Raw genomic sequence first — 72,089 nt, forward strand, 5'->3', positions numbered from 1 at the left:
GCATGGATATTAATTTGAATGAAAGAATGGTACAACATCAATTTTTAGTCCAGGTAAATATCCAACTACCAAAACAATCCCCTGATTTGATTTATCATATGCATCAGCTCATGAGGATGAAAGCCATAGTCAATATTCTCCCATTGCACCTGTGTTACCCATTGATGAAAACCAATATTTATTATCATATCTACTAAAAAATGTAATTCAAATTGAATGAAAGATTAAAAAAAAATGCTTCTCTTAATTATCATATCTACTAAAAAAATACTTCTTTTAACTTGAGGTGATAAAGGTTTCTTTCCCTTGTCGATAATGGCATCTCACTACTAGAAAAAATCTCTATAGCGACGGAATTGCTATGAAAATTCTGTCGCTAATTTCATCCTCTATACTACTTTCCGTCGCAAATTTCCTCGCAAAATCATTTGCGAGGGAATTTGTGACGGAAAATAGTAGCGAGGATGAAATTAGCGACAGAATTTTCATAGCAATTCCGTCGCTATACAAGTTTTTTCTAGTAGTGTCTTGTGGTGGGACTTGACGCACTTCAATGCTTGCATTTCCATCAGATAACGCTGCTGTGCTTCGAGACTCCAGACTGAAACTACATCCAGGTACTATGTCATCTAAATTATAAGAGGAAGAGGAAAATTTTATGGTTCTCAATTATTTCAATGCTTTCCCCAATCTGTAAGCAATAAGAAAAAGACAAACCACATGGTCCATTTCAATTAGTCCAAGTTGCCAAATTACAAGACAAATATTGAAGAATTACAGTGAAAAAAGTGTATTACCTGATGTAATGTTGAGGTATCAGTATCTGTTCCACCTAAAAATCTACAGTTGCCGCCCAACATGTTATTGTTGGAATTTATATATATATATATATATATAAATTGTATAGACAATCTATTGGTTATGAATAAGAAGTTTGGTAGTGAAAAGGTGTGCCTTTTCGTCGACAAACAGATGTATCTTTTCATCCTAAAGGATGTGTTGTTTCATCCTAACGGACATGTTGTTTCATCCTTGAATTAGTGTCTTTTCGTGTTGAACGAATGTGTCTTTTCATGTCGAACGAATGTGTCTTTTCGTGTCCAACGGATGTGTTGTTTCGTCGTCGAATAGGTGCCTTTTGGAACGTGACTTTACGTTGTCTATAAATAGACACTGACACCTTCAGAAAATGGATCCAATTTTTCTGCACTGAAACTCTGCCGGAATTTTTCTCCTTCCGGTTTTGCATGTTCCTTTTCATACTCCGGTGTAGTTTCCTCTGGCATTTTGTTGTGTTCGTTTGGGCTGTTGATTGGTAGTGCCACCATTCTTCAGACGAAATCCGTTCTATCCTGGGAGACAAGTGTCCATCAACCTTTGGCATCAGTGAGGGGGCAAATTGTCTTAAGGAGACACGTTCTGTGGGCTCGGATTTAATTCCTCTACTGCATACATTAATCTGTTCTGATTCTTTATACTGACTACAAGTAAGTCTGTTTTTAATATTTTTATAATTGCACAGTGATAATTCTGATCATCTACCTCCTCTGCCTTATACATGGGTTCAAATCTCTTAGTGATATAATATCACCCACTGTCTTCAATAACAATCTTAAGACAATTTGGTGTTTTGAACCTGTGATCAGTATATTCTATTTTTTACTTTAATATACTGTTTATACTATTTACTGTGTGATTAAAAGATTAATTTGTGTGATTAATCGAAATTTCTGTTTGAGTAACAGAAATGTAATTTATAATCTGTGTTGAGTGTTTGATTTGTGAACATTCAAATGATGGAATAATTATTTTGATATTTTACAAATATTAATACGTATTTTTAGTTTTTATCAGTATCGATTTTTCTTTGAATATTCATCTGTGTTTGAATATTGGAAGTGATGCGTTTAATTTGCATCTAATTATGAAAGTTGTCGTGGCTTTTGATTTTGATATTTTGATTGTTTCCATTTTTTTTATCTGTGTTTGTTATCCCTGTGATCGGTATCAATTTTCTATTGACTTGTCTGTGTCTGGGTTTCAAAACTGTCACAGAAAACAAATCTGCACTGTTACAATATTGCATTCAGATTTGATTTTTTCATATAATATCGTTTCTCGATTTTGTGCATCCATATTGATCTTAAATACATACCAAAATTGGCATCTTGATTTGTGTGATCTAGATCGGTATCTTGATTTGTGTTGAACTGATTTACACATTGTTTTTCTTTTCACAATGTCTTCTCGATTGTCGTGAATTTGCTTTCTCAAAAAGTCATGCACTGTTGTAACCATTGCATGAAAAAAAAAACCCGAAAAGAACTTGTTTTCAATTGGTGATCAATATTAGCTTTCATGATCGCTGACTTCTATACATAAATATTTGTACTCTATTACACAATATATGAACACTTCGGTAATTGTGCATAGGGATATTGATCTTCAAAGTTTTTCAGTTGCTGTGTTTGGTAACAGTGTAATAGATTTTGTTGTGCAATTGAAATTGCATCTCGGTTTGCATGTTTGAAATATATTTGGGCTGCACTATATATTTGCTTATATGTTGATAAGCATTCATTGGTTGTTATATATGCAAGAATCGAATAATTCAAATGTATTGAAAATCATTTTTTCAATTGTTTTGGATTTTGGTTAAATGAATTCTTCATGTTGTCATTAAATGCACTGAATGCATTACTATTGAATTTGAAAAAAAAAACGTAAAAAGTTGCATCATTTCAATTTTGGAACTCTGGTCGTCCATTGAAAAAGTTTGTGACTATTCCCATAGGACGTATCTTTTAAATTTTAAAACAGTTTTGTGAAGAAAAAAAAAGGTGCTGTGGGACTTAATTTTTAATCAGTATATAAACGGTAAAACTGTAGTTCCTTTGTGCACATGTATGATGTATTACATGTTACTTTTTTGTTCAATTATATGGAATCACAGTGTGTGGAAAATGTGAAGTACTTATTGGTGCATTGAAAGACTTTGTTTTTAGAATTAATACTAGTTTATTTCCACGGCTTTCCATTTGAAATGGAATTAATGGTTGGCTTGTTTCGATTGTCGTGCTATATTGCATTTGCAATTTGCGTACAGTGTTACATTTTTTTCATTTTGACAATCAACGCATGAAATGGAATTAATGGTTCTTAATGACCATTTATTATTTATAAATATAAAATTGGTGTGAATTAAATGTAAATATTAATTGTGTGTTGCATTGAATTAAATGCAATGTGCGGTAATAATGGATACGAGGCTCTTATATCTAGTGAAATATTTGATACTATGTGAACTCAAAAGAGCTATCTTAGTGATGGCATGATCAAGGTCAATGGATAACTTTGAATATTGTAAATGACATGATAATTGTATATTATCTTATGGTTAAATTGGATTTATTATTTGATATATGTTAATGTTCAGTAAGAAAGTTAAAGGCATTAAGGAGCGATCGAGGGGAAGATTATAATGACCCTTTGAGGAGTTCAGTTTGGAGTGTGATATCATATAACAAATGATTACTCCTTATGCTTCACAATCCAATGGGATTGCTGAGAAAAAGACCCAGACATTAAATGATATGATCTTGTTGATGTCTGGTTTGTGGGGAAAAGTCATTTAATGACAAATTATATAATCAGTAAAGTATCCCACAAGAAAATTAAGAACACCCCCTATGAAATATGGAAAGGTAAGGAGCCTACCTTGAATTATCTTGAAGTGTGGGGGTGTTTGACAAAGAGCATACCATACGACATATGGAAAGGAAAGAAGCCATCCCTGAAATACTTTATAGTGTGAGGGTGTTTGGCTAAGGTTGCGGTTCCTAAACCTAAAAGGTTGAAAATCGGACCTAAAATCGTGGATTGTGTATTCATCGGTTATGCACTTAATAGTAGTGCTTATCGGTTTCTAGTGTATAAATCTGATGTCTCAGATATACATGCTAATACGGTTATTGAGTCAAAGGAAGTTACTTTCTTTGAAGACGTATTTCCGTATAAGAGGATACCTGAATCAAGTGGTAATAATGATGATCAGGTTGTGATACCTCAGGATGCTACAATTGATACTGATCATGTAGAGGATATAGAAGATGAACCTAGACGTAGCAAGAGGCAAAGGACCGCCACATCTTTTGGACCTGATTTTACGACATATTTATTAGAAAAATGAGCCTCGGACATATAAGGAAGCTATAACGTCTCCGGAAGGACCATTCTGGGAAGAAGCTATCAATAGTGAGATAGAATCTATCTTGTCCAACCACACTTGGGAATTGGTAAATCTTCCTACTGGCAATAAGCCTTTAGGAAGTAAGTGGGTGTTCAAAAGAAAAATGAAAGAGAATGGCACTATTGATAAATATAAAGCAAGGCTTGTGGTAATAGGCTATAAGCAACGTGAAGGTCTCGACTATTTCGATACTTATTCACCTGTTACAAGGATCACATCCATCAGGATGTTGATCGCGGTAGCTACATTAAATTGATTAGAAATACATCAAATGGGTGTTAAAATCGCCTTCTTAAATGGCGACCTGGAAGAAGAGATATATTTAGAACAACCTGAAGGTTTTGTTATTCCAGGACAAGAACGGAAAGTTTGTCGCTTAATAAAATCCCTTTACGGGTTAAAGAAAGCTCCAAAACAATGGCATGAGAAATTTGACAAAGATATGTTGTCAAATGGATTTCGAATTAATGAATGTGACAAATGTGTCTATGTTCGAAATACTGAAAAAGGTTTTGCCATTGTCTGTCTTTATGTAGACGACATGTTAATCATGGGTAGTAATAATCAAATGATTAATGCTACTAAACAATTACTTAAAAGTAAGTTTGATATGAAAGATATGGGGATAGCAGACGTTATCCTAGGTATTAAAATCCATAGAACATCTACAGGGTTGGCCTTATCACAGGCTCACTATGTAGCTAAGGTTCTTGAGAAATTCAAGAGTTTGAAAATAACTCCTGTGAGAAACCCTGTAGATTCTAATCTGAGTTTATTAAAGAACACTGGTAAAGCTACAGCACAAAAGCTATATGCTCAAGTGTTGGGAAGCCTTATGTATGTTATGAACTGTACCAGACCTGATATTGCTTATGCAGTAAGTCTGTTAAGTCACTTTACCAGTAATCCAAATGAGAATCATTGGAAAGCTATGGTAAGAGTTTTGGGATACTTGAAGTATACTCAGAATTATGCTTTGCATTACGAGAAATACCCCGCGGTTATAGAAGGTTATTGTGATGCAAATTTGATCACCGGCTCTAACGACACTAGATCCACAAGTGGATATGTGTTCACCATTGGTGGAGGTGCTGTGTCTTGGAAATCGTCCAAGCAAACTTGCATTGCAAGGTCAACCATGGAAGCATAATTTATTGCTTTAGATAAGGCCGGTGAAGAAGCCGGAATGGCTTCGTAATTTTATTGAGGATGTTCCTAATTGGCCAAGACCGGTACCATCTGTATGCATACATTGTGATAGCCAAGCAGCTATTGGAAGGGCCAAGAACGTCATGTATAACGGTAAGTCCAGACACATACGTCGTAGACATGATACCGTAAGACAACTACTCTCCAATGGAATCATTTCAATTGACTATGTTAAGTCTAAGGAAAACATAGCGGATCCGTTAACCAAAGGGATTCCTAGAGAGTTAGTTGAAAATTTGTCGAAAGGAATGGGTTTAAGGCCTATCAATTGTTGAGCATTGCGGTAACTCTACCTAGAAGAGTGGAGATCCCATGAACTAGGTTCAAAGAGACAACTAAGTGATGGTCGACTGTTCAAACACTGTGGAGTTTTTAAACTCATACTCATTCCTAAGACAAGACAATGTATTTATGAGGGTAAGCACTTAGGCTTTTAATGATTTCTTAATCTGTTGTGTTCAGATGATGTATAGTGAGTTACATCACAAGAAATCACCTATGTGAGTGTGAAGTGAGGACCGCTTCTATGAGAATTTTACAAAGGCCGATTCTCTAAAACACTCGCAGAACCAGGCAGGTGTCCCACGGCCAAAATGGGCGCAACAAAGGACCAACAATGCTAGAGAAGCAATTGTGTGACTCCTATTGTCTAGGTATACACTAAAGGTTGACGATTCAAGTCGACCTAGACCACCGATTGACCGAGTATATCCGATAGGTTTCCACTAGAGAAGGTTCAAAGGTAACTCCACCTATCTCGATGCAGTTGTTTCTCGTTGAGGAAATTACACTTTGCATTTATACTCTTGTGCATTTTTTGTCACGATGATTTGACTTCTTATCCATGTGGGGGATTGTTGGAGTTTATATATATATATATAAATTGTATAGACAATCTATTGGTTATGAATAAGAAGTTTGGTAGTGAAAAGGTGTGCCTTTTCGTCGACAAACAGATGTATCTTTTCATCCTAAAGGATGTGTTGTTTCATCCTAACGGACATGTTGTTTCATCCTAACGGACATGTTGTTTCATCCTAACGGACATGTTGTTTCATCCTTGAATTAGTGTCTTTTCGTGTTGAACGAATGTGTCTTTTCGTGTCGAACGAATGTGTCTTTTCGTGTCCAACGGATGTGTTGTTTCGTCGTCGAATAGGTGCCTTTTGGAACGTGACTTTACGTTGTCTATAAATAGACACTGACACCTTCAGAAAATGGATCCAATTTTTCTGCACTGAAACTCTGCCGGAATTTTTCTCCTTCCGGTTTTGCATGTTCCTTTTCATACTCCGGTGTAGTTTCCTCTGGCATTTTGTTGTGTTCGTTTGGGCTGTTGATTGGTAGTGCCACCATTCTTCAGACGAAATCCGTTCTATCCTGGGAGACAAGTGTCCATCAACCTTTGGCATCAGTGAGGGGGCAAATTGTCTTAAGGAGACACGTTCTGTGGGCTCAGATTTAATTCCTCTACTGCATACATTAATCTGTTCTGATTCTTTATACTGACTACAAGTAAGTCTGTTTTTAATATTTTTATAATTGCACAGTGATAATTCTGATCATCTACCTCCTCTGCCTTATACATGGGTTCAAATCTCTTAGTGATATAATATCACCCACTGTCTTCAATAACAGTTATCTCTTGAATACCCTATTCAAGTAACAGGACAATGGAAAACAAACTGAAATTATAAGTAAATCTGAGTTATTGGCTTAATATCCTAACATCAGATGCCAGAATATTTGCTAAAACTGATCAGAAGGCGATTATTAATTTATGTAAGGTAACAGTTTTAGAACCTGTCAATTTCAAGAAGGTGTCACTAGCATAAACAATAGGTATGTCTGGTAAATGTGGATTAGTTCTGCAAGGAAACTCAAAATCCAACGTATAAACAAATTAAGGGTCTGCAAAAATTGCCCCTCCTTCAACAATTATGTTCACCATTTCCTATGCAAACACAAACACAAATCGGTTCATTCTAGATAGTTGCACGAGAGAACAAACACCATACAACCACCACAATCTGAACTAATGCAGCAAGATCTGAGGCATCGATTTACCATTCTTTGCAAGATCAGCGAGCGCATGAGTAGCGCGCTTGACCGTTGCTCGATCGGCTTCGTTCCACTTGGACACTCACCTAGTGCTTCATCAACGACAAGTTATAATTTATTGAAAATTAATAATTAATTAATAAGTATGATCCAATAAATTATAACCGATAGATTGACGGAAAACAACGGTTACGATTTAGTAGTAACAGGTAGTAAGAAAAAGAGTTAGTAACTATAACTCCACCGTATAATTAATACAAGGGTAAAGAATTTCTCCGGTCACCGGAGATAAAGTTATCTCCAATGAGCTCAACGATGTTGTTTTGGGACGGAAATCAAGATTTTTTTTTTGGTAAGCTATTGCAGGGTTATATTAGTGTTTATCATTATAATTTTTTAATCTTATACTCCAAAACGATGTCATTTTGAGTTTACTGAAGATAATTTTATCTCCGATGACCGGAGAAATACTTTTCTCTTAATATAAAGGTTCAATTAACAATGTTCCGAAGAAAATATAAATTCATCATACACTATTTAACATCAAAAAGAGGAAAAACAAATGCAGTAATTTTTTTTTAGCATCAGAGAGAAGTTCAACTCAACTGTCAAATTAAATTCATTTAAACTCAAGATGCTTGAAATAACATTGCTAGCTTCTACCTATTGAACTAATTGACTTTTTTTTTTTAATTTTTTCCTTTTCTCTTTATAACCATTCGATATCAAAGTTTGATTGTAATGGTTTTTCAATGTACACTTCATTGTCATTGTAGGCATATCACTTCCAACAAAATGCAATTAAACTAAAGCAAGGTTCATCTAAGGAGTGATCACCAACATTTCTAATTGCTCTTAAGCCAAGTTTGACTTCTCCTTGCTCATCCTCACACACAAATTGCTACAAATCTTTTTCAAGACACTGGACAGTCGCCAAAAATGCACTGGTTTGGCGACGAAACGACACCGACAAGCTGTCAGTTTGAAAACAACGAAAAAAGTGAGAGGGAATTTTGGATAAAAATAAAATAATTTTAAATAAAAATTATTTCCCAAGCACGTGTCGTTCGGACGGCGACAACAGCGCACATGTGTGGTGATTCACATATCACCTATATCTTTCCCCTTTCACAAAAGTAGGATGCCTTAAGGAGCAATTTAAGGAAGTGAGGCTAGGCCTTATAAAGTTTTAACCTCCTCGTTTTTACCTCCTATGTCCTATGTAGTTCTCCTTAAATCCCACTTCCTTCATAGTCCCCTTTATTTCTTCCATTTCCAACTTCTTATTCATCATCCACGGAAATACCCATGCATGGATTCTCATAGGCACAATGTATTTAAAATGGTTAGAAAGGTAAATTGGACGATGTTTCTTTGATGGGGTGAAGTATGTCAATGTGACAGTAACTGAAGAGGCAGCAGTATGGACTACAACTCAGGGCGATCTTAGATAAGCTAAGAATCAAGGAGGTGGTGAATGGGCTCCATTTATGATTGGTGAGAGGAGAGGTATGAGATAACGTGATTTCTCATGCATATGGGTCATGCGGCCGGCGTGGAAAGTGCGGGAAATTACATGTATAGAGGGTCCATATGCTCTCATATGCTTAAGTGTTTTGGCCTTCGCCATACGACCAACAGGACAATCAGCCAATGCCATCCGATATCTCCAAAACAATATATTGCATTCATGTAGGACCCAACATATCCCCTATGCTACAAAAACACACCATTTGCATATGCACTTTTATTTCATTTTCATGAATTAACTTTTAGAGGTTATGAGTTTGAGAGAGAAGAGTTTAAAGATGCTTGAAGTATTATATCAAGAGACATCAAATTTGAAATGTTCAACAATGTTAACTCCAACTTAGGAAACTCTAAATATAATGTAAACTATTGGGCTGAAGTCCATATAAATTCAAATAATTATACTTTCATCTATTGAACTTATACGTAAATATATTGTTAAATTATATTATTAATATATCTAACATTAACTACTGCTCGTTTTCTAGAAATTTCCACCAAAGTCTATTAACAACTTCTATTACAATTCGTCTATGTTCTCAGCTTCTCACACGTTCATAATACCGACATTTTCCAATTTATTGTACGGCACAAGTGTCTTGGGCGGCTCCTCCTTCCGCAAGCAAACGACAAGACATTCGCATGATGTTTCCACGTCATAATTACGTAAATGCCCAGAATCTTCCATCGTACACGCTTAGTCGTACAAATTAAATTGGTCAACGCACGCCACGCGGCATTCGCCATTATAAATATTCACCCTCCCTTTTCAGCCACCATTTTGTAGCATCTTTCCCTCCTTCTTTTCTTATTCTGAATTCTTATGCCATCTAATTTGGTTGCTACAACTATATGTTATCAATATATGTGTATACTTTATATATATAGAGTTTGATTAAGTGTAATATGGTTATGGACAAGCTAACCCAATATGAACGTGTGTTCAATCACTTTGATGAAAATGGAGATGGCAAGATATCATCGTCGGAGCTGCGGCAATGCGTGACGGCCATCAGTGAGGAGTTATCGGTGGAGGACGCGGAGGCGGTGATGGAGTTTATAGATGTGGACGGCGATGGGCTGGTGGGGTTGGATGATTTTGTGAGGTTTGTGGAAGGAGGGAAAGAGGAAGAGAAAGTGAATGACCTAAGAGAGGCTTTCAAGATGTATGAAATGGATGGGAGTGATTGCATCACACCAAGAAGTCTTAAGAGAATGCTTAGCAAGTTAGGTGAATCTAGAAGTATAGATGAGTGTCAAGTTATGATCTCTCAATTTGATCTTGATGGAGATGGTGTACTCAGTTTTGATGAATTTAAGGTCATGATGATGTAATGTATATATTTGTTTCCCGTTCCCTTTATTCGTTATTGATTATTCATATTAGGTCCATATTTACTTCTTCTGGTTGTAGCTGAAAAGGTAAATGAGTACCTAAGTTGAATTTCTTTTGTTGACCCATTATGGAGTTAGTTAATTTGGAACTGTTGTCGGTCTTCTTTCATGATCTATATATGTTGTTTATCGCTTTCGTTTTATGTTTCTCTCTTGGAGGTGATTGATAGCAATCATGCATTTTTTAGCTTCAGATTTACATACGAATTCGAAGTCACTTTATTTATATTAGTGAATTGTATGATAAAATTTGTTAACAAATATATGTGTCAATGAATTCAATTTTTTGTATTTGATAATATAAAACTTATGAAATCTTGTAAGACTCTTTAAAATCAAATTCAGAGACAATAAAACACTCAACTAATTATATTTTTTGCATTTGTGTATTATTATAATTCAATAAGTCATTAAAGTTGACATGTCCATAACTTGTTGCAAGTACTATAATTAATTTAATCCAAACCCCAAATCATTTAATTTCTTTTAAGGTAAATTCATTTCATTTATATAAAAGAAGTTACAGGCGCAATATTGACAAATTATAACCTGTAATGAATATATTAGTGAGTGCTTTAATACTTTACGGATTGTATAGAACAAGATAAATAGAAAGGGTAGTGTATTTGATTACTCAGCGTGCAATTCCTGAAAAAGGTGGAGAGGTTCAAACCCAAAAATAAAATAATCCAATGGACTTCAATTGGTATCTAAGAAAACAAACCGCTGATAAAATAAGGGTTTCAATTTTGTTATGTAGTAAGAGAAAAAAATTTCATGCTATAAACACATCATGTGTGAGGCCCATATTTATTTAGAAGAAAGAGTAAATACCTTTTTGGTCTCTAACAAAAAACACGGTCCCTACTTTAGTCCCTTACAAAAATAAATTAGTCAGTTAGTCCCTAACAAATTCAAAGTGGACCCATTTAGTTGAAATCGTGGTCCTGACAAATTCAAAAAAGACCCATATTAGTCCCTCAAAAGGACTAAAATGGGTCTACTTTGAATTTGTTAGGGACTAACTGACTAATTTATCTTTGTAAGGTACTAAAGTGGGGACCGTATTTTTTGTTAGGGACCAAAAATGGTATTTATTCTAAAAGAAAAAGAAGATATTGCACGAAAATCGAAGGATCAATGGTAGGAGAAAATAATTCTTTTACAACTTGAGAAAATATTTTTCATGAAATAAATATGTTTTTTAATTAATACATGTATGTTGGGAATCCATGAAAAAAAATCATAAAAGTCGTTCACTCCTTAAGGATTACATATATATATCACTCTCATGGTTAACCTTAAATGCCATAACAAGTCTAATAAAACTTTGCCACTGAAACTACAATGGTTAATATATGCATATGTATAGACTCACGTATGTGTGGCAATTCAGGTTGACACAAATTCAATACGAACACGACATAAAATAAAAATTTGGTTAAAGCCTTCGATACAAACACAATCCATTAATTTTGCGGGTATACATGAATAATCTGCAATTTTAAAGTGTGTTTCTTATTATTATACGAGTTGATACAACACGACATGAATAATCTTCCAACCTCAAAATGCGTGGTTTATTATGCGAGTTGACACAACATTATAAGACACAAATAATCAATTTACGACATGATACAAAAAACCTGTAAGAAGATTAAACCGGGTCAATTTTAGGTTTATAGGTTGACATGCGACACGGTGCAAATTTTTTCATGTTAGTTTTTGTGAAAACAAATTTATCCGAACACAAATTTTGTGTCTTGTGCCACCTTTAGACTAAGGGGATGTATTGGATTGGGATTTCAAAGGATTTTAATGGATTATTTTTGGACAAAGAAAATCCATTGGTATTCAATTAGGATTTTAAATGATTGAAAAAAAAGTCATGTGGTATTCGATTAGGATTTTAAAAGATTATTTTAGAGTCTATTCAAATTCGTTGGTATTCAATTAGGATTTTAAACAAAGGAAAAACAATTTTGTGGTATTCAAAAATCTTACAATTTTAATAGATTTTCTATTGCTGTGGATTTCGTGAGACTTTTTAATCAGGAATATAAATAGGATGCCTCTCTCACAATCTCACTTTAACCCCTAAGATTTCTTGAGATTTCTCTATTGCATTGTCTTCTTCTTCCTTTGGTGGGTCGACCCGCTCGAAATCGATTCCGCCATGGGAGCTTCGTCAAAACTAAAAAATAACATATTTTTGAGCGATTTTCATCACAAAATAACCCAGAAACAACAACTCAAAAACAGTAGATCTTGAAGCAATTTTTGCGAATTTTTGAAAGTTTAAAAATGATTTTTCAAGCTATTGGTCATGATTTTTCTTGGTACAAAAATGTGTGATTTTTATATTAAAAAAAACATAAAATAGTGAGAAAACAACAGGGGAACAAAATCCCCCATACCAATTTTCATTTTACATCAATGAAACAAGATAGATTTAAATAAAGATTGGTACTTCTCGACAGCTGCAAGAAATTGATCGGCATGAAGGATGACAAAAGCATTTAAGTTTATGGAGGAGTTTTGTTGAATAAACGTTAAATGTCAGTTTTAATTTTATTGGATTTAATTCAGCAATTTTTTTTTTGGTTTAAATGATTATTAGTTTTGTGTTTTTTAAGTTTTTCAAGTTATGTGAGTTTATTGTGGTAAAACTTTCATAATATGAACCTATGTTTCATAATAATACATTCATGAACGAAATTCTTTCACTATAAGAAACGATTTCAAACAATTTTTGTGTCAATAGATCACTAAAAATTTGTTTTTCAAAACCCCCAAAGCAATTTAAGATTTCAATGTATCGATTGAAAACAATTTGAGAAATTTTCTAAACTTCATGTAACAAAATCCAGAAATTCAGATTCAAAATTTTCTTGAAATACTCAATGAAAACATGCATATGATACATGGTTACAAAACTCTCATCACGTAGAACAAAAATCCAAAATTTACAAGATCAATTGCAAAAAATTCCAAACAAAAAATTATCATGAATTTTGCTAATTGAGAAAATTATATTACGTTTTACATTTTTTAAAAATTTATATTATAAATCTTATAAATTCTATTAAAATTCTTTAAAATCTAATCTTATAAATTTTGATTGTAAAAAAAGTCATTAAAATCTCTCCAATTTTGAATAGTATTTTAAAATTTATGAAATTTTTTATCTCAAAACAATCTTTTGAAATCCTAATTCAATACAGCTCCTGAGGTGATTTTTCATATGTAATTTAAAAACGTAATCAATCCTCACCAAAAAAAAAAAATGTAAAAACAAAAAACTGTGTGGGGAAGATTGGTGAGCGATGAGTGAGAGAGAGAAAGGTGATCATGGGAAGAATCCTGGCAAATCAAGTGAAGAACTTGACATTCTTCAAAGAAGTAATAAGAGGAATAAAGGTGAGGGAGATCAGTTTTCAAATGATGTATCTATGATACCTAGACATGAAGGTTGGATGGAAGATGAGAATGGCCAACGTTCAACCTGGAGGGAAATTCTGATGCGTCATAATGGAGAAGATGATGAATGGGAAAGAGAGGCGTCTGCCGAGGAAGACTTAGATGGGGAGGAACCTGCTGAGGAAGAGGATGTCAACCATGGAGGAATTAAGATGTGGGAGGAAGATGATGGGCGTACTTATTTTAGTTGCACCAAAAGAGCAAGGAAGAGAATGAGGAAACCTTGGGAGAAAGCTCTGATTGTTAAACTCCTTGGGAAGAAAATTGGGGTGGAGTTTATGAAGAAAAAAATAAATGTCTTATGGGCTAGAAAAGGCAAAATCAATGTCACTGATATTGGTAATGACTTTTTCGTAGTCCAGTTTAGTGAGAAGGATGATCTCAATTTTGCGTTGAACGGTGGTCCATGGATTGTTTTGGGTCATTATTTATCGTTGAGGAAGTGGGAACCAACTTTCAGACCTAATAGTGCTGGAATTGCTAAGATTGCTGCTTGGATTCGTCTACCGGATATTCCCATTGAATTCTATGATGAAGCTTTTTTTAGAAGGATTGGAAACTGGTTAGGCAAGATGATCAAGGTAGACAGCAATACAAATGCTCATGTAAGAGGACAGTTTGCAAGAATATGTGTGGAACTGGACCTATCTCAGCCATTAAAGGGTGATTATGTGCTGGAAGGATTTACCAAACAAATTGAGTATGAAGGATTAGGGCTCATTTGTTTTGGTTGTGGGAAATATGGACATAGCACCGAGAATTGTTCAGCTGCTCCAAAGCAACGCAGTTCATCCGATATTCATAATGACGATCAAATTCATCAAGAGGAACCTGGCAACTCAGAATTCCATCGAAGCAAAGGATTGGGACCTTGGATGGTTGTTAACCGTCAACGCAGGAGCCGGCAACCTCCTCAGACGGCCGGTACAGTCCAGCCAGGCGCTGGTTCAAAAACGTTACAAAGGAATAATGATAAGGGAGTTATGACCAGCGATAATCATGGAGATAATCATGGTGATAAGAGAGTTATGACCAGCGATAATCATGGTAATCATGGTAATAAGGGAGTTATGACCAGCGATAATCATGGTAATCATGGTAATAAGGGAGTTATGACCAGCGATAATCATGGAGATAATCATGGTGATAAGGAGGAAATTACGCAATCACGGTTTGCAATCTTAACAGCTGGACCTATTAATGAGGAGGATCATAATCAAATAATTAATTCTGTTACTCCTCATATGGGGGCCCCTCAGTTTGAAATTCCTCAGAAAATATGGACTAAATCCAAAAAGTCCAAAGATACCCCTAGGACTAAATCAACGGTTCCTACTATGCATGCGGCTCATTCTTCAAGCACGGGTAAGAGGTGTCCAGTCCAGAGTGAAAATCGTGAAGATCATACTCCCGTTCCACCATCTCCATCAATTGCTACTCCCATGGCGGTTAGTCCTATGCAAGCAAATCAACATGATCAGGAAAATGGGATGAAAGCAGATAGCACTTTGAACCAGAATCAAGAGCAGTTATATGACACATTTCATAAAACTGGTCCTGATATATCAGTTGACAACAGCAGCGACATCCAAAATCCTAAAACCTCAACCATCTCTACGTGCATGGAGGTGGACAGAGTTCACCAGGAAGATATTTCAAGAATGAAGGATGCAAGAACCTTGGAGTCTTGCGTTCAACATAGTTTTTAATGAATTTATTCTTCTGGAACTGTAGGGGAGCAGTGAAACCCCAGTTTCAAAAATCGCTTTTTCTGTTTACTAGGAAATATAAGCCTAGTATTGTAGTGATTCTAGAACCTCGGTGTAGTGGTCAAAAAGCTTCTGACATTATCCGAAAATCTGGGTTTAAGCATGCTTTTGTTCAAGAGGCAGAAGGTTACTCAGGGGGTATTTGGATCCTCTGGAATGATGAGACTGGTCTCGTTGAAATTGTTAATCACACAAAACAGTTTGTTCATTTTAAAGTTCAGAATTTTCATGTTCCTTCCTTTTCTTGCACGGCAGTTTATGCGAGTCCTAGGGAAGAAAATAGAAAGGAGCTATGGGATGATCTGCTAAACATTAGTCTCCATTGTAATGGGCCGTGGTTGGTGGCTGGGGATTTTAATGAAATAGCAAATCGGGATGAGAAGAAAGGTGGCTGTAGAGTTAACTTAAACAGATGTTCCAATTTTGCAAATGTTCTTCATAATTGCAAGCTGCTGGATCTTGGAGGATCAGGTCCTTGGTTTACATGGAAGGGTCCGAAGTTTCTTCATCTTGATCGTGTTTTTAAGAGGCTGGACCGAGCCTGTGCTAATGCAAGTTGGAAGACTACCTTTACTGATGCTGGCGTTAAGGTACTTCCACGGATTTATTCTGATCATAGTCCCATTTTGGTCTACTTGTCTAACTTGGACACAGGTTGGAAAAATCGTCCCTTTCGCTTTGAGATTGCTTGGATGGAGCATTATAACTTTACTCAGTTTCTGGCTAGGAGCTGGAATGTTGTGAAAGACACTAGAACGAATCTGCATGATCTGACTCCAAATTTAAAAAGATGGAACAAGATAGTCTTTGGCAACATTTTCAATAGGAAGACTAACCTATTGCATAGTATTGCAGAAATTCAGAATCATGTTGATTATCATACCAACTTATCTCTCCAATCTAGAGAAAAGGAGGTTAGGAAGGACCTTGATGCGGTTCTCATACAAGAAGAGATCTTATGGTTTCAAAAAGCCAGGGTGAAATGGATAAATGATGGGGATAGAAACACCAAATTCTATCACATTAAAACAGCTACTCGAAGAAGTTCGAATAGGATTCTTGAGTTAAAAAATTCTGATGGGATTTGGGTGAAGGAAGCTAGACAACTTCATCAATTGGTAACAGATTTCTATAGCAACTTGTTTAGTGAGGAAGTCCTTAATCGTGATTGGGTGAAATCAAAGACTACTTGGCCCCTTCTGCACGATGATCTGCTATCTAATCTGACTCGTAATCTTTCGGATGACGAAATTTCAAAAGCTGTTTTTAGTATCAATGGGTCAAAAGCTCCAGGGGAAGATGGTTTTCCAGCTGCCTTTTTTCATAAGAATTGGAGTCTTATTAAGACTAATGTTATTAAGGATGTTAACATGATGTTTCAGAATCCCAATCTGATTCACCTTGTGAACTCGACTCTTCTGGTCCTCATTCCAAAAGTAAAGAGACCTGAAAGTGCTAAGCAGCTCAGACCAATCTCTTTGTGCAATGTCATTTATAAAATCCTCAGTAAAATTCTGGTTAACAGAATGAAGCCCCTAATGGAAGAGATGGTGTCTCCCTTCCAAGCTAGTTTTGTTCCTAAACGACATATCCAGGACAACATCATCATCACCCAAGAGCTGATCCATTCAATGCGTAGAATGAGAGGAAGAAAATGTTTCATGGCAATTAAAATCGACTTGGAAAAGGCTTATGATATGTTAAATTGGGAGTTTGTTCGTAAAATTTTGGATGAAATTCAAATCCCACACTGGTTCACAAATATTATCATGAATTGTATCAACTCTGATAAGGTCCCAGTGCTTTGGAATGGAGCCATTGCAGGCGACTTCCTTCCTTCAAGAGGAGTTCGTCAGGGTGATCCTTTATCTCCCTACATTTTTGTTCTAGCCATGGAAAAATTGTCTCATCTCATTCAAGATGCGGTTAACAATAAGAGATGGAAGCCAATCTCCGTGGGATCAAAAGGTCCTAAGATAGCCCATCTGATGTTTGCTGATGATTTGATGTTGTTTGCAGAAGCTTTTCTAGATCAAATCAAAGTTATAGTGGATTGCTTGGAGACTTTTAGTTCAATGTCTGGCCTAAAGGTTAGTATTCCGAAATCTAGTATTTTTTTCTCGAAAAATACAGATGCTCACATTGCAGATGATATCACAAATGTGTGTGGCTTCAAGCAAACTCACAATATAGGGAGATATCTTGGGTCCATGATGAAACATGGTCGAGTAACCAAAGACCATTATGCTGATGTTGTTGCAAGAATTAGGCACAAGTTATCTGGTTGGAGTAACCAGGTCTTATCTTTTGCCGGTCGAATTACACTTTCCAACTCCGTTATTTCAGCAACTCCTATATTTCAAATGCAACACAGTCTGCTTCCTGTAGCCATTTGTGATGAAATAGAGAAGTTGCAGCGTGCCTTTATTTGGGGTGATAAAAATGGTCATAGGAGATCTCATCTGGTTGCATGGGATAATATTTGCAAGCCTAAGAGCATGGGTGGCTTAGGGGTGATTAACCTTCGTGTCCAAAATATGGCTTTCTTTCACAAGCTTGCATGGACGATACTTACTTCGCCCGATTCGTTGTGGGTTCGAGTTGTAACAAGTAAATATAAGAGAGGTTTGGATCTTCGGAGGGAAGTAAATCATAAAGCATATGACTCATACTTCTGGAAAAATCTGTGTAGTGTTTGGCCATCTTTTCTTCAAGCAATGCAATGGGAGATTGGAGACGGTAATGATGCATTATTTTGGACAGACAATTGGTTGGGTTTAACTGAGTGTCTTGCCTCTCTGGCTACTCGTACTCCAACTGGTTTGGAGTTGAATCTCCCTGTTAGTGCCTTCGTGAACAGCAATACTGGTCAATGGAACTTTCCTTATATTCGTCAATATCTCAATGATCAAGCTGTTGCAAGGATCCAAGCTGCTCTCATTCCTAGCGCATCGGATGGAAATGACCGCATTATTTGGAGAAATCAAAAGGTTGGCTGCTCTTTAGTTAAAACCGCGTATTATAACATGCTTGGTTTCCCTCTCATGCCGTTGAAAAATTCTTGGACTACCATATGGAAATGGCATGGGCCTCAACGTGTTAAATCTTGTATGTGGATCATAATGCATGGCCGCCTTCTTACTAAAGACCGCACATCTAGATGGAGTGGGGAATCTGGTCATTGTAAAATATGTCCTGGTGAGTTGGAAACAAACCTCCATGTTCTAAGAGATTGTAAGCATGCTAGAAGTGTTTGGAATTCTCTGGTTTCAGCTAATCGGCAAAGCTTATTCTACAGCTTGGATCTTAGAGATTGGGTTGAAAATAATATCTCAAAAGCTTGGAATCAAAGTAATTCAGATGATTGGCGTGATGTCTTTTTTATCTCTTGTTGGTTCATTTGGGGATGGAGGAACAAAAGTGTCCATGATACTAACTTCAAGCATCCAACCCATGGAACGCACATAATTGCTATGTATATAGAGGAAGTTCGTAACTGCATGGGTAGGAAGGCTATGGCTACTACTAGCATTCATACAACTCGTATGAGTTTATGGAAACCTCCAAGGTTAAATTGGGTGAAGATTAATATTGATGGGGCAGTTGAAAGGAATACTGAGGTGGCTGCTTGTGGTGGGATTATCAGATCTGATGATGGCTCTTGGTTGGGAGGCTTTGAGTATCATATTGGTGCTTGCACTCCTTTAATGGCGGAGCTTTGGGGAACTCTAAAAGGTCTGGAATTGGTTTGGCAACTGGGATTTAAGAAGGTGGAACTAGAAGGAGATGCTTCTGAAGTATTCTCTTTGCTTGCTGATTGCAATGCAGCTTGTCAGCCTCGTATAGTGGCTAAGATACAAGCACTCATCGGTCAGGATTGGGAGGTAACACTTTCTCATATTCCAAGAGAAGCTAATTCCTGTGCTGATTGGTTAGCCAAGTCTGCTCTTCACAAAGATACTGGATTCTGGAGTCATAGAGTTATGCCGTTTCACCTTGCTCAGTTATTTGATCACGATCTTCAGGGAATCTCCTCTTGTAGGGATATAGACCCTGGATAGTTATTTTTTGTTTCTGGTTGTTTGTTTGGGGCTTCGCCCCTTAATGTTATCAAAAAAAAAAAAAACGTAATCAATAACTAAGCTTCAACTTGACCTTTGGCCCAATTTTTCTGATTTTTTTATTACTACATTACTAAATGCGCGCGTCTACTGCAATTATTTTCAACGTCCACCTCTATATAATAAGGAAAAATATGTTTCCATGTGGTTAGAGTAACCCTGTCTCGTGTCATAGAAATAAATATGTAAGTCTGTTTGAAATTTACTTTAAAAAACAATTTTTTAATTTTAAGAATAAAAAAACTTGTTTAATAAGACCTGTTTTATAAGAATAATTTTAAAATTTATAATTTTTTTTGTTTTTATAATCAAATTTAGAGAATATATCTAAGTTATTTTTTGTATTTTCACTTTTAACTTTCAAAACAAAAATATATATAAAAAAACACATATTTTATTAACTATTCTATAAATCAGTTTTAAAATCAAATAGACCCAAAAGCTTTTATCCTCTAAAGTGAGATAATTTTCTATTATACTCTTCTTCTTTTTCTTTTTTTAGTAGATCCTACTCTCTTCTTTTAAGGCACAGCTTCATTCTTTTGTATTTTTTAAATTCTCATATCATTATTAACTTTTACATCTATCTTTTTACGATAAACTTTTTTATTTCTTTCAAAATCTCATATATTTATACTCTCAACATGATTACTTACAAATTTCTATTTTTACATTATTTTTTTTCTCTTCAAATCTCAATTGCTGATATTCTCAAATTAATTTCTTTAAAAAAAATTTACATTAAAATATACTTCATTCATATATATCCAACCCTATGTAACAAAATAGAGTCCTTATATTTGAGAGTAAGATAATCTCCTCTCGTACTTGCTTCCTCTACATATGATATGTGGAATTACTAATTATTTTTAATCGTCATTTTTAACTTAATTAGTTTCTGTTTTCCTTTTTAAGTCTTAACTAATTATATATCAAAATAATAAATTTCAATTTCTTTAACTAAAAGTTCCTTCTTTTCCCCTCATATCTCATATTCTCAAATTGAAATAGAGTAAATTATATTATTAAAAGTAACTTAATCTTTTAGTTTGCTATTCTTTAAAAAGTCACAATATTATTCTTAACTTCTCTTCTTTTAAATTTTGAATTTAAATTACTTTAAAATAATAGTTTTTAGATTCTACCTAAATTTATTATGAATACAACTCTTATAATTAATTTTAGAACTACAATAGAATCTACAATATGTCAACCCCACACTCATTCAATTCTTTCATCTCATTTTCTATGTACATAGGAAATGAGATGAAAAGCGACGGTTAATATGTATAAAAAAATGTTTATCAAAATCATAATAATAATAATAGGGGAAAAGAAGAATAATGTTGTAAGAAAATTGTTAGGTTATATTGTAGAGATAGGGATTTTGGGACCCACACTTGTTTTCAAAAAACAAAAAAACCAAACAAGTGTGGGTCCCACAATCTCTATCTCTACAACATAATCTAACAACATTATATTTCTATTTTCCATAATAATATGTATAAAAATTAATAAATTACTAGTTTCTAATGCCAACGACAAGCATGAATGGAGTGTTCATCAATTCTTGTCTCCACCAACAAGGTGCATGACTTATTTGTCGAACGATGTAATATGGGAGTTGCTCTCCCCAGAATGCGTCCAATGTAGTTTACCTTATTTCCTTTATCTATCAAAAAAAAAAGTAACCAATTATAAAGAAAAAAACACAGCTCTCTCTATGTTATCAATAATTTATTTTTTAGTTGTCATGATGTTCTTGCATGTAATTTAGGAGGTGGTCTTGAAATATCTTGATGTGTGGAAAACTTCTTATTGGTCAACAACGACAATTCTTTACCAAATGATGGTAGCTCAGTTGGAGCCAGGAAATTAAGTAGTTGGGGGTGAGAGCATGTGTTCGATCCTCCACAATATTATTTTTGAGAGGGGTTTAAAGCCTTAATTCCAAGACCCGCCTTGAATCGGACTAGTCGCGAAGCGATCAACCTATTGGAATATTTTAAAAAAAACAACAACGACGATTCTCTTATTGGAAACAAGGTGCGGGAATTTGCAAAGATACTTTGGTTGGATTGGTTCAAATAATACATTTTTGATTCTGCTTAAACAGAGTCTTAGATTCAAGTCCTTGTGAATGCAAAAAAATTTCTTTGGGAGAGCTAACCTCACTATAATGTGGATGTTCTCGACTAGAACAAGATTATCTTTGAGAAAGGATACTGTGATTTATTGTTAGGTTCTTGGAACCTAAGAAAGAACAGAACAAAAAGAAGTAAAGAACAGAGAATCTGAATCGAGTTTTTATTTGAATGCCTTACAATGTCATGTTCCAAGTATTATATACAAACAGAACAACTAACTCACTTAACACCTGTCTAACTACGTGTAGACTAACTAACCCACTACCCAATTAATACATGCACCTATGCACGTGTGAACCAACCGTTTCACCACTTGATTAACTACATGCAACTAACACTGATACAATCACAAGATTACTTCAAGCAACAAAGTCAGTTAATCTCGATGAATGCTTCTTGTCCCTACTTGATCTCCTTAATGTAACATTTCCCTCTCCTTCAACAATGACCTTGTCCTCAAGGTCGAGAAATGGGTAGCAGTGACGCAAATCTTGCTTTTTCTCCCAAGAAGCATCCTCAGGAACTGTGTTGGACCATTGAATCAAAAACTCATGTATTTTTTGTCCATGGCAAGAAGAATGACGTGTGCCTAGGATTGCTACTGGAACCTGCACAGGTCTGTTATCAACAGCTGAAGGTGGAAGTGAATTCGGTACAATTGGAATAGAACCTATACAAGGTTTCAGCTGCGAAACATGAAACACTGGATGAATTTGGCTCCCTAGAGGCAGTTGCAACTCATAAGCAGTACTCCCTAACCTTCGAAGAACTTCAAAGGGGCCAATAAACCGTTTAGCTAGCTTGTGATTGGCTCTTCTTTCAACTGTTAATTGTCTATATGGTTGTAACCGGGCCCAAACTTTATCTCTCACATTAAATGAACGCTCCTTGTGATGCTTATCAAATTGAATCTTCTTGCGATTCTGAGCCCGCTGCAAATGGACCTTAAGCTGAGTTAAAACTTCATTTCTTTGCTACAACAGTGTATCAATTGCTTCCAATTTAATCAATCCTCTGGGATAAAAAGGTATCATGATTGGAGGCTTCCCAAAGACTGCCTGATAAGGAGACATGCCAATAGCTGAATGAATGGCTGAATTGTAATGGTATTGTGCCCAACACAAGAAACTGCACCAAGATTTTGGTTGCTCAAAACAAAAAGAACGTAGATACTGTTCAAGGTATCTGTTGGTCACTTCTATTTGACCATCAGATTGTGGATGGTATGATGAAGTAGTCCTTAAAGTAGTACCACTCAATTTGAATAGATGGCTCCAAAACTTGCTTAAAAAAATACGATCTCTGTCTGTCAATATGGATCTAGGAAAACCATGAACTCTTACTACCAATTCACAAAATAAAGTTGCAACAGTGAATGCTGTATAAGAGTTTGGTAAGGGACCTAAATAAGCAAATTTAGACAATTGATCTACAACAACTAAAACAGTTGTAAAACCTTTCGAAGGAGGTAATCCAGATATAAAACCCATGGAAAGCTCCTCAAAAATACCTTCCGGAATTGGAAGTAGCTGCAACAACCCTGCAACTTTAGATGTCTCATATTTTACTTGTTGACATATGTGACAATTCTGAACAAATTGTTTCACATCTTTCTTCATAGTTGACCAATAGAATGTAGCTGTCAATCTCAAAAAGGTCCTTAATACACCCGCATGACCACCAATCAACGAGGAGTGAGCTTCTTTCAAGGATGAAGAAGGACTAATGAAGTATTTACCTTTATACAAGAGTACCCCCCTCACGAATAAGCATATCAGGATCACTGTTTGGATGATCCTTCAATTTTTGATGAAGCTGCACTAAATGAGGGTCAACCAAATTCTGATTTTTAATTTCAGACAGAAGGTCAAACTCAGGTTCAGACAGAGATACACACAAAGCACCATCTTCATCAAATACTCGAGATAAAGCATCAGCTACTATGTTGGCATGACCAGGTTTATATTCAATGTGAAAGGAATAGCCCATCAATTTGCACAGATACTTTTGTTGCTCAGTTGTATAGATTGTTTGAGTAAGAAGCTCCTTGATACTTCTGTGATCAGTTCTGATTATGAATTTGGCACCCAACAAATATTGGCGCCAATGTTTAACAGCTGTAGTGATTGCATATAACTCCCTAATATAGGTAGAAGCACTAGCTAGCCGAGGGCCTAACTTTTTGCTAAAATAAGAAATTGGGTGCTCACCTTGAAGCAATAATACACCTACTCCATGGCTCGAAGCATCAGTATCCAATACAAACAGTTCCTCAAAATTAGGTAACCTCAGCACGGGTGTTTGAGACATAGCCTGCTTCAGGTCCAAGAAAGCTGCTTCAGCTGCTGCAGGCCAAGTAAAAACAACTGGTCCCTTCAGTAAATTGGTTAATGGAAGAGCTATGGAAGCATATCCTTTAACAAATCGTCTGTAATAACCAGTTAGTCCTAGGAAACCCCTCAGTTGTTTAATATTTCTTGGAGTAGGCCATTGAAGCATGGCTGAGATCTTCCTTGGGTTAGCACAAACACCCTTATTATCTACCACATGGCCCAAATACTCAATGGACTTCTGACCAAATGCACATTTGTTGAGCTTAACAAAAAAGTCATATTGCTGTAAGGATCTGAGAGTCAATTCCAAATGCTTAGCATGTTCTTCAATATTTTTGCTAAACACCAAGATGTCATCGAAGAAGACTATAATAAATCTCCTCAAATAAGGCTTGAACAGGTGGTTCATGACAGCTTGGAAAGTTGCAGAGGCATTTGTCAAGCCAAAACGCATGACTAAGAATTCATAATGGCCCTCATGTGTTCTAAAAGCAGTCTTGTAAGCATCAGCAGGTAGCAAACGGATTTGATGATATCCTGCCCTTAAGTCCAACTTTGTGAAGATGGTTGAACCTCCTAATTCATCCAAAATCTCATCAATTGTTGGAATAGGAAATCTGTCCTTAATTGTAGCTACATTAAGAGCCCTGTAATCAATGCAAAGTCTCCAAGAATTGTCTTGTTTTCTCACTAGCAAAACTGGAGAAGAGAAGGGACTATTGGAATGTTGAATGAACCCAGCTGCCAATAAGTCTGATACTTGTTTCTCAATTTCAGATTTTTGGCTATGACCATAACGATAATGTCTCACATTAATAGGTTTGGTTCCTTCCTCCAAATGGATTGAATGATCCAATCCTCTAAATGGAGGCAATCCACTAGGTACAGAAAACACCTTCTGAGATTTGAGTAGAATGGACCATACAAGTGGATGGATTTCAGTTTGCAATTATGTCAACTCAGGTAAGCATGTGATCTGCAAGTTGGAATCAGTTTCTACATGCAAAGAATTACACATTGCCCACTCATTGGTGAGTAAGACATTCATGTTAGAAGTAACCGAAACATCATTATGGCCTTGCAAGGAAATTGAGTTACCTTCCCAAACAAAGTCCATGGATTTCCTTATATAATCATGAGTGACCTTTCCTAAACGTTTGAGCCAAGGCATGCCCAATATAATGTCAATATCAGCTAAATCCAAAACCCATAGATCACATACAAACAAATTCCCTTAAATCAACAGTGGTACCTTTAAACACCTCCTTTCAGAATACATGACATCACCATTACCCAGAAACACCCGAATTCTATGTGAATGGGACATGGGTAAGGAAAGTTTAATGGCTAGCAGCTTCTGAATAAAGTTGTGAGTGCTGCCAGAATCAACTAGAATAGAAAAACATACCTTCTAAAGCAGAATTGAACACCAAGGCACGATAATGATTTTTATCTCTCAAGGTATGTAATGATGCATCTTTTGATTCTCCCATGGAATTATCAACTTGCCACACTATCTGCTCTTCTTTCAGATTCTCTTGTAATTCATCTTCTTCTCCCACCAGCAACATCATTTTATTTTTACATATATGTTTTGAAGTCCACTTTTCTTCACAAGTATAGCATAGGCCCAACTCTCTCCTCTTATGCAAATCAGCATTGAATACCCTTTTCATCTGATTAGAAGCTGGTAAAGACAACCTTGGTGTATTTGAAATTGTTGGTGGAGGAACAATATGAATTGTTGAAGTGGTTGGACTAACTGAATTAACCGCAGTAACCTGAACTGGTTTGGGAAAAAATTTCTTGGGAGCACCTTGAAATGAATTCTTTAAATCACCAAAGTGATCATCATAAGCCATTGCAAGTTGAATGGCTTGATGCAAGGATATCGGTTCCCTCAATTGGACAGCACTCTAGAGCTCAGATTGAAGACACGAAACAAAAAAATTCATCAAAATATCATCATCTAAATCTGGTATCTGATTAACCAACGCCTCAAATTGTTGAATATAAGAACGAAGAGATGAGGATTGAGTCAATTTAGACAAAGCTCCTTTTAAATTTGTGAACCCAAACATACCAAAACGTTGACGAAGTGCAGCAGTAAAATCACACCAAACAAGAGCTTTACCTGTATTGAAGGTCCACTGAAACCACGAAGCTGCCATGCCCTCCATCTTCAACCCAACCAATGACACCTTTGTTTCTTCTGGAATCATTTGAAGAGTGAAGAAAACCTCCGCTTTAAAGATCCAATTATTAAGATCATGACCATTGAATACTGGTATCTCCATGCAAACACCTTTAAGTAATGAATGATGATCCATAGCTTCGGATCTATACGAATTGTGAGAAGCAGAAGAAGTATTGGTGTGTGAAGAGTCATGCCTATGCGCCTGATTAGCGATAACCGTTTCCTGTAATTGTTGCATCTGATTCACCAACATTGAGATCTGGTTTCTAGTTTCAGCGGCTTGTCTCGTTGCTTGCATACGAAGTTCTTCAAAATTTGTGTCCACCCGTTGCTGAAAGGAGTGCAACTCCTTCGATAGTTCTTGAACTCTCGTCATTGTCTCAAGAACAAAAAGATGAAAGCACCAATGTTAGGTTCTTGGAACCTAAGAAAGAACAGAACAGAAAGAAGGAAAGAACATAGAATCTGAATCGAGTTTTTATTTGAATGCTTTACAATGTCATATTCCAAGTATTATATACAAACAAAACAACTAACTCACTTGACACCTGTCTAACTACGTGTAGACTAACTAACCCACCACCCAATGAATACATGCACCTATGCACGTGTGAACCAACTGTTTCACCACTTGATTAACTACATGCAACTAACACTGATATAATCACATGATTACTTCAAGCAACAAAGTCAGTTAATATCGATGAATGCTTCTTGTCCCTACTTGATCTCCTTAATGTAACATTTATCCAAAAAGAAAAGAAAAAAAATAAGTGTTTAAGTAAAGGCATGATCGTATTGGTTAACTTGATATTTATGTGCTTAATGAAATAGGGGCTTAGGGTTATTGGTGGTGACATACCTTAAGTTTAGGCCTAGCAGAGGCACATTAATCCACAATCCAACCTAAACCACTTGAATTATTGCATTTTAATTATAGGTAATGTTAAAAACAAAATTGGGGTTTGATTTTTTTTGCATGAATCACATGAAAACAAATTAAGGAATACGAGCCTAGCGAGCTCAAACAGGCTAACCATGATAGATTTGTTCTAGGTAACACGAAAAACATTGTAGGTTTGCTCAATATCTTCTTCTTGTAGTTTTCAATTTGAATAGCACAAAGAAAAAAAATAAAATCTTAAGCTTCTAGAGCTCGAAACGTTATTGCATTGAGGAATTTGCATTGTGAAACGAGTTGACCCACACAGGTATAGAAACCCGGCCTGAGTCATTTGCCAAAAAGAAAGAAAAAATTAAAATGATAAAAGACTAAGAGTTTATTTACATCCCAAACATTTGATGAAAGTTTCAATTTTTTTTTTTTTTTTGATAAATCATAGGTATCTTCGTGTGGAGGTAATTTTGTTCGAAGCGGGTTAAAAATTAAAGTTTTAATTTTAAACCTCTCTAAAAAATAATACTGAAGAGGATCGAACACATACTCTCATCTCACCTACTTAATTTTAATATGGCAACGGAAAGTTTCGATTTAATCCCCCAAATGAAATACTTGGGATCCAAATATGATTCTAATTAGTCATGTAAGCTCCATGTCAGCTCTCGTCGTTAATGACATTATATAAGCGATGACATTGAAATCAAGAAGTGACATTTATGATGTAAATAGATTAAACCAAGGCAAAACTATTTCTGAGCAACAGTTTTATACGCCATATACACAAAAAAAATTTATTTCACTAGAATCTGGATCCTGGTAAATTTTTTATTTTTTTTAAAAAAACTAGTGGATCCCTTTTTTGTCTTTCGCTGATGCAGAAAAACAGGACTCTTAAACCAAATCGAAAGTACTTTAGTGAAACTTGGGGATTAGAAATTAAAACGTTTTATCTATAAATGAAGAATGCTAAATGATACAAATATGTTTTTGTAAATTATAATCCAAAACAAAAATGTTTTTGTAAATTACTCATAAAAAGAGAAAATTGAAATAATTGTTTATATGTTACACTGGCGGACCCCAGGTTGGGTCATATGTCTGCAAGTGCGGACATGAGATTTTGGATTTTAATTTTTTTTTAATCATGTAAGTTATTATTTGTCTCTTGATTCAATATTTATAGTAAGAGTAAATATTATTTTAAGTTCCTAACAAAAAATATGGTCCCTATTTTAGTCCCTTACCAAAAATTAGTTTCGAGGAGATTCCTAAAAAATTCAAAGTGAGTCAATTTAATTAACATCGTAATCCCTCACAAATTCAAAAAAGACTTACATTAGTCTTAAAAAGACTAAAATAGGTCCACTTTAAATTTCATAGGGACCAGATGACTCTTTTTTCTTATAATGGACTAAAGTGAGGACCGAATTTTTTGTTAGGGACCAAAAATGATATTTATTCTTATATTAGTTAGCAACGTAGCAATGTACAGAGATGATTAAAATAACGTAGCAACGTAATTTGATTAGAGAGAAAATTTATTCTTCCTCCCCTGTCACATACCCATTCCCATGATTTCTTCATCATTTGTTATGAAAACAACTAGATTATGAGAGGGTTCAAGCGTTAATTTAAAAAAAATTTACAAAAAACATTCGGGGGCGCTGCCCCCGAACCACCGTCACTAAATGTGCGGACATAGAGAAATTTTCCTGGGCGTGCTATTGAAATTTGTGTCAAATTCATTTGGGCCCTTTACCAAAAAAAATCGCTTGGGCCTTCACAGCAACCCAATAAAAAAGGGCCTCTGACTCTCGTACTGATTGATTCTATCATTCTATGGCATTTGTGTTGGAACTTTTCCGTGTTGGAACTTTTTATATATATATATATATATATATGGGTTTTATTAATCTCCTTTTGCATAAGATGGGTATCTTATGTTGTAGAGAGAAACTGGGTGGGTCCCACAATTACAAGAAAAAAGAAAAAGAAAAAAAAAAGTGAGGTGCGAAAATCGAAGTGAGAGAAAATGAGATAAGTTACCCCATGTAAAAGGAGAGTAATATTTCCCTATATATATATATATATATATATATATAGAAAGAAAAATATCTTTATTTTTTTAAGAATATAATTTTGTATCATTTTAGATCTTAATCGTTGATTTTTATTAATAAATAGTTATAATTTATTGAGTTAAATTTATTAATTAATTAATAATTCGCAATAAATTACAATCATTAATTGACGAAAATCAACGATTAGGATTTAAAATGACACAAAGTTATATTATTTAGAAAGACAAACTTTTTTTCATATAGAAATCTGAAACAATTTTCTTGCTAGGGGCTAGAGCGTCGTCAGGCTGCATTGCATGTTGCACTGATATACGATCTCTTTAGCTAGTGAAATTTCTACATTTGATGTTGAACTGTTTAATCCCGGAAATGCTTTCTTTCTCTAATCACATGCAGATGCATGATACCAATAGAACCTATGCTCATAGGTAGATTTGCTCCACATTGTCAAGTAAAAAATGCCTCTAGAGTTAATGCCAAGGAAATGACAACTTATACCAATTTTGTAGCTACTACCTGATAAATAATTTTGTTATATTGTCTATTTTTATCACGGGAAAAAAAGAGAGTACACAGCTCAGTATCTTATTCTGATTTGTCTTAGTAATTACATATACAAGTGAAATTTTTAGGTGGGCATTGCCTCTAGGCACTCAAAATTAACAAGGGTTGAATTTAATGACCAGAAACTTGGACACTTGATCTACTTTGATTCCTTCAGTCGATAATTCACACAATGTTTCCTACTACTGTCTTCACCAGAGGTTTGCTTGAGCTTTCACTCATTATAATGTGTTGTTCCCCTTCTGGTAATTCCTCCACCAACGTTGATAGCTTCTCAACAATTTCCCTTGCACTTGGTCTCAAACAAGAATCTTCCTCCACACAAGCTCTAGCAATATTGGCCACTGTCACTGCTGCATCAAATGAATAATTCTCACCTAATGCACTGTCTATCCACTCCCTTAGTTCATTCACATTTTCTGACTTCAAAATGGACTTGATTTTATCTGTTAGCCAAATGCTTCCTTCACCCTTATCATTAGGCTTGCTTATTGGTGTTTGACCAGACAAAATTTCCAACAAAACCACCCCATAAGCAAAGATATCAATGCTTGGGGAAATTATACCTTGGTGCACATATTCAGGTGCCAAATAACCAAGACTCCAAGTGGCAGGGTTGGTGGAATAGAAAAGTGGGTCCTCAGTGTCATTCTCAACACACCCTGCCATCCCAAAATTTCCTATCTTGGTACCAAATTCTTCATCTAAAAAGATGTTCCTGCTTTTTACATTTCTATGCACATAACTTGGATTCATAACATGGTGCATATACTGCAAGGCACTGGCCACATCAAGACAGATCCTGAGCCTTTGGCTCCAAGTCAGGAAACAATAGCAAGAAGCAATGAACTGGTTCTTGATGGCCAAGCCACCATGAAGCCAATCTTTCAATGAACCATTTTTGGCATACTCAAAAACCAAATATGACTCTGGCCCCTCCAACAAACTCATTCCCAGTAGCCTAAGTATGTTGGGATGGTTGTGAAGTGCATCATGGAAAAGGCCAAGATCTATCTTTGACACTATTTCTGTCTTTGTTCTTTTGATTGCCATGTTCTTACCATTTAGACGACCATGAAATACTGATCCCTCAATGTGACTGCTTGAACTGAAATCCTCAGTTGCTTTTCTCATATCTTCAATAGTGTATGTCTCCAACAACATCTTACGCGGTGTGGCATCAATAATTTTCCCATCAAGTGCATCCTGAGACCCCTCAAATGAAACTTTCTTATCACTAGTGGTTCTTACACTATGATTCAGATGTTGCAGCTCCATATCTCCTTCTTTGCTTGAATTCTCTTCCTCCTTCTTGTGCTTCAATCTGATAAAAAACAAAGCTGCCCCAAAAGCAATGCAGACTCCAAGTGCAACCCCAGCTGCCCCAATATACAATTTAGTCTTCCACATTGTTGGCTTCTTGTGTGGACTAATCACTGGGATGCTGGTTGTTGAAAAACCCAAATTGGGCTCCCTTTGTTTAGCCAGAGGACCAAGGATAGGGTTACCATATAGTGGAATCAGAATAGAGGTAAAGGGTGCAAGGCTTCTAGGTCTAGGGCCTTCTTCTGATGATATGTTATTTGCAGAAATAATAGCTTCTTTAGTAATATTGAACTTTGAGGCCAAATTAGAAAGTGTGTCACCTTCACTTACAGGATAAGAAAGCAAAAGTCTTGGTTGTGGTCTAACTTGAGATGAAAATGGACAACCACATCTCAATGGAATAAGCAATCTCACTTTACCATCAAGATTCCAAAGTGATACACCAGGGTTGTTGTCCCTAATAGCCTTGCAAGTTGTCAAGCCCTCAAGTGATTGAGCAATACCATAAAAGCTCTCTCCTTTGATGGTAGTTTTGGTTAACTCAGCCAGAAAAAAACCACCTTTGCATTTGCAATCAATTGGTATAAGAAGAGGCTGATCCTGGGAGAGAAACTCAGTTTCTGAAGAGAAACCATTTGCTTTTGCTATTGCAAACGGATTGAGTCCCAAGTAAAAACTCAGGTTGGAAAGTGATGAGTAGTAAGAGTTGGTAAGAAAGAGTGCAAATGTTTCACATTGGTTTTGTGACCCTTTTTCATTGCAATGGTAGCCAGAGGTATATGGTGATGTTGTATCACAGTTTAGAAGGTCTTTACTCAACGACGGGACAAACAGCCACAGGAAAAAGACCAAAGCTATCATGTGGAACCTAATGATCATTTGTATTGTGCCCATAACCACTCAGGTAGCTATAACATGGAGTGGCCTATTAAAATAGAAGGGTTTCTCTCTTGGAAAGTGAATGTTTCGGATCTATACAAAAAACAAACTGAGGGAAAGATAACAGAATTTTACAAAGCTGTGTTCAGAGACTGGATTCTTGGGAATAACAAAGTTTATTTTGTGTATTTTGACTATGCTTCCAGCTGTTCAGGTAACTCTTTGACTTGATTCCTCGAACTTCAAAACTGCCTTTATATGCATCTACTTGTACATGTGAGGAAGGTCACTGTTTTACATATCACATATGCTGATGATGAATAATGTTTACATATAGAGGTACATTTTAATCACAATTTTATTGCGTGACATGGAATTAGTATTTTTTTAGTTTCCATTAATAAAAGGATTAGATTGTTAACTTTACGGGTGTAAATAAGTCAGACTTTTTATCATAGGTTATAGATCAGCTTATACGAGCCTAAACATGACATAATATATTTAGTAAAATATAACAAACTAAATCCTTTTAAAAAATATGTTTTCTATAGGCCAACTTTTACAAGACTTCACCTATAAATTCATCTGCGGGCCAATATGGTATTATTTATTTTAATTAAAATAAAATAATTTTTTAAATAATTTTAATTAATAAAATATTATTATTTCATTTATTTTTTCTAATTATTAATAGATATTTAAAGCTTTGTAGGTTTAAGTGTGTATTTGGATGAACTTTTTTCTTAGAGAAGTTGCTTTTTTATTTTTTTTAAAAAAATCTTTTCTAATTAGTAGTTTTTCAGTTTCCATTAATAAAAGAATTAGATTGTTAACTATCAGCCTATCAGGTAGGGTTGAAAAAACGGACCAACTCGGCCCGGCCACACCCAACTCGCATTCAACCCGAAAAAAACGAACCAGGTTAGGGTTGGCTCGAAAAAAAAAATGAGTCAGAAAATCCAACCCAACCCGACCCGAGTCGGGTTAGGGTTGACTAAAAAATATGGCTCGTGGGTTGGCTTGAAAAAATAGCTCACGAGTTGGCTCGAAAATTGGCTCGCGGGTTGGCTCAAAAATTGCTCACAGATTGGCTCGTTTTCAACCTATTTAAATGACCCTGTAGTATTAATGCACCAGTTATGCGGCTTCCATCAGCTTAAACAAAGGGTTACAGAATGAGAAATAAAAGAAAAATATTTTAGTTTCAAATTTTCTTACAAATTTGCATCAACATCAAGAAACAATCAGAACCACTTTCTACCAAGTGGGTAAGATATTTGAACCAAACAGAGTCAGCACAGCCTACTAATATAAAAAAGGCAAGGATGTGAGAAGATTAAGGACTTAGATTTAGATAAGGAAGAAAAATGATGGCAACATGTGTGGATTTTGTCCATTTTTGTATATTATATTTTGTATTTTTTTATAAAAAAAAAACTCAACCAACGAGCTGGTTTGGGTCAGGTTGGCTCGGGTTTGCAGCTCATTTTTGCCAACCCAACCCGGCTCATTTTTGACGGGTTACGAGCCAACCCGACGGGTTGGCTAGTTTTTGCCAACCCTGCTATTAGGGGGCTATAGCTCGACTAATATTAGGTTAGACATGACATAATAAATTTAATAAAATAAAACAAGATAAACCTTTTAAAAAGTCTGTTAGGCCAACTTTTACAAGGCCTAACTACAAACCTATAGGCCGGTAAATATTGTATTATTTATTTTAATTAAAATAAAAAAAATTTGAAATAATTTTAATTAATAAAATAATATTATTTCATTTATTTTTTCTAATTATTGATAGGTATTTAAATCTTGATAAGTTTTTTTTTTTGGTAAACAATCTTGATAAGTTTAAATAGGCTAACATACCTAGGCAAAATTTTTAATTTTTTAATATACTTCAGGTTAGAGTAGACCTATAATTTAGTCTATATTGGGCTAATTGATCATACTATATTCAAAATATTTTATATAAACTTAGTCTATTTAAACCAAAGTCTAGCCTGAGCCAGCCCAGTTATAACCCTAGTTAACTTTACTTCTTTTTAGCATTTCAATTAGCATTAATATAATAATTAAATTGATATCTATTAATCTTAATTCCTATCAATTAAGATTAGTATTTAGGGGCCGTTTGGATGAGCTATTAAAAAAATGACTTTTTATGCATTGTTTTCTTTAAAAGAACTTTTTCTAAAAGATAAAGTTATTTTACGTTTGGATGTATGATAGGAAAATCATTTTTACATAAAAAAATTTATTTGGATGTTAAAATAAAAAAAAGTACTTTTTATATATAAAATTACAATAATGGAGAGATAAAATAGCATGATCATGGGATAAGGAGAGATAAAATAGGTATGATAAGAAGCTTACCCAAAAAAAAAAATAGGTATGATAAGATGAGGTTAAAATTGTATTTTAAAAATTTATATTATCTTATTTCCAAAAAAAAATTTATACTATCTTTTAATTTCTGTTTTTTTCAAAAGCAACCAGCTATTGGTTAAAAAAAAAACAGCATTTTAACTTTTATTTTAAATTTTGCTTTTTTAAAAAGTTGTTATTCAAACATCTAAAAATTCTCAAAAGGACTTATATTTTTAAAAAAACAACTTTTTTATAAATAAGAGCCCATCCAAACCAACAGTCATTGACGTTACTTCTTTAGTATTTCAAATCCTTATTATACAATGGTTGAACGGACCTTCAAATTATGGCGGTGGAAAGCAGATTCATTGAAAATTTGGGATGCCAAACACTTATCACTTGATAGGTAAAGCAAAAATGAAATTTACCTTCTTCTTCTTTTTTGCATTCTTTCAATCAAGGATTACAAAATCCAAACCTTTACATTTTTTCTTTCCATTTTTCATATTCTATATCAATCAAACGCCAAAAAAAAAATGAATAAAAAACAGCTAAGACACCAATGTCAACAACGAAGGTCATCCATCAATGCAAAAAGAATCTTACATGGATAGCACTCTGCCTCCCAAGTACATGCAACTTTTAGCTATAAACATGAAAGATGAAAGATGAGAAAGCAGCATACAAATTACAAACAATGTAACCTATGAAGCAAAGTTGATAGAAATGATGAAAGTAGTGGAAAGTGTGGGCTTTGAAAAGTAGACAAAAGAATATTAACTAATGCTTGGTAAAGTTAAGGCATGAAAGAAGGGCTAGGTATAGACATGTCACAGAGACCATTGATATCCTACGTTGACAAACGCCACTACCATGGAAAAAGACCACACAGCGCCCATGCCAAGCCATATTGCACCCAACAATAAGCCAAATATAGCTTGCTCAAGAGCTAATCCTTTTCATTTTGTATGTGTTGTTATTGTACATCACAATCCTGAGACAATCAATAAAATAAGTACATGCGTATGGAACCATTTTTTCTTTTTATAATTGGTGTTAAGGTTACATGATTTAAAGCGGTGATTTTAAAATTAGTGTATTTGATTCTTAAAATGTTTGAAGTATACTCCATAATTTTGAAGTCATAGCTTAGGCGATTGCCCCTCAAGTTCATAAAAATATTTACTCGATACTATATCCAGATTCAAGATAAATGTAGGTCCAGCTAGGGATGGCAAAGTGAGCGGCCCGCCCCACCCCGCCATCAACCCGTCAAAAAATGAGCCAGCTCGCCCCACCCCGCCCCGCTTTTGAAAGTGGGCTGAAAAGCTCAGCCCGCCCCGCCTCGTTTGGCAGGTTGGGCAGGTTGGCCCGCCAGCCCGAGCCTATTTTACACTGACCTGCCTCGGCCCGCCTATGCCCGCCATCAACCCGCCAAAAAATGAGCCCGCCGCCCCGCCCCACTTTTGAGATGGGTTGAAAAACTGAGCCCGCCTCGCCCCGTTTAGCTGGTGGGGCGGGTTGGCCCGCCGAGCCGAGCCCGTTTTGCCATCCCTAGGTCCAGCATATCCCTCAAGCTCGGCCTTTTGATTTTCATTATTATTGTTTTTTATGGATTTAAAGTTTCTCATGATTTAAGAAATAAAATTATTTCTTATACACACCTAAAAGCAATGTTATTAAAACCGGCTCGGTCATTGACCCGGTCGAGGTACTGGGTCGCTGGTTCAACCAGCGGGTCACTGGTTCAACCGCATGACCCGATAATTATATACAATTTTATAATTTATATTAAAAAATTATAAACATACTCAAATATCTAAAAAAAAATGATAAAAATTTCAAATATTTTAATATAAAAATAATAAATCACATATTATTATCCAATAAAAGATCAAACAAAAATATAATAATCGTGATACGGGGCTTTAGGTTCATAAAACGACATCTCTGACTATAAATTAATTCAAAATTTTCTGCATAGTACATAATTGAGATAATATTAGTGTTGTAGGCTAAGAGGCACCGACACGTGATTTGAAAAAAAAATTACGTGACGGACACGCTCCGACACGCGGTCAACATTTGGGGACACGCTCCGACAAGTTTTTCCGGCACGCAGTCAACTTTTTCCGACACGTGGTCAACGCTCGGACATGTTTTTTTAGTCTTAATTTTATTTTATTAACTAAAAATAAAAAAATCATTTATAAATCAATTTTTTTTTGTTATGAAATTTGACATGAAAAATTAACAAGGTACGGAAAATTATTTTTGTTTATATTTATGTTATGAAATTTGAATATTTGATTCGTTATATGACTTATTATGGACTGTTATATCTATTAAATATAAATTATATTATATATATTAAAAATATTTTTTTTTATAAACATAAAAATATTATTTAATATCAAAACGTGTCCCAACGTGTCGAAATATGTCATTTTTTAGAATTAACGTGTCGGTGTGTCGTGTCCCGTGTCAGTGTCCCGTGTCAGTGTCCGTGCATCATAGGTTGTAGGTACATAACTTATATAAGTCAATAAGTAAAAAAATATTCAAATATTGGACTTTTTTTTTACCGGGTCGGGTCACCGGTTTTCATGAAAACCGGCCGGGTCGGACCGGGTCGCACCGGTTCTGATGCATGGCCGATCTGTTGCTTCAATCGGATCGGTTATACGACCGGTTTACCGGTTCCCGAATCGACCCGGTCGGGTCGGTCCGGTTTTAATAACACTGCCTAAAAGTGCATGGGATCTAATTTTTCTCTTTCTCTCTCTTCTCCTTGTGTGGCCCCGCATGAGCCTCACACACTTTATATATATAATATTTTTATCTCCTATGATATAAAAACTTTAAACTCATTTTTTATGTTTGAAAAAGTTTGATAAGTTTTTCAAATCTTAATATGCATGCCCTGACTCGTCATTGATTGTGAAGCATGGAAATGATATAAGATACATCATTAATACGATACAATATTTAGCGTGTTTTATAGTGATTTAAAATGTCGTGTTGTGTTTGATTCAAGTATTTGTTAGCGTGTTTTGATATCTCTTTTGAAATATCTCTAATAGATGCCTGCGATTGGGTAATGTAAAAATGTAAAATAATGTAAAAGAGTGTGGGATTGAATACGTTTTGGGGGTGATGAGGTTAACATCTAGAACCAATACATTCGAAGGCATTGTGAAACAGGATACTCGATGTGATTGGTACTTTACCTGCAATAAAGTATAACCTAGCGAAAAATCTGGTGAATGGTTTGGCTCAGATTCTCAGAACCATTATTTTTGTTACCAACTTTTAGCTTAACTTGGATTCAGTGAAGTCAAAAGTAATGGAGTGTTCAAAGGATTCACGGGTATTCATAAGAAACTTTCCTTGTATTCCCCTTCACACTTTTTCAGGAACTTACAGAACAAAGGAAAGAAAATTTGTGGCTTTTGATAACGCAGAACAGGAACAAGCTTTTAAACATTTGGCTAGTGGTTGTCATCAAATACGTATATCCTGCCCTCAGGACTGGATAACACAGAAGATTTCATTGTGTTATTATCACAACACAAGTACCCAAAGTGCTACCAGCCCTTTTCGGTACAACTTATTAGATTTTAAGTAAAATCAGAAAGGGGATAAAAAATCATAAAACGTAAAAAAATTGTGAAAACGTAAAAACGTTTGGAATATTTGTAAAATCGTTTTGATGAAAATAAAATCATAAAAACGTAAAATCGTAGTGATGAATCGAGATTTTAACTAGCATGATTGTTGCTGTTTCAATACTACCTTGATGGCCTCTTAGTATAATTTAAGTAAAAATGAAGATTGTTATTATTCTAAATAAAAACAATAATAATGTCTATCTTTCTTAGAACTAAAAAGGTATTCATAATTCGTTGTATCAAAAAAATCATTGCAAAAATGTAATCCATGACATTGGCATAGTGGCATAAGGAGCAGGAACAGGAGAAGAGCAAAACGATGTATTGTGTCATTAGATCCAACCCCAGATTCAGCAGCTAAAGATACAAAATTTTGTCAACATAAAATTTTATTTAATCTCAAAACTCGAAATAAATTTCAATTTGAACTCGTAGAAACCCTTCTCGCTATTTATTTTAATAAGCTTCTTTAATACATAAAAATTTCAATTATAGAAAAACATGTTCAATTTAAGACAAGGAAGACCACCAACCTCAACAAAGGTTTACAGTGGCTATACCAATCATTATTTTAAAATCGAATCAAACCGGCCGGTCCAACCCGTTAACTTGGAAACCATGATTCAACCGATATAAATACACCTTACCAGTAGACTACACTATGTTATTGATTAAAATGCACCTTTTAATATTTTTAGTATATAATTTAATATAAAATTTAATTTAATGAGTTGAATCAATGACTCATTATGAATCAAAAACCCATTAACCAACCCTCTTTGTCTATTTTAATAAGCTTTTAATTTGACATCAATACCGTCTTTCGTTGGACTGTTAGTTGATGTTTGCGAAATCATCTCCAAAATAAGACATGTGACTCAAAGAAATCATTAAATTAGGTCATTAACCAATATCATGTAGTATTATTACCCCAAAATGAATATCACTTGTTTCTCCCCCACCCCCACCCCATATGTCAGAATGACTTCAACACACTTTTGGAGAGAAAAGCAAGTTTTTTCATATGATCAAAGTATGGGGTCTAAATGAATGGCATAATAAAGTGTGCACATGCACGTGAGAACACATGCTACCCACTGTTCTTAGTAGACAGAATATTAAGCTGATCTTGGGAGTAGTAGGAGACATAACCCACTCCTGAAGACATTTCTAATTTCTTGCGTCGAGAATATAAAGAGTCTCATCAAAGATAATAATTAAAAAAGAGTATAAAAATCGGGAACTTAAAATGCATGAATTTAGTAGATGAGGATGGTTTTTCTCGCGAAAAGAGCCAAGTCAGGGGGTGTAGACTTAATTCTACTTCCATTCATTCAAGGGATTCAAAGACATTGTAGGTTGGGAAGATTGGGAGCTGAATATTGTGATCAGCATTCATATAATCAAGAAATGCGCATATGCTAAGTGCATGTGCCAAAGTATGCTGATAAAACAAGTGTAATTGGTACACCAATTCCCAAACAAGAAATTTTCATGGAAAATTAGTCATTCAAACATAACAACTTTTATATAATATAACTCAAGCAATAGTCCACTTTCATAATGTATCTGATATATTTGCCCAAAAAACATGAATCTAATATATGAACAATAAAATAGGAAATTAGGCAATTAGTATACAGTTATTTTAAGTTATAACTTCCAGTCGTCCTTAATTCCTCAGTGTTCTAATGAATAAGAAACATTGAATTGACACACGTGTCTATCATGATACCAACCGAATTATGGATTTTGTTTTGATATTACTGATATCACACTACGAGTATATAGCGCCAGCTGTATAAGAAACTATTGAAAGGTTTTTGTGTTAGTGTAAAAGCGTAGTTACAACAACTTTACGTGGCACTCTCTTATCTACAGATAATGTAAGAATATTAACAGTGGATCAAATTTAAATTCAAAATTTAGTATTATATGTTCTTTAACAAAGGAGTTAGGTGACAGCAGCATCTGTCATCCCCTTTTATGCCTTTATATTTTTATGAAGTGCACACTAGATATAGACATATATAGTAACATTGTTAAATCACCTATCTTTTATTCGACGAATCAAAATGTTAGCACATTAAGCATATTGACTGCGTGAAGTAGTGAAGTGTACTGCAACATAAAATGACGGAACTTGATTGTACCAAGTCAATATGTTTGCTGAGCTTTCTCAACAGAATTCCTCAGCAAGGATATTACTTGAGATGGCTCAGGAGCTCCAAACACTGAACTTCCAGCAACAATGCAATTTGCCCCTGCTGATGCGGCCATGTCTATGGTTGAAGGCCCTAAACCACCATCAACCTGCAATTGAAATTGGGCATGTTTTGATCACTGCAATATAGTATTATCACTGGTGTGCATGAGCACGCTAACACAAGCAGTTCATAATCTCCATGAAAACAATAATTGAGCACTTAGAAATAAAGTTGAAAAGAAAGTTTTGGTGAGAAACCTTCATAAAAAAGAAGATAAAAAATGCAGAGGCAACAAGAAATAAACAAAAGACCACTTTTGCTGCCTTATTCGTTGAACAAGTAGTGAGAACATAACAAGCGTAAAATGTGAAAATGTTAACAAATTCAGAAATCTGAAGTGAACAAATCTCAATATCAATAATATACTGTGTTTACAACCATGAAGAAAGTATGCATTTAACTTGACAATAAAGAAGTTACAGACAAGAAAATAGGCTGAGATACCTCTATGTCAAGTGATGGATACTTCTTCCTCAGTATCCGTACCTGGATTGAAATTCAAAAACAAATAAATAAGAAAAATAACCAAAAAAATAGGTACCACTTGCATAATAGACGAGTTGTCAGCAAAAAACCATAACATATGAAGTTAAGAAAGACAGTGATACCTTATCCATCATCTCTGGCATAAATTTTTGTCCTCCAAATCCAGGTTCTACAGTCATTACAAGAACCATTTCCACAGGATTTTCAGCTTCAACCTGTGAAAAGAAAAATGAAACACACAAAAAAAGAAAAAGAAAACAAAAAAGAAATACCCTCTTAAGACTAAGATCCTCGAGTCAGAGATATTGTATCTATTCTCAAGTTTATGCAAAGACTCAGGATATTCACGGAAAATTAATGATGATAAAAAATCCATGTATACAGGTATGACCAGAGGAGAATCAGAAGGGCACAAATATGCATACCAGGGGATAAACCTCTCCAATGGGTGTCCCAGGCTTTAACGATACACCAGGCCTCATGCCCTGTGACTTAATTCTTTGTACAAGCTCTTTCCAGTTATCTGTGCACAAGAATCACTTTTAAGAAGGCAGGAAAGGAAATATTATATAAAGGTGGGCAGAAGAAAACAGCATAAGAGGAGGATAAAACAAAAGAAGGGAGTATAAACACCAACCCTTTGATGCCTCTACATGAAATGTAAAACCAGAAGCACCAGCTCTTGCCAAAGGTTCAACATAGTCAAGAGGATTTGTAACCATCAGGTGACAATCCAGATATGCCCTGCAAGGATTAATGATTAGTGACTCAAATGCACCATAAATCATGCCAATGGAAAAAAATATTCTGCAAAGAAACAATTAGATTGGTGAAGGAGGAAGATTGTTACTTTGTGTGCTTTCTCAAACTTTCAATGACTGGAGCACCAATAGTTAAATTGGGGACAAAGTGCCTGCGGAAATAGAGGAAAAAAAGGGAAAAGGAAAGGAAACATGTTAAAAAATTTAATGGACAACACACAATAAACAAAATTAAGCACCATGAGGTGACTCTAAATCATCCATAGCAACCATGTCAAGTTGATGAACAAAATTTCCTTCCCATTATTATGAATTTGTTATGGACAAGTTAAATGGTCCCAACTTCCTCTTCCCGGTACATGACATACACTAAGCATCTCACTCCACCACTCTCTCTCTCAACTTCCCCTCACATAACCACCCACTGAGCCTAGCATCACTCCACTAGTCACTTGCTAAATCACCCACTATGGGCACAACCTCCCTAACAGCTAGTGCACTTCATCTATATATGGCCCCCTATACCAAAGGGGGGGATAAGTTCTTCAGTATTCACAAGGCTTACCACCATGATTACAGCCTTCACATATCTTGTGCCCAGAGCACATTCTATCCACTTAGCAGGTGACTCACACACACACCCTTGATTCATACCATCGGACTATATTGGCTAGAGGTACTATGCTTCCCATTGCCAGTCATCTCTACTTTCACTCCGTAGTAGATACAATCACTAGCTCCTCAAGTAGACATTTGTGTTCACCTCCGAAAAAAAAATAATTGTCAATATTGAATAGAACTAGCTCCCAAACACAACCTTTAACCTTTGGTTTTACGCTTCATATCGTTGCAAGCAGTAGCTACACTGCCAAGCTCTGCTGGAGTTTTTCTTAATTTCTTCAATTAGTTTATCATTCAACTTGATATGTGTTTAGTTAAATGCCCAATTTGCAATCCCATACAATTCCACTTTTATAAAAAATGTATTCTGTCTAATTTCAGCATGGTACAAGAAATTTATCTGTTTCAAAAAGGAAGAATTGGATGACAGGTAGAAAATTACAAGTCAATTAGAAATCTGTCACCAGAAAATAGCCTTGAAAGTGAAGGTAAAGAGTTTAGGCCTCGGCCACATGTTTATATGCTTAATGGCCAAAAAAATTACTTGGCTACAAGCATATAATATACGCAACAGAAAATGTGAAATAGATCAAAAAACTTAACTGGATGCATGAAAATACTATAAAAAATAGATTAGGGGGGAAAAAAAATCAATAAAGGCCTCAGGAGTTCCAGTAAACTTAATAGAAGATAAAATACCAAAATCTCCTATGATGGTTTATACATATATTATTCACTATGCTAAAGCACTATTGTTGAAAGCTGTGAAGATAAAAATTGGGTTAACCAAGAAAGCAACAATAGCAAAAAAATACTAAAATACAACACTATACAGGTAATTGATATCGGAGAAACTTAAGAGTAGAGAATGCAGCACAAATTAGAAATGAATACCCAAGCAGAACCTACAGTGAGAACTTGAGGTTGCTTTAATCCTGTTATTGTTGTTATTGAATATGACTGAAGATTGACGTTCTCTTTCTGCTGATAACACAGACTTAATGATAAGGGTGATTTAGAATGCAGCATTCACTAATATTCATGAAAAAACTACACCCCAACAGATTCAGTGAGATCATTCACCATTGAACAATACCTCTCTCTTACCCCTACTGGTATAATGATACTAATAAGCAAGAACGTTTATTTGAATGAACTAAAGAGTATACTATTCAATATTAACCCAAAGCTACAAACGAATTAATTACACTTAACTCAAATTCGCTGTAAACAAAATGACACAAGAATGTGCCAGAACCTAAAGCAAAAAATCCTTTTTTGTGCCAAAGACACATCATTTTTGTCATTTTCTCTACATTTAATGATAAGGACCTCAAATCACAATTTGGTAGATAGTAAACTTTCACATGCCTTCCCTCAAATATAATCAAGTCAAGTAAAAGAACTATGATCCATTATACTGGACAAAACAAGAAAGAAAAAAAAACACACAAGGGATTAAACAGAACTGCAACTTAAAACCCAGTCAATTTGGGAAGTTAGGGCAATCTCAGGGGTCAGGACAAAGATAACACAAGACAGTGATTCCTTACCCATCCTGCAAATGAACCAAAAAAAGAGAGAGAGAGAAATATCAGGAATCATGATTGCTGATGAAATAAAATATGTTCAAATCAGATAAATTCTTGAAACACAATAGCAACATATACACATTCGTTCAGTCTTGGTTAACAACTTTTCCGATCCACCAAAAGGACAACAGATTTGTTATAAAACCCCAACATACTTAACATATAATATGGATTAATAAGATGAATATACATAAAATTGGAGCATGAAATATGAAGAATAATACCATGATGTCCATGTGGAGCCAATCGGCGCCAGAATTGAGCATGCGATGAGCCTCGGAAGCCAAATTAGCAAAGTCGGAAGAGAGCATCGAAGGAGCAATTTTGGGTGTCACTCCCATCGTTAACGGAACGGAGGAGAGTCACAGTGTTGGTAGACGGTGGATGGTTGGTGGTTGGTGAAACGGAGCACAACACAACACAGGAGCTTCTTCCAATTCAGTATTCACAACACTACGTTGATGGCTGCCTTGACTTTTACTTACAAGTCGCAATTTTTGACAACACTATGTTTTAAGAACTTTGTTTTCAATAATTTTTTTTGCAAAATGAAATGCAAGAATATTAGCAAAAAAGTGGTATTCTTAAAATCTCCGGAAAAATTTTATATATTTTTTGAGATAAAATTTCAATAATATTTTAACTTATCAAATAGTTTTTTAATAATATTATTGGAAGAGTGACTTTTTCCATCATATTTTTTTAAAATCATGATTTTTGAGTAAAAAAAATTTATCCTATACTAAACACTCCGTACAATATTTGTTTTAAAAAAATACATAAAATTCTATCCAAAATAAAAATAAAAATACATAACACCTAATGAGTATAAAATGAAACACCATATTAGCAATGATTTGAGTTCAATTATCAGCTTTTTTTTTTAGTTCCTTCAATGTATTTCTTAGTTAATAGCAAAAGATTGAGATGGAGTACCGGGGGTCATGGCTCCATAATGGTTAAGGATGCTTATCAGGTCCTTATGCAGAAACAGTTTCCACTTGAAGATAATATTTTTCCAGAACAAGTGTGGAATGCTCTTTGGTGTTGGAAGGGTCTAGAAAGAGTGAAATTATTTATGTGGAAATGCCTCCATCGGAGACTGCCAACTCGAGCTTGGGCTGCTAAGTGATATGATGCGAATCCAATTTGCTTTAGATGTGAGAAAGCATATGAGACAGAAATGCATGTGTTGAGAGATTGTGCTATGGCTAAAAGAGTGTGGGATGAACTGCTAACAGGTATGCGACAAGCTATTTTTTATGAAATGAATTGGGTGGATTGGGTGTCTGTCAACATAAGTAATGATAGGACGGGATGATTGTCGTTTTTTCCCGGCTTAGAGTGAAACAGGAATATACCTAATGAATCTTAACATTAAAATTAGCCTAAATTGGGGAACAATATTTCTATTAACCTGCTGGGAGCTATGGAATGAAAGGAACGCTGTTTATCATGGAAAGGATGGGCGCAGTGAATATCTTATTGCGGGGAAGGTGCATCGTATGGCTATGGATATAGAAAAAGCATTCGGTGATAATGGCAATAGAAAAAAGGTTGGCATGTTAGTTCAGTTGCAAATAGCATGGCAGCCACCTGATCAAGGCTGGGTTAAACTAAATACAGATGGTGCAGCCAAAGGATCTCCAGGAGTAGCAGCTTGTGGGGGATTATGTAGAGGTTCAGATGGCCAATGGCTTGGGGGTTTTGCTTAACATGTGGGCATTGCATCAGCTTTTACGGCGGAATTATGGGGTATTCTGAAAGGATTGGAATTTGCTTGGAACAAAGGGTTTACGAAACTTATAATTGAAAGTGACTCCACTTAGGTGATCACGTTGCTCACCAACAAAGGTAATGCTGTCCGAGAGTCGCATATTGTTACTCGTATTCGGACTTGGATGAACAAAGACTTGGACCTCAAGGCTCAACACATTCACCGTGAAGGAAATCAGTGTGCTGATTGGTTAGCCAATCATTTGATATGCCTTACTCAGACCTCTGTCTATAAGGAGTTTAGTCATGTTCCTCCTGGACTTAGCTATTTATTTTTTGCTGATGTTTGTGCTGTTACTAGCATTAGGAATGTTCATTTTGTTTAGTTGTTTTCTGGACTGTTAAGGCCTTTCTTTCACCCAAAAAAAAGACTAATCTTTTTGAGACATAGAGATTATCAAAGTGAATTTTATCTCCATTAACAAAGTCCTTTTCATATATTCAAAACCACTGACCTTATTAAAATTATACCACTTACGTAATTTCACTCTAAATTTTAATGAAGTTAGTGATTTTGAAATTCTTTAGGTTCGTAATCTCTTATCTAAATTTTAATTTATCAAAAAAAATTAATAAAAGATGAATTTAATATTTCTTGGAAGATAATTAAGTTATCTTTTTTTTATCCCAAAATGACGTAGTTTCGAGTTCGAAAGAAATGTATTTTTATAATTTGAATTTGTTTTGGGCTATTTTAATTTTCATCATTATAATATTTTTTCTTTCAACCCAATAACTATATTATTTTTGTGTCATAGAAAATAATTTATTTCCTGTAATAAGAGAAATATTAAACTCATAGAAATAGATTAAATAATAACATAAATTTCTATTATAATAATATACATGTATATATGGGCAATTATAACCTTCATGATTATCATGCTGATGTTTAGCTTAAAATTATGCATATACCAATTTCGTTCCTAAAGTGAAAGAAAACAAGTATATATTTATAATTAGAAGTACTGTATCAATAAAACTGAATCTAGAGAGAGGGGAGAAACTGGGATGGAAACAGAGGACGATGGAGCGCGTGGAGCGCATGAGCGTACGACAGAGGAAGAAGATCTGATTCAGAGGAGCGTGAAGAAACCTAAAGGAGAGGTGGTGGTAGATGAGAACATGGATGATGAAATGCTAGAGAAACTAGAAGATAGAGTTAGTGAAGTAACCAAATCCATCCTCCCTGAGATTGTTAAAATCAAGCAGGAAGTGCCTGGTAAAAAGTTCATCTCGTACGGAGACAAATTAATTAGGTTGAATGGAGGCGGAGGTAACTCGGAGAGCGAGGAGGAAGATTGGAAAACTATCCAACGCAGAGAAGAAGAGGAAGATGGTTGCGAGGAGGATTTGGCCCAAGGAGCTGAGGACGATCCCATGTGTCCATCCCTTCAATTTTCTAAGAGCCAACACGAGAAAGACAGCAAACAATGGAGGAAAGCCCTTATTATAAAGCTGCTGGGGAAGAGAATAAGAACTCGTTTCCTAATGGCAAGGTTAGAGAGGCTGTGGAACTAGGTGTCGACCTAAGAGTTGATAGATCTAGATAATGGATATCTTCTCCTGAGGTTTCAGAATGATGGGGACTACCTACATGTGTTAGAGGAGGGACCTTGGATTGTTGCAAATCATTACTTGGTGGTTCAGAGATGGAGTTCGTTCTTTGATCCGTATGATGAGGGTTTCAAGAAATTGGCGGTCTGGATAAGGGTACCTGGTCTTCCTATTGAATTTTATACGGCTCATTACTTGTGGAAAATTGGAAATCTATTTGGGCAAACTCTTAAAGTTGACATAAATTCCCTACGCAGAAATGAGTTATGGGACGATGTCATTACTGAGAGAGTAAAGTTTGCCCGAATATGTGTTGAAGTGGATCTAAGAAGAAGCTTCTTGTTGAAGTTTAAAATTGGAAGTAGAGTTTTCCAGGTAGGCTATGAAGAACTGCATCTGATCTATTTTAAGTTTGGCATGAATGGGCATAGGCAAGACCAATGTGCGGATAACCGTAATGAGAACCAATGGAGGAGAAATCTTCTGGAAATTCAGGGGAGAACCATAAGGATGGAAAAGCTTTTGGTAGCTGGATGGTTGTTCAGAGAACTAAAAGAGGAGGAAAAATTAAAGCAATCCCGATGAAGAAGGATATTGGAGAGAAAGAAGGAGCTCTGGCTGATATGGTGAATATAACACCTCATATTTCTAAAACATATAATTATTTATTAAATGTGGATTAAAGGGTAGGATTAGTGAAAATCCTGAAATTAGGGTCAAAATACAAAGGAAGGGTAAAATGATAATTTGCCAAACACGTAACCCTAGAAAAGTAAAATTGAGTAGGAAGTCTCAAATGGAAAAACTAACCCTGGAATGAATTCAGAATGAAAAATTGAGTGGTTAGGCAAGTTTCTGGAAATTTGGTGAATAGTTTTTTACCAGGTAAAAATAATGCGGTATAGTTGCATCGTAAAGCGTGCTAAATGAATTTTGAGCTCTAGGTTTAGATATAAGTTATAAATGGTACGTAGGACTAGGAAATATGATTTCTAGTGAAAATTGATAGAAATTAGAGTGTTTGGAGAATCATGCCCACAACGCGCACAACAGCTTAAAACTGTGATTTCTCCAAACGACCAGAAAACTCCGGATTCATCTTATCAAGGAGAATTAAAGAGCAATGGTTAATGTTAAAAATTAGAGTTTCTAAATAGTTTAGGAAATTATGGACGTTTAGTGGAATAGGCAGGAGATTAGAATTAGTTTGAAACGTGTGAGGTGACGGTGGGACCCACCCCACTTAAGCGAACTTGGCCACATGGGGAGACACAAAATTCTGAACTTTCTCTCTCCTTCCTCCCACCCAAACCCACGGCCTCCATTGATGAGTGGGGAAGCTTTGCTTCAAATCTTCATTCAACCAAAACTCATTCATTTCTCACTCAAATCCAATAAAGTTTGTCATCAAAGTTTAAGTAAATGGCATTCTAAACACAACCATGGTAGTTTTAAGACTTGAAACCCACTAGATTGAGCGAAAAATCCCCCTCAAACCCGCGGCTAAGTGTGTAGATTTGGTATTCTTGGAGTTGATTGATCCTCCAATGCTTTGGTATGTTGTGGAGGAGTCCTAGGCCTTGCTTGTGAGTAAGTTTCTACACTTTTAATTGGTTGAATATGTTGATTCAAATTTGGTGACCTAGAGCTATTTTGCATGAATTGATGTAGTTAGAGATCTCAAATTGAAAATGTGTATCAGATAAAAGTGGCTTAGAATGATGTTTTAGAGTAATTGAACTCATAAAAATTATTGAGAAATTATTTGGTAACTTAGGCAATTTTGATGATGGTGTTCATGACTTTGTGAAATGGCTTGGTTATAGGATTGTGTAATTGAGTTGTGGAGTGTTTGTATAAGTTAATTATAGGATTGCATGATGCGTGGAAGTGTGAAATTGGATTGAATACCCCTAGGTATGTGGGCATGAACAATCCGGCCATGTGAAGTGATGTGCCTCTAGCAAAGGTAGTTTTCCAAGCTGAAATTGATAAGAATTGAGTCATAAAAGAGATATTTATATACATTTTTGCTTACTATATTGATTCTTTCTATGTCAATGATATTTCTCACCTATTGGTTGTGTATATACAGGTAAAAGAAGTGAAAATTACAAAATTGTAAAAAGCATGTTGACGCGACTCCACACGGGTGTAGCACAGTACAAATTCAAGCAACATGGCGCGGACTGGCGCCAACCCGCGCCAATCTACGAATTCTGCAGCGGTGTTTTGGAACCGGCGCCAACTGGCGCCGGTTTTAGGAGAATTTGCAAATGGACAGGAGTATGGCGCAAAGTGGCGCCATATTGGCGCAGACCAGAGTCGCTCACAGGGCCGAGTTGGTACTATTTCCAGAAACTTGGCGCAAAGTGGAGCCACAATGGCGCCAACTTGCGTCGTTGTGCGAGAAAAATAGACCGTGTTGCTAAAGGGTATTTTTGGAAGAAATAAGCGAGGTGTATAAATATGATGCTCATGACAGAATTAGGGATCTTATTCTGATACCAGAGAACCGTCGTGCTTCAGAGAGAGAGCTTCCGAGAGATCTTCTCATTCATCTTTGTTCTTCCATTATATTTTCTTGTTGATGTTGAATATTGCTATGTCAGTCATGACAATGATTGGCTAGTTCTTTTTATTGTAGTTAGGGTCACAAACCCTATGTGAACCCTTGTTACGACGGATTGATTTATGATTTTTCGTTTATATAATTATCTTTATCTTTACCTTATGCGTAATTATATCTTCTTTATTGGAATTGATCAATCTAATAGTTGAGGATAGTTTGAGGGTTAGAACCCTAGATAGGAATATTGGGGTTTTAGTCTTGAAAGGGGGTAAGATAACAATTTATATGCATGCTAGGAATAGATGTATATTTAATTGCAGATGATTAAATTATTGGATTCATTGCTTAATGCCATGAGAAACATTGCAAGGAATTGAGGTTTCAATTGGGATTAAAGGGTTAACCTTGCAAGGAATTGAGGGTTAACTATTAATGTTTTTAGATAATAATTTATCTGAGTAATTATATAAAGAAGTATTGTAAATCAATCCAAAGTAAGAAGTGGGGATCATAAGGTGAGTGCACTCTAGCTACAATGTTTTCTCACATTTACAAAAATCAATCTTTGTTCTTTTTCTTATAAACAAAAATTCAAAAATACGTTTTACTTTTAATTCTTATTATTCTCAAATCCACAACAATTTTCACACACATATTTGAACTCTTCAGTCTTAAAAGGAACAATTATTTGATATACGATCACAATCCCTGTGGAGACGAACTTTTCTTATCATTATATTACTTGTGCGATCACTTGCCGGCGAGCATCAAGTTTTTGGCGCCGTTGCCGGGGATTGGCGTTTCTTATATCAATTAATTTTGATCTTTAAGATTGGATTTTATTTTTATTTTTGATTTCTGTGTGATATTTGAACAGTGCTACTGATCTCTTTTCTGAGTTGTATGCGAGGTAAAAAGCCAGAATTTCCACTTGATTTGGTGATTACAAAAACTGAAAAAAAGGAAACTTGCTCGGAAGAAGCTTTCATTCGACGAGTTAGAGATTCTGTCTGAAGAAGCACAAACCATGGCAAGAAACAATGATGCAGATAATCCATTCGAGGATTCTATTCTCACTCCATCTTTCAACAGGCCCAACTCGAGCATTGTTCAGCCTAATGTTGCTAACAATAACTGGGAGCTCAAATCTTCCCATATTCAATTGGTGGAGAGAGCTCAGTTTGAAGGAGAGGAGAGTGAAGATCCTCATAGGTTTATTGATAGATTCTTGATGATCTATGACTCCACCAAGCATCCTCAGGTATCTAATGATGCAATCCGGTTGAGATTGTTCCCTTTTTATGTTAAAGGGAAAGCTCTCAATTGGTTGAAAAGACAACCAGCAAGAAGCATTCCAACCTGGGATGATTTATCACAGAAGTTCTTTGCTGAGTTCTTCTCGATGGAGAGGTACAACCATATGGTGAATGATATCACCAATTTCACTCAATCTGAGGGTGAATCAATGTGTGCAGCATGGAACCGGTTCAAGGATTTAATGAGGAGGTGTCCGTATTATAACTTGACTGCTGGTAATCAGGTTAGAATCTTCTTCAATGGTTGCAAACCTGAGGTGAGGATGGTGTTGAATGGTGCAGCAGGTGGCAGTATTAAATCCTTGAGGGCTAACGAGGCTCTTGAGTTGATCGAAAGGATGGCTGCGAATGAGAATAAAGGCTTGTCATCCAAGCCTAAGAGAAATATCCTTCAGCTGGAAGGTAATTATGTGGTTCTAGCTGAAAACAAATTGTTATCTCAGCAGATAGCAAACTTGACCTCAAGGCTTGACAAGATGCAGCTTGCTGGTGTTCAGGCTCAAACTGTTGCTGCTGTATGTGAATATTGCCAGGGCAATCATGAATCTAATGAATGTTCTTCTTTGCTGGCTTCGGATTCACCTCAACAAATGTAAGTGAATGGAATTTGGTACGATCAGAGACCTCCACCACAAAATATTCCGAGGAATCAGAATTTTCCTTTGGGAAGTAATAATTTTCAGAGGAGGGTGCAGGGAACTGGTCTTGATTACCAATCAAATAACTACTTGCAGCCTCCACCAATCCAAACCAAGGAGCCTTCTGATTTGGAGAGGTTAGTTGGACAAATGGCTCAACATTCTAGTGCTTTCATGGAGGAGACTAGGGCCAATACCAGAAATACAAATGCATCTATTAGAAATTTGGAGAATCAGATTGGCCAACTGGCTAAGCAAATTGCTGAAAGAACTCCAGGTACCTTCCCTAGTAACACAGTTAATAATCCGAGGGAAGATTGTATAGTCATCACAACCAGAAGTGGTAAAGTACTGCCATCTCCGAAGGTTGAAGAGAAGCTGGATCCTTCAGGCAAACCTGAAAAAGAAATTAAGAAATTTGCTGAAGTGGTGAAGCCAGCTGAAAAAGAAAAAGCAAAAGAGAAGCATGAGTTGCATCCTGATTATGTGAGAGCTATGGCACCTTATCCTGAAAGATTCAAGCAGGATGCTCAGAAGCAACAGTATGGAAGGTTCCTGGATATTTTCAAAAAGCTTCACATTAATCTTCCATTTGCTGAAGCCTTGGCTAGTATGCCCAATTATGCCAAGTTTATGAAGGACCTTGTGTCAAGAAAACACAAGTTGCAGGAATGCCAAACGGTGGCACTCGCTGAGGAGTGTAGTGCTATTATTACAAAGAAGTTCCCGCCTAAGCGTCATGATCCAGGGAGCTTCAACATTCCAATTGCTATTGGTAATACTGATGTCGGCAAAGCCTTGTGTGATCTTGGGGCAAGTATAAATTTGATGCTCTTGTCCGTGTATAAATCGTTGGGGATATCTGAGCTTAAACCTATTATGGTTTCCTTGCAACTCGCTGACAAATCCTTAAGGAAACCTAGTGGTATAATTGAAGATGTTCTTGTGAAAGTGGACAAGTTCATCTTTCCGGCAGATTTTGTAGTGTTGGACATGGAAGGTGGAACTGAGATGCCTCTTTTGCTAGGTAGACCTTTCTTGGCCACTGCTAGGGCCATGATTGATGTTGAAAATGGAAAGCTTGAGTTAAGGATGAATGATGAGACAATTACCATCAGCGTCTTTGACTCTATGAAACAATCTTCTGACAAAGGCGATTGTTTTAAACTTGATGTTTTAGAGCAAGTGGGGAAATAAGATGGTGCCCCAAAAATAGAGTTGAAGGAGCTTCCTGAAACTCTGCAATATACCTTCTTGGGTAATAAGGAGGCGGTGATTGAAGTATTGAAGGAACATGGGACTGCCATAGAGGGGTCTATTTTTTATTTGAAAGATAAAGATCCCTCTTCCTGTACCCACAAAATTCTTAGTAAGGATGATGACAAAAATGTGAGGAAACCTCAAGGGAGGCATCATCTTACAATGAAGAAGGTAATGAGAAAGGAAGTGGTGAAACTCTTTGATACTGGTTGGAGGATGTGTGCGGATCACCAGAGGTTGAAGGCCACAAGAAGGAAAATCTTTGACAAGAGACACCGAAACTCTATCTCTCAGAAAAATCAATATTTCAAAGAGTTCCTCACATGGCTTCATGGTTTGAATCAAATCTGGGAATGGTGGTCTCATACACCAAGGCATCCAGTACCACCAGATCCTCCATTTGCTGAGTCATCCCATGCTGCTGACGGGGATGACATGGAGGATTGATTAAATCTCCTTGCTGTTGGAGATTTAGTGTATAATAGTTTATTTTTCTTTTTAGTACTTTGTTGTTTTAAGTTAGTATATTTCCCAAACACTCTGATGCTTTATTGTGTGCATTATAGTTTATCCTATATGCCACAGTTTGTTCCTTGGTGCAGGTTTATCATCCATCTTTTGGTTTGCTTATTGCTGGGGACAACAATTCTTTAAATCTGGGAATGATAGGCTTTTGGAAAGCACCTTGGAACTGCACTTCTTTTATCATGGGAGATATTCTAAACTCTTTTATTTTCTTTATTTTATTTTAGTTAGTATTTTGTGTTGCTCTTTATCTTTATTTCTAAAAAATAAAATAAAATAATATTGATCTATTTTTCAAGCAATTCTCAGGTTTAAATGTGCTTATCTAGTTAATGTTCTTGACTGAATTTCTGAAAATATGTTGTATGACATTCTGACATGACATTGCATAGGTATAATTGGATTACATGATTGCTCGTTTGTCTGATCTAATGTTATGAAATTATGATAATGTCTGAAGTCAATTTTCTTCAGTCTATATTGATACCTTAGCTGTGAGGTTTGAGCTTAAACACTGGATTTTCTTGTTGAGAGACCTCACTGTTGTAACACTCTAGAACTTGATCTGTGTCTCTGTAATGCATGCATTGGTTGAAGTGATAAAGGCATTTTGTTCTTGTTAGCTTATGGCCAAAAATAGCCCACCTGTATGAATTTTTCCATTGCTAGCCACTTGAGCCTGAACTTAATTTTGTTGATAAATGACCTGTGTCTGAGTGATGGCTTAGTCTATATCCATGTGACTTACCTTGATTGAGATTGAATTACTGATGTGTTGAAAATAAAACAAAGGAATTGAGGTAAGCTCCACAAAGGTCAAGTAATTAGGAGATGTAAATTTCATCTGTGCCCTTAAAAAAAAGGGAAAAAGAAAGAAAAAGGAAAAGAATGAATGTGCATAAAAGGTGGCTGAAAGGAATTAATTCCCAAAATTCTGTGGGAATGTTAGTGGAGCAAAACTATTGAGTTGAATGTGTTACAGAGAAATAATATTAGTTTTTCAATCTCATTGTTGTTTGAGCTACTATCCATATATTCATATCCTTTAACCCGACCAAGTTACAACCTATGAAGTCCTTTTGATCAATTGCTGCATGTGTTTGATTCTTCATTTTTAAGAAATTTTTAGAATATGATCAAGCCTATGGTAGTGTTATAGCTGTGATTGATTGAGTGATCATGATACCTTTAAACACTGAGTGTGAGTGGACATTATTTATCTGTGTGAGGGGTAATCAATGTAGACTTGTATCTTTAAGAAGCTGATGGCATTGTTGGGAATTTATGATATTGAGTCAGTCATGCAAGGCATATTGTGTCTGAGAGTGTCTATGGATTGTTATGTTGGATTAATTGAATGTTTCCTGGATTGAGTCTTGTACATTGCTGGGGACAACAACGTTTAAATCTGGGAATGGTTTGATGTGCCTCTGGCAAAGGTAGTTTTCCAAGCTGAAATTGTTAAGAATTGAGTTATAAAAGAGCAATTTATATACATTTTTTGCTTACTATATTGATTCTTTCTATGTCAATGATATTTCTCACCTATTGGTTGTGTTTATACAGGTAAAAGAAGTGAAAATTACAAAATTGTAAAAAGCCTGTTGACGCGACTCCACACGGGTGTAGCACAGTACAAATTCCAGCAACATGGCGTGGACTAGCGCCACACTGGCGCCAACCGGCGCCAATCTACGAATTCTGCAGCGGTGTTTTGGAAACGGCGCCAACTGGCGCCGATTTTGGGAGAATTTGCAAATGGACAGGAGCATGGCGCAAAGTGGCGCCATATTGGCGCAGACCAGCGCCGCTCACAAGAGCGAGTTGGTACTATTTCCCGAAACTTGGCGCAAAGGGGCGCCACAATGGCGCCAACTTGCGCCGTTGTGCGAGAAAAATGGACCGTGTTGCTGAAGGGTATTTTTGAAAGAAATAAGCGAGGCGTATAAATAGGATGCTCATGACAGAATTAGGGATCCTTTTCTGATACCAGAGAACCGTCGTGCTTTAGAGAGAGAGCTTCCGAGAGATCTTTTCATTCATCTTTGTTCTTCCATTCTATTTTCTTATTGATGTTGAATATTACTATGTCAGTCATGACAATGATTGGCTAGTTCTTTTTATTGTAGTTAGGGTCACAAACCCTATGTGAACCCTTGTTACGACGGATTGATTTATGGTTTTTCGTTTATATAATTATCTTTATCTTTACCTTGTGCGTAATTATATCTTCTTTATTGGAATTGATCAATCGAATAGTTGAGGATAGTTTGAGGGTTAGAACCCTAGATAGGAATATTGGGGTTTTAGTCTTGAAAGAGGGTAAGATAACAATTTATATGCATGCTAGGAATAGCTGTATATTTAATTGCAGATGATTAAATTATTGGGTTCATTGCTTAATGCCATGAGAAACATTGCAAGGAATTGGGGTTTCAACTGGGATTAAAGGGTTAACCTTGCAAGGAATTGAGGGTTAACTATTAATATTTTTAGATAATAATTTATCTGAGTAATTATATAAAGGAGTGTTGTAAATCAATCCAAAGTAAGAAGTGGGGATCATAAGGTGAGTACACTCTAGCTACAATGCTTTCTCACATTTACAAAAATCAATCTTTGTTCTTTTTCTTATAAACAAAAATTCAAAAATACGTTTACTTTTAATTCTTATTATTCTCAAATCCACAACAATTTTCACACACATATTTGAACTCTCCAGGCTTAAAAGGAACAATTATTTGATACGATCACAATCCCTGTACAGACGAACTTTTCTTATCATTATATTACTTGTGCTATCGGTACACTTGCCGGCGAGCATCATGAAGGCATGTAGGGTTGATGATGTAAAAATTGTATAATTGAGGTTGTATGGTTGTGAATGGTGTTTAAATGGATAGTAAGTTGGTGTGATGTAGTGGAATTGGAAGGAAAAATATTGGATGTGGGTGTGGGTGTATTCGGCCATTTAAGGGAAATTAAGGAAAATTGGTGCTAGGATGGTATTACATGGAACTTAGGACTTAAATGGGTGTTGTGGTAAGCTTTTGAATGCATAGGAACCTTGAAATAAAATTAAGAAAATTGTTTGGTAAATTTAGGCCATATGGATGAATCTTGTCATGTGGGGGGGGAGGGTGGACTTTGGTGCTTATAATCTTGGTTGGTTGCACCTTATATTGATGATCCTTGTGTGATAATTGTAGGTTGCCTCCCACGGACGTAAATTTGGAGCTTTGAGCTTGGTGAGTTGCCTTTGGTCCTTGACCAAAGGGATTGTGGTAAGTTGTTATGTAAATATGCATGTATACTTGGATAATATGGATATGTCTTGGTTGATTATAATTGTAATGGAAATGACCTATTGTAGGCATTTCTTGTTTGACCAAGCTCGGTGGTACTATGAGTTGGAGCTACCAAGAAAAGGAGTTGGCATTAGGTAATCTCTTGGTACTGTGATTTAGTCCTCATGTGTGCTCCACCATGCCTGTTGGAGGTGTATGTTGGTAGTATAGTATAACATGTTCATGCATATTTGTATGTATAGTGGTACATAGGATGTATTGTGTCTCTGGCCAGTAGACTATTGCCTTCGGGCATTATGGACTTCCATTGGATAGGTCTCCATGAGAAGTTCCAGTTGACCTAGGGTCATGGGGTTTCATCCGTTGAGGAGCACTCTAGGAAAATCTCGGGTGTATATGGATGGAGGGTGCCTTGGTTGATGTTCTAAGAACATGTTGGGTGTGAGAACCCGTAGGCTATATGCCGAGGCCACTAGGCCGGATGTTGTGTGGTTTTGGCGTCGACCATTCCAGCTTCATCGTATTTTTACTCCCTATGCTTTTTTACTTCACTAAATCCATTGCTTTATCCCTTTTTGGGTGTTGTGGTATATTATGGATGTACATCTGAGTGAACCATTGGGCGGAGTAATCTCCAGAACCTCTAGGTTACTGAGATATGTTCGTATATCTCACCCCATTTTGGAGACTTTATTTCAAGTAGTGGCAATGGCACAAAAGCGATGGGCAAGAAGCCCATAGGATGAGCTCATGGACATAGAGTTATTTTTCATTTTGAGGCCACTTGGCCTAGGCTAGACTTAGGACATAAACACTGTATATTGAGTTAGATTATTCATATTGCCATCGTTGTTCATGTCATATTTTGTCTAAGTTTAGTTGATGAATTATTATGTTGTAATTGGAAATGTAAATTGTATTATGTTTCATTGGAGAACTTGTAATATCGAGACCTTGTGTAATATTAAAGCATGCTATATGATGAAAGGGAAATAGGCCTATTCTAGGATACGATTTATGTTTTATGTCTAAAGAATGCATGTAAATAGATCAAAGTGATTGTAATGGTTTAAGTTTTGATAATGCAATTAATGAGTTATAAAGTAAGCGAATTGATATAAATTTTGATGGGTTGTAAGAGCACCAAAGCATTGCTGGTCCTTGAGTGCCACCCGTGTCTATTAGGTACTCTTGATGATAGATAACACACTTTTACAAAAGTGGGATATGTTGGAAAAACAAAGGAGATGCTGGCGAATTTTTTATAAAATGGCATATTTTGGATGATCTTTGGGAGAGCATATCTCCCTCCACAAAAGTACAATAGGGACGTGCCATACACCGTTTTGAATATTGCAATGTTGTTAAAATCGAGATCCTATGCAGGATCGGGAGAGGGTGTGAAGATCGTAGATCGCAGGATCGACACGGATCGTAAGATCCTACTACCTAATATATAAAATTGTATTCAACTATATATATGCATGTAAAATAACTAATATCAATTGTAAGACTCATAAACATAATATAAAAGTAACAATAACAATACTGTTGTCAACTTGGCAATACATAAAATAAAAACAAAACACTAAAAGTAAGAAAAAGTTGAACATCTCTAATTTAAATAAAGTCATTCAAGTGAAAATCATCAACGGCTATATATTCTTCCACTCCTTCTCCAACAAGTTCATCCACACAATTGGGAATGTTCAAATCATTCAAGTTAATAGGCTCCCTTTCTTCAACTTCATTCAAGTCTTCTTCAATTGGACTATTCAAATCAAATTGATCTACTTCTACATCTTCCATATCTTCTTCATTTTCCGCAATCCAATCATCATCTGATTCAAGGATCATCAAAATTATATTCAACATGTTTTCTATGTTTCTTCTCAACCAATCTTGAGTTAGCCATCACAAAAACAACATCATTCATTGTCTTCTGCTTCAGACGATTTCTTTTCTTTGTGTGGACCTAAACAAAAACAAAGCAATTAGTACACTACTCATATCATATATTACAGGTTTGAAACGAAATACAATTCATACTTAAAATTATTGAATTTATCAAATTATACCATCTCAAAGGCACTCCAATTTTGCTCACATCCAGAAGAACTGCATGTCAAGCTTAAGACACGAATAGCAAATATTTGGAGCTCTGGAACTTCATCCCCATAAGATTCCCACCATGCTTCTGGACTTTTGGGCTCAACTCCATTCCTTGCTAATGAAGACCTTAACAAACCTTGTCGATACTTGAAGTTTTCAAGTTGCTCATCAATCACACTTGCACCATCAAGATCTCCCACTATCCATTGTACACAATCATATACTCCAAGTTTTAGTTCAAGATCAACTTTAAATGAAGGAGAATAATGAAGTTTGGGGTTAAAGAAATAGCCTGCAGCATGCAAAGGCCTATGAAGTTGCTTGTCCCATCTTGCATCAATGACATCCCATATAGGCTTGTAACTAAATAATGAAAAAATAATTAGTTTTAAAACAAATAATTGAAGTCTTCTTGAAACAAATTTTCAATTAAAACAAAACTTAAACGCTTACAATTTTTGGACACCATTGAAGGCTTCTTGAATTTTCTCTTTAGCTTGACCCATCTCCTCATAAATGAATCCCATGGTTGCCTTCTCATCTGAATCAACTAATCGAAGAACTTTCATAAGAGGAAGAGCGCCCTTCAAGCAAATGACAATATTTTTCCAAAACTCTTTCTCCATAATCATATCTTCAATACGCTTTCCATCCCTTGACTTTGCAAATCGTCTCCCCTTCCATTCGTCAGAGTTAAACATTCTTATCAATGGAAGTTTGTTCTCATGGAGGCATCCTAGAGTCAAGTAAGATGTGGCAAATCGAGTCATTGCAGGTCTTATCAAATCTTTACCTTTGGTGAAGCTCTGCAATAAAGTAATGAGCAAAGTCCTTGAATAGATATAAGTTGTAATTTTTTTTGCCTTTGGAATTGTTTCTTTATGAACCGATATCTTCTTCTCTAAATCTTCCAACATTAGATCAATGCAATGTGCTGCACAAGGTGTCCAATACAACCCTTTCCTTTTCTCCATCAACAACTCTCCTGCAGCTTTATAATTTGCAGCATTTTTGGTCACAACTTGGACAACATTTTCTACACCAACCTCCTCAACTACTTCATCAATCATCTTAAAAAATTTATCAGCTGTTTTGGTGATGTGAGATGCATCAATGGACTTAAGGAACACAGTTCCCATAGAGATATTCACAAAAAAATTTATTATTGTTCTCTTCCTTTTATCTGTCCATCCATCAGTCATTATTGTGCATCCAATTTTCTTCCATTCAGCCCTGTGTTCTTCAATAGTTGCCATTGTCATATCATAATGTTGCTTCAAATATTTTACTCTAAACTCATGATACGATGGTGGCTTGAAACCCAATCCATGTCTTGAAATAGATTCACACATCTTCTTGAATTCATCACAGTTTAACACATTGAAAGGAATGACATTCCTATAAATAAAAGAACATATATCAAAACATGCCTCCTCTCTAACATTCTTCTTAAGTATGGTGTTGATAGTTGTCTGAGTAGTTTTTCTTTTCTTGAAAATATTAGACCCACCACTTTCATCCCCTTTTCTTTTTCAATTTCACAACCAGTTTCTTCTTCTTCTGGTTGTGTGAGAGTCCTAGTTTTTTCATCAATTTCACTTGCAATCCAGCTACAATATTCAACATTTCTTTCTTTACTTCTTCAGGCACTGCTCTACATGCTCCAACATCTTTTTGTATTCCAGCCAAATGATGCTTCAATCGGTAAACACCTCGGGTCACTACCTTATCACAGTATTTGCATTTTACATTTCTTACATCTCCTTCAATTGGAAAGCCATGCTTCCATCCAATATCGGATCTATTCCCAGGAGCATTTTTGTATAATTGAGTTCCTAAACTAGATGCGGGAGCAGCTTGAACATTTTTATTAATATTATCAATAGCAGCACTCGAAGTCATACTATTTTATACACCAAGAAGGCACCCACAACTTTAGAAGTCCTAAGTTTCAGTAACAAATAACAAGTTGCAATAAGAAATAATTATAATATAATATGAATACAATAATACCAAAAAACCTGGGTCTTGCAAGTTGCAAATAAAATATAATATTAAAAAATTAAGAAACAACATATTTATATAAAAAAGTGACAAATCACTGTATCAAACAAAAGAAACAAAGATGTTATATAATATAATAATATTAAGAATTAAGAAATATTAAGAACGTTGTTTACTAAAGAAATATTAAGAATTAAAAATATTAAGAATCAACAAATATTAAGAACTCCAATAATATTTACTAAAAGAACGTTGCAATTGAAATATAATATTAAAAAATAAGAAAAAAGAAGCGCATATATTACAAACAAGAAAAGAAGTGCATATGTTATATAATATAATATTAATATTAATTAAAGAGCATGGTCATCACTCATCAGAGCATGGCATGCAATTGAAAAGTCAAGTGGTTACAATAAGAAATAATAAGAAACCAACACATGGCAATTTCCATCAACTAAAGACCAAAAGTTAAAAAGCATACTCACAATTTCCACCGACAAAACAAAAGATAAAAGCACAGTGGCAAGATTTTTAATAGAAAACATACCACCGGTCTCCAGTCTCCACAGTTACTATGCGCAAAAGATAAGAACCAATCGACCACCACACTTTCAGGTTGCGCTGCAGATCAAAGTTATTAGCGAGCAGAGAAGGCTCAAAGGAGGTCGCAAAGAAGAAAAAGCCTTGAACACAGTAATAACTTGTAAAATTAGGGTTTTAAAATTATTTTTATTTTTGGGTCATGGATCATGCAATCAATCAATGGTATTTGGGCTTTTTTCCTAATTAAAAAGATGCAGTGGGATCGTGCGATGTAAGCGATACTAGGAGTTACCCGTCGATCTTATCATTCTTATTCAGTTTGCGATTTCTGTTGTAGGTTGCATCGTTTGGTTTCCAAAAATCTTAGGATCGTTTGATTCTATGCTTTAAATCTCGATTTTAATAACAGTGGAATATTGAGATGTCAACTACCTTGTATCAAAATTTGAGAACCATAGGAGTAGCACGCTATCCTGTAGAGGCCTTTGAACACAGACTGCCCAGAAATCCTCTGCACTTGGGGCTATCTGGACTGGTTTTTGGAAATTTTATTTTCATCACAATTCTTGGTCAAATTAGGCCCATGATACTTCAAATTGAAGTTTGAGGTGTCTAGTTTACTGTATAAAAATTTGATAGCAATTGGTGCAGTGGTTTGTCCGGAATAGTTGATAGAGTGAAGGCTGTTTGGAGCCCTGTTTGAGGATGGCTGACAGATTTGCTTGTCCAACTTCAAACGGTGATAACCGGAGCAAACGAGAACTTTATGAAGTGTGTGATAGCTTGTTGGAAATATAATTAAGTCTATAATAACATAATAAAATATTAGAGGTTCACGACATGTGGATTTTCTGCAATAATTAAAGATTGAACCATATTCGGATAGGTAAAAATCGTAAAAGTGACAATTATGCTAAGTGAGTTTATGAGAACCCCTTAATGACTTGAGAGAAGTATTATATGATAGTTAGGTAATTAATATTATTATTCCACATTTAATTTTCAGTTATGGTCATAACTTTTATTCATTACGCTTTATTATTGTTTTAAATGCTCGCGTAATGAAAAGGAAAAAGTTTAGTTGCATTTTTATAAATGAACTGTTGTGATTGTAACTGCGCTTAATATCATAATCAATGCTAACAATACCGGTACGTAACGAGCTGTTACATTTTATGGTATCAGAGCAGTTTACTAAGGAACTCTGATTATGTATGACTGTATTTTGTGTTGCATAGCTATCTGTAAACTCTTTATGATTAATGTATATGTGATTCCTCAGTGTGGGTTTGATCAGCTCATTCCTTTGTGTTACATGTACAGTTATCATGAGGAGGTTTCGTGGTCACCGTGGGACACGAGATGCAGATCCTCCACCTCCCGATCTGGTTACTGCAGTTCTGAATGCTTTGCAGGCAGAGACGGTTGCAAATATAATAATGATAGAAAACCTGATGAAGAATAATAAGGACATGTTGTAGGCCTTCGTGAATGAGATGAAGGTTGAGAGAGCTCAGCATAGGAGGGATGATTATCCTCCTTACACAGTTACGGTGACTTCTACACCTACGCCATCTGTTACACCCCAACAGTGGGAGAGTGGGGCTAGTCTCCATACTGGTGAGGCTAGTCAGCCCACTGTTGATCCTATATATGTTGCTCAGTCTTCTGAGGTTGCTGAGCAGTTTGATGCTGGTGTTGCTGATGAGCGGAGGCTTATATCTTTCAGAAAATATAAACCTCCAGCATTTCAGGGGTTAAAGGACCCGAAGGTGGTTACGACCTGACTTATGAGTATGGATAAGATATTTCAAGTAATGAGGTGCCAGGATCCGCAAAAGCTTATGTATTCAGTTTATATGCTAGAGGGTAATGCCTACGAGTGGTGGTGCAATGTATCTCACTCGTTTGTTATTCAGGGAGAGGAGCTGACTTGGGCTTTATTTGAGAGCTTATTTCATGAAGAAATTTTTCCAGGGATGTCCGGGAAGCTAAGCAGGGAGAATTTGACAACTTAGTACAGGGTTCCATGACTATGGATGCTTACTTGACCAAGTTCAATGAATTGGTCAAGTTTGCCAATTATGGGAGTACTTTGCCTACTCCAGATTTCTTATCTCCAAATTTCAAAGAGGATTAAACGAGAAAATTGCTAAGCGTATGTCAAACACTGCTGTGAGGAACTTTTCTGATTTAGTGACCCAGTGCAAGAGGGTCGAGACTGTTTATGGCAGGTATCTGAAATCAAATTCTACCAAAGAGTATGAGGTTAAGAGGACAACTGGTCCTTCTGGTTCAAATTATAGAGGTAACTATCATCATAATAATAATAGAGGTAGGGGTTGCAGGTAAGGCAGCCTCCTGGTCAATTCAAGAGAGGTGGTGGTCAGAGGAGTGGATTCAATGATAGAAACTTCGCTCCTCAGTGTGAGAAATGTAAGAGATACCACAGGGGTCCTTGTACTGCGGCTCCTAATTCATGCTTTAAATGTGGTAAGGTTGGGCATTTTGCCAGAGAGTTTTATAGCAACACTGGGCAGGTTGCGAATCTGTAGGCCTTGCCATCTGTTCCTACTGTGAGACGTGTGTATACTATCAATGTGCAGCAGACATAGAAGGCACCGAATCTTGTTAAAGGTATAATTTCATCTCTAATATTGATTTATCTGTGTTGTTTGATTCGGGAGTGACGTATTCGTTCATGGCGAAATATGTGGCTAAGGGGTTGAACTTAAGTGTAACACGGATGATTCCCCCTATACGTATTACTACTGCTACATGAGAGGTTAATGATTCCTCCTTTATTTGCAGAGAGGTTGAGTTTGTCGATGAAGGCAGGGGCTACACTATTGATTTGATTATGTTTCCACTGGCCTCTATCAATATGATTTTAGGTATGGACTGGCTGTCTCAAAACTGCACAATGATTGATTGCTGCGGAAAGAGGTTGATTTTATCTCCTGAGAAGCCCGCTGGTTGTCCGTCTCCTTATCTGTCTGTCTATCAAACTATTAAAGCCTTGAAGGCTGGTGATCTGGGTTATGTATTCTTGGGTGAAATGGTTGGTGATAAGGAGGAAAAGATTTCAAGTATTCCGGTGGTTAATAAATTTGTTGATGTATTTCTTGATGAGATACCAGAATTTCCACATGAGAGAGAAATTGAGTTCTCTATTGATTTGTTGCCTGGTGTGGGGCCTATCTCTTTGGCTCCATATCGGATGTTGCCACTGGAGCTGGCTGAGTTGAGAAAGCATATTGAATAACTATCTGCAAAGAATTTTATCAGACCGAGTGTGTCTTCATGGGGAGCACCAGTAATAATTGTGAAAAAGAAGAATGGTAACATGAGATTGTGTACTGACTACCAGAAGTTGAATAAAGTTACAATTAAGAACAGGTACTCGTTGCCATGTATTGATGATTTGCTGGATCAGTTGAGGGGTGCCTGTGTGTTTTCTAAGATTGATCTATGGTCTGAATACCACCAGATCCGGATTAAGCCGGAGGATGTTCCTAAAATGACCTTTCGATCCAGATACTGACACTTTGAGTACCAGGTGATTCCTTTTGGGCGTACTAATGCCCCTGTTGTATTCTTGGACTATATGTCGTATTTTCAAACTGTATTTGGACCAATTTTTGATAGTATTTATTGATGACATCGTGACTTATTCCAAAAATAAAGAGGAGCATACAAATCATCTGAGGAGAGTGTTGCAGGTGTTGAAAGGTAAAAAGCTATATGTTAAGCCATCTAAATGTGAATTCTGGTTATCTAAGGTACAATTTCTGAGTCATGTGATTTCTGTTAGTGGTGATACTGTGGATCCAAGTAAGATTGAAGCGGTAAGTGACTGGGAATGAACTAAGACTGTGACTGAGATCAGGAGCTTTCTAAGACTTGTTGGTTATTATCGCAGGTTTATACAGGGGTTTTCTACTATGGTACTGCCGTTGACCCGATTAACGAGAAATGATTCTCTTTTTGTGTGGACCCGAGAATGTGAGGAGTGCTTTTTGACTCTGAAGGAGAAGTTGACTACTGTTCCTGTGTTGACTCTTCCCGGTCCGGAAGGTGAGTTTGAATTATATTGTGATGCTTCCAAGAAAGGTTTGGGAAGTGTGTTGATGCAAGAAAAGAGAGTGGTCGCTTATGCTTCTAGGCAGTTAAAGCCCCACGAGGAAAATTATCTGACGCACGACTTGGAGCTTACTGCTATTGTATTTGCCTTAAAATTCTGGAGGCATTTTCTGTATGGGATGAAGTTTGCTGTGTTCAATGATCATAAAAGCTTAAAATATTTGTTTGATAAGAAAGAGCTGAACATGAGACAGCGGAGATGGATTGAATTCTTAAAAGATTACGATTTTGAGCTGAAATACCATTCGTGTAAAGCTAATGTGGTGGCAGATGCCCTGAGTAGGAAGTCTGTCAGTTTGTCTCATATGATGATGTGGGATAATGAAGTGATTGAGCAGTTCCGGGATTTAAGAATAAGAATTAAGAATGAGTTGCTAGAGAAGATTAAAGATACTCAAATAAGAAATGAGAGTGTGAAATACTTGAAAGGCTAGAGCGGCATATCTGCGAATGAACAAGGAGTGTTATTATATCAAGGTAGGATTGTGGTACCCAAGGAGTTAGCATATGAGGTTATGTTTGAGGCCCATAAGGGTCAGTATGCTATTCACCCAGGTGCTACGAAAATGTATCAAGATCTGAAAGTGAAGTTCTGGTGGCCTGGGATGAAAAAGGATGTTGCTGAGTATGTATCAAGGTGTCTAATTTGTCAGAAGATGAAGATAGAACATCAAAAACCTGCTGGTTTACTTCAGCCACTGGATATATAGAGTGGAAATGGGAGAGAATTTCTATGGATTTTGTTGTTGGTTTGCCTCGAACTCAGGCTGGTTGCGATTCATTTTGGGTTATAGTGGACAGACTTACGAAGTCTACACATTTTCTGCTAGTGTGAGTGGATTTCTCTTCGGAGAGATTAGCAAAACTATATGTGAATGAGATTGTAAGGCTCCACGAGATTCCAGATAGTATTGTAAGTGATCGGGACCCGAATTTTACTTCACGCTTTTGGGGAGCTTTGCAGCAAGCTTTTGGAACTCAGCTCAGGCTGAGCTCTGCGTACCACCCACAGACTGATTGTCAGACTGAGAGGACCATACAGACACTTGAGGATATTCTGAGAGCTTGCACACTGGAGCAGGGTACTGGTTGGGATATATACTTGTCATTTGTGGAATTATCATATAATAACAGTTTTCATTCCAGTCTGGGCATGGCACCGTATGAGGCATTGTATGGATGGAGATGTCATACTTCTACTTGTTGGACTGAGGTAGGTGACAAAGAGAGATTTGGTCCGGATTTTGTGCAGGAGACTACAGTGCAGATTGAAATGATCAGAGAAAAATTTAAACAGGCACAGAATCGGCATAAGAGTTATTATATGATAATAGACACAGACCGTTGGAATTTGAAGAAGGTGACCATGTATTTGTGCGGTTATCTCCGGTCACGGGTGTTGGCTGTGCATTGGGAGTAAGGAAGCTGAGTCCCCGGTTTATAGGGTCATATCAAATTATGAAAATAGTGGGATTAATGGCCTATCAGCTTGCCTCACCTCCACAGTTGTCAAATCTACACGACGTTTTCCATGTATCTCAGCTGCGGCGTTATGTTTCGGATGAATCACATGTGGTGATACCAGACGATATTGAAATTTGGGAGAACTTGAAGACTCCTGTAGGCCCTATTGATATACTTGATCACAGTGAAAAGAGAATGAGAAGCAAAAATATTCCAACGTTAAAAATTCAATGGGAAGGACGTACACCTGAGGAGGCTAGTTGGAAACGGGAGGATGAGATTCTCCGGCTGTATCCTGAGTTAGTGGACATGTATGATTTAATTTTGCAAACAAAATCTCTAAAATGGAGGATGAATATAATACCTCGTATTTCTAAAATATATAATTATATATTAAATATGGATTAAAGGGTAGGATTAGTGAAAATCCTGAAATTAGGGTCAAAATACAAAGGAGGGGTAAAATGTTAATTTGCCAAACACGTAACCCTAGGAAAGTAAAATTAAGTAGGAGGGCTAAAATGGAAAAACTAACCTTGGAAATGGATTCAGAACGAAAAATTGAGTTGTTAGGCAAGTTTCTGGAAATTCGGTGAATAGTATTTTTACCGGATAAAAATACTGCGGTACAGTTACATCGTAAAGCGTGCCGAATGAATTTTGAGCTCTAGATTTGGATATAAGTTATAAAAGGTACGTAGGACTAGGAAATATGATTTCTAGAGAAAATTGATGGAAATTAGAGTGTTTGGGGAAGCGTGCCCACAACGTGCATAACAGCTTAAAACTAGTGAAAATTGATGGAAATTAGAGTGTTTGAGGAAGCGTGCCCACAACGTGCATAACAACTTAAAACTGTGATTTCTCCGAACGACCGGAAAACTCCGGATTCATCTGATTAAGGACAATTAAAGGACAATGGTTAATGTTAAAAATTAGAGTTTCTAAATAGTTTAGGAAATTATGGACGTTGAGTGGAATAGGCGGGAGATTTAAATTAGTTTGAAACGTGTGAGGTGGTGGTGGGACACACCCCACTTAAGTGGACTTGGCCACATAGGGAGGCACAAAATTCTGAACTTTCTCTCTCCTTCCTCCCACCCAAACCTGCGGCCTAGATTGATGAGTGGGGAAGCTTTGCTTCAAATCTTCATTCAACTAAAACTCACTTATTTCTCACTCAAATTCAACAAAGTTTGTCATCAAAGTTTAAATAAATGACATTCTAAACACAACCATGGTTGTTTTAAGGCTTGAAACCCACTAGATTGGGAGAAAACCCCCCCTCAAACCTGCGGCCAAGAGTGTAGATTTGGTGTTCTTGGAGTTGATTGATCCTCCAATGCTTTGGTATGTTGTGGAGGAGTCCTAGGCCTTGCTTGTGAGTAAGTTTCCACACTTTTAATTGGTTGAATATGTTGATTCAAATTTGGTGACCTAGAGCTATTTTGCATGAGTTAATGTAGTTAGAGAGCTCAAATTGAAATTGCATATTAGATAAAAGTGGCTTAGAATGATGTTTTAGAATGATTGAACTCATAAAAACTATTGATAAATTATTTGGTAACTTGGGCAATTTTGATTATGGTGTTCATGACTTTGTGAAATGGATTGGTTGTAGGATTGTGTAATTGAGTTGTGGAGTGTTTGTATGAGTTAATTATAGGATTGTATGATGTGTGGAAGTGTGAAATTTGATTGAATACCCCTAGGTATGCGGGCATGAACAATTCGGCCATGTGAGGGCATGTAGGGTTGATGATGTAAAAATTGTATAATTGAAGTTGTATGGTTGTGAATGGTGTTTAAATGGATGGTATGTTGGTGTGATGTAGTGGAATTGGAAGGAAAAATATTGGATGTGTGTGTGTGTGGGTGTATTTGGCCATTTAAAGGAAACTAAGGAAAATTGATGCTAGGATGGTATTACATGGAATTTAGGACTTAAATGGGTGTTGTGGTAAGCTTGTGAAGGCATAGGAACCTAGAAACAAAATTAAGAAAATTGTTTGGTAAATTTAGGCCATATTGTTGAATCTTGTCATGTGGGGGGTGGACTTTGGAGCTTATAATCTTGGTTGGTTGCACTTTGTATTGATGATCCTTGTGTGATCATTGTAGGTTGCCTCCCACGGACTTAAATTTGGAGCTTTGAGCTTGGTGGGTTGCCTTTGGTTCTTGACCAAAGGGATTGTGGTAAGTTGTTATATAAATATGCATGTATACTTGAATAATATGGATATTTCTTGGTTGATTATAATTGTAATGGAAATGACCTATTGTAGGCATTTTTTGTTTGACCAAGCTCAGTGGTACTGTGAGATGGAGCTACAGAGAGAGGGAGTTGGCATCATGTAATCTCTTGGTACTAGGGTTTAGTCCCCATGTGTGCTCTGTAAGAACCTGCACCGTTAATTAAGGAAGTTAATTAATTAATTAAGAGAAATTAGAAAATAATGCCATAATTGACCCTAATAATTATTATGAGGCTTTAATAATTATAGTAAGTGAGGAATAATGCTGAAAGTCGTTTTTCTGACGAAAAGTGCAGATACCGGTTCTGCTACTCGGTATAAATGTGTACCGATGAAGTATCCCGAAAAATTATAATAAGTGCATGAATATTCCTAGAATATTATATAGGACTTGTAAAACAAATTTCAAGTTAAAATAATGAGAACTGCTTCCAGAACTGATACTGACTATGGAAAAGCGCATACCGGAAATGTGCTGTGAAAAATAAAATAAAAATATGATAAATCTTAAAAAAATGAGTAGGTTCAGATTCTAAAGTTTGGGATTCAAATGCTAAGCGTAGCTATTAGTGCTAACACAGTGTGATTAAGTGTAATCCGCCTATATATACTAAGTGGCACAGATTTTTAGGTCATTTTGGCTGAGTGCTACGTAGAGTTTTTGGGTGCTTATGCTGCCACCTTCATTCTTGATCATTCCTTGCTTGAAAATCTCCCAAGTTTGCACCTTTCTTCTCATTTCTCTTCATCTAAACACTTGGTTGGGGTGAGGGTTGGCTTTGTGAGGGTGAAGATCAGTCCTTGCTGAGTTGTGGGGGTTGTCTGTAGAGGTTAGAGGTGCTTCCTTTGAGTTGAATGGTGTGAGAGCTTGTCTCTTGGTATTTTGAGCTTCAAGTAAGGATCTTTGGTGTGAAAGAACCAACCTTTGAGCACCATTTTCGTTTACCTTTGAAGTCAGATTTTGTGGACTTGCTTGTGAGCTCCATGAGCCTTTGCTACTCTGTTTGAGTCTTGGGTAAGTGTCAACTACCATGACCTTGTGTTTTCTTGGTTAAAAATGGAACCTTGTTGCATGTAACAAGCTAAAGATCATAACTTAAGGTTGGGTAAGGTTAAACACACCTATAAATGCATGTTTAAGCTTCTGTAATCGATAAAAGTTGAACCTTTGGATTGATATCTCGTGAAATGCAGATTCTGAGTTCTGCCGCGAAATATCCGAATATTGGGTTAGAAATATCCAGATATGGATATCCGGATATGGGGTTCTGAATATCCGGATATTGATATCCAGATATTGTCATACAGATATCCGGATATTCTGGGTTTTCGAAGAACAGTAGCTGCATTATTCATACAGAATGATGTTTGGGGTTTGTGGACCCTAGAATGGTTAAGTTGAACCTCTGTAATAATTAAACTAAGTCAGAATCATGTGATTAAGGGCTTGTGGCTTTGTGAGAAGCCTTAAGACATGAAACGTAAAGGAAAGGCGTTGTCCTTGTGTTTAATACTTGTTGAGTATGATTATTGATATGATTGCTGGTCCAAAACAGATAGTGATTCTGCTGTGTTTGAGCTTTGAGCTTGGTTGGACTCTTGGTTTGGATAGTTAGCTTGCAAGGTAATCTTTCGTGTCCTCGGTTTAGCCATTGTTGGTTCCACCATACCCCATGGGGGAATGGTTTATATGCATGATGTGTTTTCATACTTTGATGATTGGAATGCTTTTGAACTGTTATGTGTAAGGGCCTTATAATATGTATGTGTTATTCCACTTTGACGGTAAGCCTGAGTATGTAGCGTCATACAAGATGGTGAGACTGGGGCGGATGCAAGTAGCGTCTTGCGCTATTTGTAGGAGATAGACGTATATCCTGCATTTCTCTAGCCAGTAGATTATATGGACACACATGAAATGGTTATCTGTGCATTACACTGACTTTGGAACTTATATATATTATGTAAACTGCTTTAGAACTTATATTGCACATCACTATTAGAAAAATCCTGTATAGCGAGGGAATTGCTATGCAAATTCCGTCGCTAATTTCATCCTCACTTCTACTTTTCCTCGCAAATTCCCTCGCAAACGATTTTGCGAAGGAATTTGCAAGGGAAAGTAGTAGCGATGATGAAATTAGCGACGAAATTTTCATAGCAATTCCCTCGCTATATAGGATTTTCTAGTAGTATGTAAGTGAACTTGGGGTGGAAGATCCTTGAGGACCCCTTGTCTTACTGAGATTTCATTTTAGAGATCTCACCCCATGTTTGGGGCACATATTTCAGGTTCAGGTAATGCGGGGGTTGAGACCTCTAGCGGCAGGAGGCCGGAGCTGAGTTAGATGTATGCTGTTATGATTATATGTTGGATGTTATTATGTTATCTTTATGATTATGTTGTTATTGTTGAGACTGTTGTTGGACCTTGTTGCCTTATTTGGTGAGCATGGGGATTGTCCATGCCATATTGGATTATGTTGTTGATTAGATTTGGGTTGTATAAACTATTAGGGCTGTCTGGCATACGTGTTGTAGTGCCGTGACTAGAGACTCAGTTAATGATCTTAATTATATTATGAGGTTATTCAGTATAGATG

At 36.1% G+C, this 72,089-nt stretch overlaps 4 protein-coding genes and 1 pseudogene across 4 annotated transcripts; 2 read left to right on the forward strand and 3 right to left on the reverse strand.

The window, feature by feature from the left end:
- Positions 1-9,955: 9,955 nt before the first annotated feature.
- On the forward strand, positions 9,956-10,384 carry LOC133300732 (putative calcium-binding protein CML19). Its single transcript, XM_061500313.1, has one exon. It carries the CDS (start codon positions 9,956-9,958, stop codon positions 10,382-10,384), a length of 429 nt encoding a protein of 142 aa, XP_061356297.1.
- A 3,386-nt stretch (positions 10,385-13,770) lies between these two features.
- LOC133300725 (uncharacterized) lies at positions 13,771-21,693 on the forward strand. The gene is made up of 5 exons (XM_061500307.1): positions 13,771-14,848; positions 15,113-15,608; positions 15,659-15,875; positions 16,143-16,670; positions 21,592-21,693. Exons 1-5 carry the CDS (start codon positions 13,771-13,773, stop codon positions 21,691-21,693), a joined length of 2,421 nt encoding a protein of 806 aa, XP_061356291.1.
- An 8,509-nt stretch (positions 21,694-30,202) lies between these two features.
- On the reverse strand, positions 30,203-32,242 carry LOC133300726 (protein LYK2). The gene has a single exon (XM_061500308.1). The coding sequence runs from the start codon at positions 32,240-32,242 to the stop codon at positions 30,203-30,205; it is 2,040 nt and encodes a 679-aa protein (XP_061356292.1).
- A 7,953-nt stretch (positions 32,243-40,195) lies between these two features.
- Positions 40,196-44,521, reverse strand: LOC133300723 (ribulose-phosphate 3-epimerase, cytoplasmic isoform). Its single transcript, XM_061500305.1, has 8 exons — positions 44,235-44,521; positions 43,972-43,976; positions 41,887-41,949; positions 41,674-41,780; positions 41,462-41,559; positions 41,159-41,251; positions 40,995-41,036; positions 40,196-40,596 (listed from the first exon to the last, which is right to left on the reverse strand). Exons 1-8 carry the CDS (start codon positions 44,349-44,351, stop codon positions 40,441-40,443), a joined length of 681 nt encoding a protein of 226 aa, XP_061356289.1. The 5' UTR covers positions 44,352-44,521; the 3' UTR covers positions 40,196-40,440.
- A 14,061-nt stretch (positions 44,522-58,582) lies between these two features.
- On the reverse strand, positions 58,583-60,976 carry LOC133300728 (uncharacterized; annotated as a pseudogene).
- Between the last annotated feature and the right edge of the window lie 11,113 nt (positions 60,977-72,089).

This window comes from Gastrolobium bilobum, unplaced genomic scaffold, assembly GCF_033153095.1.
Source record: "Gastrolobium bilobum isolate Gb01-03AN ecotype WA unplaced genomic scaffold, APGP_CSIRO_Gbil_v1 utg4612, whole genome shotgun sequence".
NCBI lineage: Eukaryota > Viridiplantae > Streptophyta > Magnoliopsida > Fabales > Fabaceae > Gastrolobium > Gastrolobium bilobum.

Excerpts from the sequence above, each read along its gene's own strand:
- LOC133300725 (XM_061500307.1), top strand. The coding sequence starts at position 13,771 with ATGAGTGAGAGAGAGAAAGGTGATCATGGGAAGAATCCTGGCAAATCA. Across the intron at positions 14,849-15,112 it reads GCAACCTCCTCAGACGGCCG|CTGGACCTATTAATGAGGAG; the intron begins GTACAGTCCAGC and ends CAATCTTAACAG. Across the intron at positions 15,609-15,658 it reads AAGGATGCAAGAACCTTGGA|GGGAGCAGTGAAACCCCAGT; the intron begins GTCTTGCGTTCA and ends CTGGAACTGTAG.
- LOC133300723 (XM_061500305.1), bottom strand. The coding sequence starts at position 44,351 with ATGGGAGTGACACCCAAAATTGCTCCTTCGATGCTCTCTTCCGACTTT. Across the intron at positions 41,037-41,158 it reads TGCCAGAGATGATGGATAAG|GTACGGATACTGAGGAAGAA; the intron begins GTATCACTGTCT and ends ATTTCAATCCAG. Across the intron at positions 40,597-40,994 it reads ATCCATCACTTGACATAGAG|GTTGATGGTGGTTTAGGGCC; the intron begins GTATCTCAGCCT and ends TTTCAATTGCAG.
- LOC133300726 (XM_061500308.1), bottom strand. The coding sequence starts at position 32,242 with ATGATCATTAGGTTCCACATGATAGCTTTGGTCTTTTTCCTGTGGCTG.
- LOC133300732 (XM_061500313.1), top strand. The coding sequence starts at position 9,956 with ATGGTTATGGACAAGCTAACCCAATATGAACGTGTGTTCAATCACTTT.